Raw genomic sequence first — 72,089 nt, forward strand, 5'->3', positions numbered from 1 at the left:
AACATTGTCAATAAAGTTTAAGGTGGGTTTCTTCCTCCTCCTCCTCCTCCTCCCCTGCCCCTCTTCTCTTTCTTCAGCTGGTTTGAGAGTCACTATAAATACAGTAAGGCTAATAGACCTTTGCCAAGAGAACACGCTGATCATAGCAAACACTCTTTTCCAACAGCACAAGAGGCGACTCTACACATGGACATCACCAGATGGTCAATATCGAAATCAGATTGATTATGTCCTTTGCAGCCAAAGATGGAGAAGCTCTATACAGTCAGTGAAAACAAGACCTGGAGCTAGGGATGGCGGAGAATTTCTCCCCGAATCTTCGGGGGGCCGAGCGCCAATGCATTCGGCCCCCCGAAATCGGCGGTGAAATTCTCCGCCACCCCCCGGGACGGGACTTACCTTTGGCGAATGTCCCTCCCGGCAGCGGGTCCCGGTGGCGGGTCGGCGGCGGTTTGTCACGGGCGGGGGCGGCGGTCGGTCTCCCGACCGGCTGCCGCCGCCGCCATTGCAAAAAAAAAAAACCTAAAGTAAAAAAAACCAAAAACACCCGTGCATAGGCTACGTAACGATTTACGTAGCCTATCACGGCTAGATTTCCAAAGTCAGCCGTGATAGGCTACGTAAATCGTCATGTAGCCTATCACGGGTGACTTTGGGAAAAAAAAAAGTGCGTACGCAAATGGCGGCTCCCATGGGATTTACGTAGATAAAAAGATTTACGTAGACTACGGCGAAAATAAGGGAACGCTATTTGCGTTCTCCTTATTTTTGCCGTAGTCTACGTAAATGTTTACGTAGACTAGACATGCCAAAATAAGGAACGCAAATGGCGGCGCCCATGGGCCGCCGCCATTTGTGTACGCACTTTTTTTTCCCCCAAAGTCACCCGTGATAGGCTACGTGACGATTTACGTAGCCTATCACGGCTGACTTTGGAAATCTAGCCGTGATAGGCTACGTAAATCGTTACGTAGCCTATCACGGGGTCTTTTTCTTTTTTTTACTTTTTGTTTCACGGCCTGAATTTCGTCCGGGCGAAGCGGGAAGCCTCCCCCCGCTCGCCTGAACTTCAGGGGGAGAAGCAAAGCGCCTCCCCCCCACCATGAAGCCAAGCTGCGAAAAGGTAAGTGACTTTCGTACATCCCTACCTGGAGCTGACTGTGGCTCAGATCATGAGCTGCTTCTTGCAAAATTTCGGCTGAAATTGAAGAACGTAGGGAAAACCACTAAACCATTCAGGTATGACCTCAATCATATCCCTTATATATGTATGAATATAAAGTGGAGGTGAGGAATAGATTTCAGGGATTAGACCTGATAGACAGAGTGCCTGAGGAACTATGGACGGAGGTCCGTAACGTTGTTCAGGAGGCAGCAACGAAGTCCATCCCAAAGAAAAAGAAATGCAAGAAAGCAAAGTGGCTGTCTGAGGAGGCTTTACAAGTAGCTGAGGAAAGAAGGGAAGCGAAAAGCAAGGGAGAAAGGGGAAGATATATCCAACTGAATGCAGAGTTCCAGAGAATAGCAAGGAGAGACAAGAAGGCCTTCTTAAATGAACAATGCAAAGAAATCGAAGAAAACAACAGAATGGGAAAGACTAGAGATCTCTTCAAGAAAATCGGAGATCTCAAGGGAACGTTTTATGCCAAGACGGGTATGATAAAGGACAAAGAAGGCAGGGACCTAACAGAAGCAGATGAGATTAAGAAGAGGTGGAAAGAATACACAGAAGAACTATACAGGAAAGATCTGAATGTCCCTGATAGCCATGATAGTGTGGTCACTGAACTTGAGCCGGACATCCTAGAGAGTGAAGTCCAGTGGGCCTTAGGAAGCATTACTAACAACAAAGCTAGCGGAGATGACAGTATTCCAGCTGAGCTATTTAAAATCCTAAAAGACGATGCTGTTAAAGTGCTGCACTCAATATGCCAACAAATTTGGAACACTCAACAGTGGCCACAAGACTGGAAAAGGTCAGTTTACATTCCAATTCTAAAGAAGGGCAATGCCAAAGAGTGTTCAAACTACTGTACAATTGCGCTCATTTCACATGCAAGCAAGGTGATGCTCAAAATCCGACAAGCTAGGCTTCAGCAGTATGTGAACCAAGAACTACTGGAAGTACAAGCTGGGTTTCGAAGAGGCAGAGGAAGCAGAGATCAAATCGCCAACATCCACTGGATCACGGAGAAAGCAAGAGAATTCCAGAAAAATGTCTATTTCTGCTTCATTGACTACGCTAAAGCCTTTGATTGTGTGGATCACAACAAACTGTGGCAAATTCTGAAAGAGACGGGGGTACCAGACCACCTTACCTGTCTCCTGAGAAACCTGTACGAGGGTCAAGAAGCAACAGTAAGAACCAGACATGGAACAACCGATTGGTTCAAAATTGGGAAAGGAGTACGACAAGGCTGCATATTGTCACCCTGCTTATTTAACTTATATGCAGAGTACATCATGAGAAACGCCGGGTTGGATGAATCACTGGTCGGAATTAAGATTGCCAGGAGAATTATCAACAACCTCCGATACGCAGATGATACCACCCTAATGGCAGAAAGCGAAGAGGATCTAAAGAGCCTCTTGTTGAGGGTGAAAGAGGAGAGTGCAAAAGCTGGTTTGAAACTCAACATTAAAAAAACTAAGATCATGGCATCTGGCCCCATCACTTCCTGGCATATGGAAGGGGAAGAAATGGAAGCGGTGACAGATTTTATTTTCTTGGGCTCCAAGATCACCACTGCAGCCATGAAATTAAAAGACACTTGCTCCTTGGGAGGAAAGCTATGGCAAACCTAGACAGCATAGTAAGAAGCAGAGACATCACCTTGCTGACAAAGGTCCGTCTAATCAAAGCTATGGTTTTCCCAGTAGCAACATATGGCTGTGAGAGCTGGACTATAAGAAAGGCTGAGCACCGAAGAATCAATGCTTTTGAACTGTGGTGCTGGAGAAGACTCTTACGAGTCCCCTGGACTGCAAGGAGGTCAAATCATTCCATCGTAAAGGAAATCAACCCTGAGTGCTCCTTGGAAGGACAGATACTCCAATATTTTGGCCACCTAATGCGAAGAGAAAACTGTCTGGAAAAGACCCTGATGCTGGGAAAGACTGAAGGCAAAAGGAGAAGGGGATGGCAGAGGATGAGATGGCTGGATAGCATCACCGATGCAATGAATATGGACTTGAGCACACTCCGGGAGAGAGCGGAGGAGAGGAAGGCCTGGCGTGCTATGGTCCATGGGGTCACGAAGAGTCGGACAACACTTAACGACTGAACAACAACAATAAATACAGATCCACATAGCTTCTTTCTATAGCTCTAATATCCATTTTGTTTTTGGGGACCACATCCACTGGCCTTTTGAGCAGCCAGTAGCTAGCTACTCTTTCTGTCAGTAAAATTGGCCCTGATCCAAAGAGGCTTACATGGGGAAGCAGGCTACACATGTGCTGGTTTTCATGGGTATGTCTCCTCTGTGGAACTGATGGTAAGTTCTCATACTACTTGTCACTTGTTGAAGGACAAGAGAAAAGAATGAGGGTGTCTGCAAGCAGTCTGCCTCCCCCAAACGAGTGGTTGGTGCTATCTGGTGCTTACTCTATGGAGATGAACTAAGAACTGGCTCACATATGCCAACAGAATGTGGTGGTAGAGTGGACTATATCACTTCAGCCAGTTTTAAATGTTCACATAAAAAATCTACATGCAAATAAAAACCTAGCAAGTCAGGGGAAAAGGTTTTAACCTAGCTCATTCCCTGTTACGCTAGTTTTCTACTTGCGGGGAATTTTTCCTATAGGAGAGCATTGAAAAATGTGTCCCCCTCAGTCATCTGCAGTCTGAAGTGGTACAGTCCATTCCACCATCTCATTCTACTACATGTGCAGCTGAGGCTGGTGCCAAATCAGCAAAAAAGGAACTAAGAATCTTGTGGCACATTAAAGACTAACAACTTCATTCTGGCATAAACTTTCATGGTCACTGTCCACTTCATCAGATGTATGAAGTGTTAACTTCAAGTTGGCACACGCTAGGGAGCTGGGGTGGGAGGAGTTATAAACTATGTTGTCAGAAGTATCTGAAATGCAAAAAAAGTACAGTCAGTAATGATTACCTTAATAGTTGCCATTTTGCCATTGTTGTTGAGTGGTAACACAGACATCATTGCAATGGTGAGCTGATTAACTTACATAGTGTGATGAGGAGAAAACAAACGAACACACAACCCCCCCGCCCCCGTGTCCTTGTTCACACCACAGAGCTGAAGCTCTTGATGAATTGTATTTCAGCACAGGGGCATTGTTAGGGTCTTAAAAGATCCGGGGCACTGGCCCATAACACAAATTTGCATACACACACACACAAATCTAAGTGCATGTCTAATTGTGTGTGTGTGGTGCATGCATGCATTGTGCTTGTGTGTGTATATAGATTACATACATACATAAGAAGTGTGCACTGACCCCCCACACCACTTCAACTCAGACCCCAATTCAGCATTTTGGAAAACATCCCACTTCTGCTCCGGCCAATTTGTAGTCAGACCACTTCAGCTCAGCACCAAACCTGAGTCAAGGTTTGGAAAAATGAGTCTTTATGCTTCCTGTTGACTACCATGGGAAATTAGAAAAAAAAAGACCTGTAACTTTTTTCTCTTGGTCAGAACTGGATAATTTCAGGCATAGTAGCCCCCTAGAAGGGGATTAAACCTGCCCAATGTCAGAAAAATAGGTGCAGGATTTATATTTTGATTTTCTTTTAAAGGGAGCTGCCAATAACATTTAAATTCCTTGGAAGAATTGGATAAAAATTTCAGGATACATTGCCCCATCAGAGGAAATTATGTCTGCCAAATTTCAGAATGATAGCCACAAGGGTTTTTGTGCAAGGGTGGACTTGCACCCTTGGAGACATTTTGAGGTCTCCAAAAGAGGACATACTTATCTCCCCATGTTCCTTCTGGACCATTGTTCTGAAACTTGACAGCCTAGAGTTGTCCATAAGTAAGAAACCAGCAACGTTTCAGAAGGATAGGTGCAGCAGTTCATGTGGAAGGGGAGTTCTCCAGTTTGGGGGAGGGAGTGATTTGCTTTCCCTTCCAGTCACCCCTTCCCCAATAGTTTTTGGGTAAATTTGTATGAAAATGCACAGGTCATTAGAGGTCTCTGCCAGGCAAGAAATCTGCAAAGTTTCTGAAGAATATACATGCATTCTAATTTAGAATTACTAGAATTTATTTACATTTCACCAATGTTAGCAGCAGGGGAAGATAGGTGGGAAGGTTCTATTGCACTCATGTCCTGCTTGTAGATTTCCAATGGGCATCTGGTTGGCCACTGTGTGAACAGAATGCTGGACTAGATGTAGCTTGGTCTGATGCAGCACGGCTCTTCTTATGTTCTTAAATAGGGATTGTCTCTGAGCATGTGCAGAATGTTCTTCTTTCACCCCTGAGCACTTACATTCTCCCCCTAACAATTCTATTCTCCTCCATGCAACCATTCCTCCTCATCCTACCATCCTCCAACAACTTTTCATAAAGACAGATGTCTTGTTTTGTGCAACTCCTTCTTATGCACAAACTCTCATTGTATCTTCCTCCCCATCACTTCATTTGTACCACGACTTCACCAGGATTCAGCCAATGAGTCTGTTTTCAAAACTAAAGCTCAGTTATGGAGAAACTTTGAGCATGTACTTAGTGCCTTTCCCTCACCACTGAAGCTAGAGTTAATGCAAAAACAACACCACCAAATCCACAAATGACAAAACATGCATAGGACTGAGCTGATAGGGTAGTCAATTCATTAGACAGAATTGGGTAGGCACTGTATTAAGCCTGCAGAACCATGCTCACAAGTCACAACTCAGAACTTATATATATGAAAGTCACCTTTTCGAAGGGTGACATTCGCGGTGGGGGGGAAGCGCTCCGTCCCTCCCCCCGAAATTCTGGCCGGGGGGGAGGCGCTCCATCCCTCCCCCCCCCCGAATCCTGGCCGGCCTGCTCCGCAAATGGCGGCGGCCTTAGCCTCCGCTGTTTGCGTCCTGCAGTCAGCCGTGATAGGCTACGTAAATGTTTACGTAGCCTATCACGGCTGATTTAAAAGAAAAAAAAACATGCAAGTACGCAAATGGCGGCACCCATGGGCGCTGCCATTTGCGTTCCTTATTTTGGCACATCTTAGTCTACGTAAACATTTACGTAGACTAAGACGGCGAAAATAAGGGGAACGCAAATAGCGTAGCGTCTACGCTATTTGTGTTCCCCTTATTTTCGCCATCTTAGTCTACGTAAATGTTTACGTAGACTAAGACGTGCCAAAATAAGGAATACAAATGGCGTCGCCCATGGGCGCTGCCATTTCCGTACGCACGGGTTTTTTTTCCTTTTAAATCAGCCGTGATAGGCTATGTAAACATTTACGTAGCCTATCACGGTGTTTTTTAAAAATCTAGCCGTGATAGGCTACGTAAATCTTTACGTAGCCTATCACGTTTGTTTGTTTGTTTTACTGGAAATGGTGGTGGCGGCAGCCGCCACCGCCAAACCGTCACTGAACCACTGCCAGAGCCGCTGCCAGGAAGATTTGCCGAAGGTAAGTCCCGTCCCGGGGGGGGCAGGGGGGCAGACCGTTCCGCCACCGATTTCGGGGGGCCGAATGCGCTGGCATTTGGCCTCCCCGAGATTCATGGCGAAATTCTCTGACATCCCTACTTATTTCTGAGTAAACATGCAGAGCATCTAGGTGCAAACCTCCCTGCAAAAGTAACTTGTGCTGGAATCCTATGCATACTTTCTGGAAGGTAAGCCTCATTAAACATAATGGGGCTTCTCAGTAGGCATACATAGGCTTGTATAAATGAGCAGCATTTATCTCCCCTCCACTTAAAAAACTAACCAAAAACTCATATTTTTTAATTAAAGCTTTCTGTTCATAGGAACATAGGAAGCTGCCTTGTACTGAGTCAGATCCTGGGTCCATCTAGCCCAGAACTGTTGACACTTACTGGCAGCAGTGGCTCTCCAGGGTTTCAGGCAGGATTCTTTCCTTGCCCTACCTGGAGATGCTGGGGATTGAACCTGGGACCTTCTGCATGCCAAGCATGTGCTCTACCACTGAGCTACAGCCCTTCCTATTGCTGGATGATGGCAACTGACAAACAAAACAGCCCCAGATTTGTTTCTCTGCAACCACGTGAACCCACTCTTCTCAAAGGCTTGAGTGAGAAGGAGAGAAACTAACCCTCTTGTCTGTTTGTATAAAGTCAAATACAGTTCAGAACTCTTGCCCACCGAAGAGAATTCTCTTTAAGAATCCCCAAGATATGCTCTGGGTGGAATAAAGAAGAGAAAGAAAGAACAGGATAGGGGAGGGGAGGGAAGGGGAGGGAAGAAGAAAAGAAGAATGGTGAATGGAAATGTGTGTGGGGCTCTGGGGTAGAGAGAATTCCCTAAGCCAAGTGGCTCCTTTCAGAGAGGTGGTACTTCAGAGGAATTTAGGAGGCTGTGCAGGGTTTGTAAGGATTGCACGTACTTCAATGAACTTTATGAGGTGAGGTGCTGAGGGCTTTTTCTAGCTTTTTTAAAACTGTAGAACCTATTTAAATGCCCCAGCTGTTTCACAATCATGATGCCACATAGTCCTAACACTCCCTTTGGGATTATTTGAGTCCTACAGCTACTTAGGAGAAATTAAAGTGGAGGGGGAGAAGAAAGTTTGTGGAGGCTGATTGGATCCTTTGCGGTACTGAAGCTACTAAACTTCTGCAGAATCCAAAGTTTCCAGTTCAGGGCAGTAAAATCTGATGCTATGTGAACCAGTATTTCACACGGAGCTCTTTCTTCCCTTCCTTCTCTCTCTCCAAAATTTCATTGCAAGCAAGCTCACAACAGTGGACATGTAAGAGCAGAAAAGAAAAGTAAGGGGGGAGAACTTTTTTGCACCTCAAAAAGACCCCACATCAGAGATTAGGGATAGTGACCTCTAATGGTCACCTTAAACACCTTCTGATTAGGATCTCTAATCCCCTGGGTGACTTGACAGTTTTTACTTTTTGTTTTAGACTTTGAGAAAAGGAAACTTTACACATGGCTAGTGCAAAAGCCACTGGACCTAACTGTCTGAAATTTGGTAGGTTCAGTTAGCTCCATAGGGCCTGCTAGGTCCCCAAATTCCATGCATTTATGTGAAAGTACAAAAAAAATTATAGCTCTTTACTTTGACAGATTTTCTTGGAAAAAACAAATTTTACCTGTGGTAAGCACAAAAGCCACTAGACCTAACTGTCTGAACTTTGGCAGGCTCAGTCATCTCTATAGGGGCTTCCAGGTCCCTAAATTCCATGCATATATGTGGAAGCACACAAAAATATAGCTCTTTGCTTTGACACATTTCCTTGAAAATAGCAAACTTTACCTGTGACTAAAACAAAGGTCACTGGACATAACTGCCTGAAATTTGGCAGGTTCCATCAGCTCCACAGGGGCTGTCAACTTTCCAAATTCCATACACTTATGTGGAAGAACAAAGAAATTATAGGTCTTTGCTTTGAGACATTTTCTTGGAAACAGCAAATTTTATCTGTGGCTAGCACAAAAGCCACTAGGCCTAACTGTCTGAAATTGGGCAGGCTCAGCCATCTCTATGGGGGCTAGCAGGTTCCAAAATTTCATGCATGTATGTGGAGGCACAAAAAAAAATATAGCTCTTTGCTTTGACAGATTTTCTTGAAAATAGCAAATTTTACCTGTGACTAGCACAAAAACCACTGGACCTAACTGCCTGCAATTTGTCAGATTCAAAAAGCTCCATGGGGGCTACCAAGCCTCCACATTTCATGAATTTATCATACAAACTAAAAAAAGATATGGCTGTTTTTGTTTTCCAATGCAAGTCAATGGGAAAATGTAAAATAACGGCAATTGGAACAGCTCAAAAGATTCGGGGGACAGCTCAAAAAATCTGGAGCCCGTGCCCAGGTGTGCCCTGTACTAATGACACCCCTGCTTCAGCAATTTCAAGTTGTCATCTGACTTTGAAATTCCTTTGTTCAAGAATCGCCACCTTAAGGCCATTCACACAATATCCTGAAAGGTTAGCCCTGTGAAGATTGGATATGGAGTTTTTTCATTGCCATGCAGTGGTACCATGATTTTCCACTGCACGGTATTGCATCCCGATGGGCAGATTAAAAAAAAAAAAATAGTGTGCTACCCATAGTCTTTGTCTTATCCTAGTCATCTGCCTTAACATCCCACATCAGACAAATAAAGACAAAGTAACATTGAATAACTGCTTCGTTAAAAAGAACCTGAGTGTCTCACAACTTGTGTGGCTCATGGAACTCCTTATCTTTTTCATCACTGTATTGTGCTCTGGTGGACTTCCTGCTTCTAATTGCAACTAACAGTTTCTGGATCCAACCCAATGAAGCTCGTTGCATGTCTGAAACTATCCAGAATAAAAAGCTCTGCTAATTGTATGATACTACATGGCTCTGGATCGTATCAATATTGATCACATCAGTATTGCAGTATTTATAGTTGCTACTTAGCAGGCCACAAGCCTACCTATTTTTAATAGCACATGGAACACCTGAGGCAATAAATCCAAAAAGGGAGCTCAGGTAGAAGAGTGAAATTGCTTTTAAAATTGTAATTGGCACACCGGAAGACTAAACACATACACATATTGTATGTTTATTGCTTTTTAGCCAACCAGGCCATTCGCATGGAGAAACAGGCACAATTTTCCATACCATCCAGAGGAAAAACCAGGATGCCAATTGTTAATAAATAGCTAATAAAAACAAATTAAAAACAATTTTTGAACTCCTGAAACTATATTTGCCGGCTTGTTGTGACCATATTTACAGATTTTGTTCTTTTATAACAGTTAGTATCTTTCACCTCTCTTAGGAAGACTAAACATGCAAAACAATACAATAGGAAATGTGAAGAGAGAGTTCTTTCTTTGGCACTCTTCATTTCCCGGGGCATTTGTGCAATATATCCACAGTACTATTTCTGAAGAAATTTGTGGGAAGTCTTGCAAGTAGAAGAAAATGCCAGACACAGAAGGCCAAGAAAGACATGAGTCTTGCATACCGTTCTCACAAGACCAACATAGGAGGATTCGTGAAGGGAATTCTTATTTGCTACGCATAAGTAACCTGTACATTCATGACTTGTAGCCATTTTAAAAGAGAAAATTTAGTGCACCATGTTTAGACAGAAAAAAGTCCTATTACAGCATGGCTGGCTGGGGATTGCTTGGAGTTGTAGGATTCCCCCCCCCCCCTTATTTGCTAAAACTTGTTTGTTCATTTCTGTGTTATTTGTCATATGTCTGTTTTTCTTTCTTTCTGTATTATGGTGGCCAACCACCAAAGTCTTCAGTATATGCAAAACTGTAGACAATTTATCATGATGTCTTTTTATCCCCAAATGCCTTCATCAGGCAATACATTAAAACAATGCAAATAGGTCTATAGGTTATGGATAATCAATACACCCAAATTTGACACTGTCATTTGCATGTAAATTGGCACGACCCCCTCTCTAGAAGACTAGTGCTTAGAATACCGCTGCTTTAATGGTACTGTAATTCTCTATTGGCAATTACTCTAAGGCATGAAACTGAGGTAAAATCCTTGAGCTGCAACTAAATAATCACCCTAATCCTATGATTGGTTATGGGTGCAACAGCTGAAACTCACAAAAAGGAAACTCAGTCACTTCAATGGAAGAAAAGAGCCAAGACATAAAGAGGGATGAATGCATGAGTTTCCTCCTCTACAGAAGTGAATTGTGAGATTCACAGAAGGGAAGCTCACTAGAGCAGGAGCTTGGTATGCCTGTCACTTCAGGAGTAATACTGTTTTTAGGCTGCATTTATTTATAGTGGAGAGATTCCAGATTGTAACGTGCCAGCAGTTTTTGCCATTTAAAAAAAAAGTCATAATGTGGCAGATTTCCTATCTCAATTGTGGTGGGGATGTCGTAAAATGGAACGTTCAAGACTACATCAGAAATAACAGGGCAATAAGTAAATAAAAACACCTGAATTGGCAATCTTGGGAATTTACACAGAGGAACATAAAGTATTATTGCAGAAATATCTAATGACACATATCTTATAGTTGTGTGAGTTGTAATAACAACACATTGGAAAGGTCCAGTGAAACCACCAAATATTGCTTGGCACAATAAAATTTGGAAGCAACTTATAATAGATAAATTAACTAATCTGTTCAGATGTGCTCAGGGACAAGAACAATTTGAATTTAAAAGTGATTGGGAGTTGTTTTGGAGATGTGCTCATCAAAAAAGGACGCATTGGGTTGGATCCAGACTTAATCATACTTAAGAGTAGACCTGTTGAAATCACTGAGATTTGCCCCATTAATTTCCATGGGTCTGCTCTACATATGACTATGCCTGGATCCAGGCGATTAAAATATTAATGGACCATTAATATACAATATTATAAGTGATTATATTTGTTGGGATATCTATTGATTGGATCCTTTTTTGTTTTTCTTTTCTTCTCTTGTCTTTTACTTGTTAATGTTTGTTAAATGTCTTGAGATGCTAAAAGCCTCTGCCTGAAAAATAAACTAATAACATTTAAGTTTTAAAAAGGGAAAAGCTGTCACTTGTACGTATCCCTCAAGAGTGATGCACATGTGTGTAGGCAGGCCTGTGTGCACAGGCCTAAATGGATGTTAGCTTTGAGAGTACTGATTGCTAGGTTGAGGATATGGGGCTTGCATCCACCCTACATCTCAAAATGGGAGATCTGCACTGTCCGTGTGAGCAAGAATTGGTGGCCATGCATGAGTAATGTGTGTGTGCAGCTGTGCAAGGACAGCTTCCTGCTATAGATGTCTGGACTGGGATTGGTGGATTTTGTTAGAAGATATTATTATTAGTGTTATTCTTGGCGTTGAAATAAAGCCCAACAGATTTTCCATTTGATTTTGATTTAATGGAAACCCTTTGTAGAAGGCTTCAGGTTAGACTGGCTCAACTATTTGTCTTTATATTGGGTAGTTTATATATTTTAAGAAGATGACAAATGGTTGCTTTGAAAAATCTCATTATGGTAACTGATTATTATAGGAAAACCCTGGAAACTCTGTGAAGGAGAGCAGTATTCATAGACCAGTCTTAGCTTTAAACTAGCCCTGTAATTAGAAGAGTCTATAAACATTTATCATATTAAGCAAGGCTTGTTTAGTAAGTTTAAACAAAAACTGCAAAGTCACTTAAATGTCCTTTGTTGAGATGGCCTTAGTAACTGTGACTTACTAGAGGGAGTGATTAATTAATTTACTTGACTGAGTGAAGAACACCCAGATAGTTATAGGCCGTTTGACATGGTGCTAAAACAATGCCCATCCCCCTTTCCAAAACACAGACACCCCCTTTTAAACAAACGGTGCATTTTAGTCTTTAGAGTCAGAAAGTTAAAGTCAGTCTGCTTTTGAAAATCAGACTGCAGCTTGAACAGACTCATGTTCCTTAATATTTTAACTATCGCAAAAGTGAGGAACTAAGCGACTAATTATATATGTATGTATTTATTAAATATTACATTTTTATCCCATCTTTTTTCCTCTTGCAGGGAAGCCAAGCTGGCTTACATGGTCCTCCTCTCCATTTTATCATCACAACAACTGTGTGAGGTAGGTTAGGCTGAGAGAGTCTGTGACTGGGCCAAAGTTACCCAGTGAGTCTCATTGCAGAACGAGGACTTAGAACCTGGATCTACCAAGTCCCAGTGTAACGCTCTAACCCAGGGATCCCCAGTGCAGCACCTGCAGGCACCTCCAAGAGTGCCCACAGTGCTCTCCACTTCCTGCCCCTTCAAAAACATTTTTTAAAAATAAAAACCTTGGAAAATGTTAGGGCAGTCTCCCTTTCTAGCCTCACTATTTCTCTCCCCCCAAACTCTTTCTCTCACTGTTTTCCCCTCCCCTTAGCCCCTAGCCTTGCTCTTTCTGTCCCCTCTTCCCCTTTGCCTTGATGTTCCCCTCTCCCTCCAGCCTCTAGCTTTGCTATTTCTTTCCCACCTCTTTACCTTGCTGTTTCGTTCCCCTCCCAACCTCTAGCCTTGCTCTTTCTCTCCCCTCTATCCCTTTGCCTTGCTATTTTCTCCTTCCTCACAGCTTCAAGCCTCACTATTTCCTCCCCCCACTACTTTAGCTTGCTTTTGACTAGCCAGGCCTCCATGGCAGTCATTATGTGACTAGACATGTCCTCCATGGGAGCTATTTTGTGGTGGTGCCCACAGCAGTTTCTCAAATTCCCAAATATGCCCATGGGTCCAAAAAGGTTGGGGATCTCTGTAAACGCTATATCACATTGGCATTTTATGACCTTGTCTCCTGGGCATGACCAGCCAGACCAGCAATAGATATGGCACAGGTACTTAAGGGCAGCAACCTTAGAACCTTCTTTCAACTCTGAATAAACAAGGGAGGTGGAGGACTGGATAGAGCGCCAACTTAGTGATTGAAGCCAAGACTGGCTAGTACAAGCAAACAAGTCTCAGCCATGACAAACAACACTCCCTCCCCACAAAGATTTGGGGTTGCATCTCTTTATAGGGACTGCAGTGTATGGGGCAATTTCTACACCACCGCCACCCCACCACACACACCTCACTTGCCTGGACATGGAAGATGAGCTGCATAACACAGTTATCCTTCCATTTATACCAGTTTTATGATGCAGTTCTTAGCTCAAAATAGCATACCAAAATGTGTATATTAGTGGAAATGTGTACAAAAACATGCATTTTAAGAGAAATTGCATAAAATGTAAATACACATTTGAGGATATATATTTTTTAAATCTGCAGAAAAATGGGATGGAATGGATTTATGCTTGAATGCATGCAGAATTAATACAGACCAGGAATAGACTGATCCATCCATTCCTAGTTCTACACAGCTGGGTGACTTCCACATAGTACTGTTTTCTGTAGATATTTGTGCCAGTGATGAGGAAATGACTAGTATCTGACTGGTGTGTCTGGATATCTTGGGCTTTCAAGCCTGAGCAGGGCAGTGACTTTGGAGAAAAAACCCTTGGTTTTGAAACTCAAAGTAATTTTTCACATCACTACTGTGATGGGATATCTGATGAATTTCTTCTGCAGATCTCTTCAAGGGGTTGAAGTCATGTCCCTTTTGAAATCTGGCTACTCACTCCAGTTTTTCTTTACCATTGGGTACAGAGCCATCAACTAGTGAGTTTGGGCTATCCTATTTTTCAAAAGATGCAGTGGGTGCCAGGAGTTGGAGTGGGTGCCAGGAGAGCAGCATAAAATGTTTGGGAATGCATATAACATATTGGGGAAAGCTAAAGGGATCACTGCCTTGTTGTGGCGAAGGGGCTTGCGTAACTCAGTGAAGTCATAAGCTATGCCATGCAGGGCCACCCAAGACGGACAGGTCATGGCAGAGAGTTCTGACAAAATGTGGTCCACTGGAGAAGGAAATGGCAACCCACTCCAGTATTCTTGCCAAGAAAACCCCATGGAACGTATCACAAGGCTAAAAGAGATGACACCGGAAGATGAGCCCCTCAAGTTGGAAGGTGTCCAATATACTACTGGGGAAGAGCAGAGGCAATTTCCAAGTACTGCCAGAAACAGTGAAGCAGCTGGGCCAAAGCCGAAAGGACACTCAGCTGTGGATGTGTCTGGTGGTGAAAAGAAAATCCGATGCTGTAAAGAACAACATTGTTTAGGAACCTGGAATGTCAGATCAATGAATCAAGGTAAGCTGGAGGTGGTCAAACATGAGATGGCAAGATTGAACATTGACATCTTGGGAATCAGCGAACTAAAATGGACAAGCATGGGCGAATTTAATTCAGGTGACCATTACATCTACTACTGTGGGCAAGAATCCCTTAGAAGAAATGAAGTAGCACTCATAGTCAATAAAAGGGTGGGGAAAGCAGTACTGGGGTACAATCTCAAAAACTACAGAATGATCTCAGTACGAATCCAAGGCAAACCATTCAACACCACAGTAATTCAGGTCTATGCCCCAACCACTGAGGCCAAAGAAGCTGAGGTTGATCGGTTCTATGAAGACCTACAACACCTTCTAGATCTAACACCAAAAAAAGATGTCCTCTTCATCAGAGGGGATTGGAATGCTAAAGTAGGCAGTCAAGAAATCACCGGGATAACAGGCAAGCATGGCCTTGGTGTACAAAATGAAGCAAGACAAAGGCTAATAGAGTTTTGTCAAGAGAACACGCTGATCATAGCAAACACTCTTTTCCAACAGCACAAGAGGCGACTCTACACATGGACATCACCAGATGGTCAATATCGAAATCAGATTATGTCCTTTGCAGCCAAAGATGAAGAAACTCTATACAATCAGTAAAAACAAGACCTGGAGCTGACTGTGGCTCAGATCATGAGCTTCTTGTTGCAAAATTTCAGCTTAAATTGAAGAACGTAGGGAAAACCACTAAACCATTCAGGTATGACCTCAATCATATCCCTTATGAATATACAGTGGAGGTGAGGAATAGATTTCAGGGATTAGACCTGATAGACAGAGTGCCTGAGGAACTATGGACGGAGGTCCGTAACATTGTTCAGGAGGCAGCCAGCAACTTAATCCATCCCAAAGAAAAAGAAATGTAAGAAAGCAAAGTGGCTGTCTGATGAGGCTTTACAAGTAGCTGAGGAAAGAAGGGAAGCAAAAAGCAAGGGAGAAAGGGGAAGATATATCCAACTGAATGCAGAGTTCCAGAGAATAGCAAGGAGAGACAAGAAGGCCTTCTTAAATGAACAATGCCAAGAAATCGAGGAAAACAACAGAATGGGAAAGACTAGAGATCTCTTCAAGAAAATCGGAGATATCAAGGGAACATTTTGTGTAGGGATGTATGAAAGTGACTTACCTTTCCGCGGATTATGTTGATGGTGGGGGGGAGGTGTTCCGTCCCTCCCCCCAGAATCCTGGCCGGGGGGGGAGGTGCTCCGTTCCTCCCCCCGGAATCCTCGAATGGCCGGCTGTGCTCCGCGGCAACACTGCGGAGCAGCCGGCCAGGCCCAGCCCGGCCAGGCCAGAGCCGTCCGCAGCTGGATTTCTAGCCATGGAGTGCTCTGGGTAAAACAAACAAACACTGCGTAAGCAAATGGAGGCAGCTACAGCCGTCGCCATTTGCATTCCTTCTTTTTGGCCTTCGTAATCTACGTAAATATTCATGTAGACTATGTCGGCGAAAATAAAGGGAAACGCAAATAGCGTAGCAGGTGCTATTTGCGTCCCTTTTTCGTTCACCGTTTTAGCCTACGTAAATCTTTACGTAGGCTAAAACGGCGAATCAAAAATGGGATGCAAATAGCGCCTGCTATGCTATTTGTGTTCCCCTTTATTTTTGCCATCATAGTCTATGTAAATATTTACGTAGATTAAGACGGTAAAAAGAAGGAACGCAAATGGCGGCGGCCATAGCCGCCGCCATTTGCGTACGCGGTTTTTTTTTAAACCCACCCCCAATCATGATAGGCTACGTAAAGATTTACGTAGCCTATCACGTCTTTTTTTCCCCTTTTTTTTTAAACCTAGCCATGATAGGCTACGTAAATCTTTATGTAGCCTATCATGTCTTTTTTCTTTTTCTTTTCACAAGCCTGGAAATGGCGGCAGCGGCAGCCGGTCAGAAGACCAGCCGCCGCTGCCGCCGAAGCCGCCACGGGAAGCCGCCACAGGAACCGCCGCCACCTGGAAGATCCGCCCCAGCTAAGTCTCGTCCCAGGGGGGATCCGCAGGGGGGCAGGGGGGCGGCAGGCCGTTCCGCCACAGATTTCGGGGGGCCGAATGCACTAGCATTCGGCCTCACCGAGATCCGTAGCAGAATTCCCTGACATCCCTAATTTTGTGCAAAGACGGGCATGATAAAGGACAAAGAAGGCAGGGACCTAAGAGAAGCAGATGAGATTAAGAAGAGGTGGAAAGAATACACAGAAGAACTATACAGGAAAGATCTTAATGTCCCTGATAGCCATGATAGTGCGGTCACTGAACTTGAGCCGGACATCCTAGAGAGTGAAGTCAAGTGGGCGTTGGGAAGCATTACTAACAACAAAGCTAGTGGAGATGACAGTATTCCAGCTGAGCTATTTAAAATCCTAAAAGATGATGCTGTTAAAGTGCTGCACTCAATATGCCAACACATTTGGAACACTCAACAGTGGCCACAAGATTGGAAAAGGTCAGTTTACATTCTAGTTCCAAAGAAGGGCAATGCCAAAGAGTGTTCAAACTACTGTATAATTGTGCTCATTCATTTCAAATGCCAGCAAGGTTATGCTCAAAATTTGACAAGCTAGGCTTCAGCAGTATGTGAACCGAGAACTACCGGAAGTACAAGCTGGGTTCCGAAGAGGCAGAGGAACTAGAGATCAAATCGCCAACATTCACTGGATCATGGAGAAAGTGAGACAATTCCAGAAAAATGCCAATTTCTGCTTCATTGACTACACTAAAGCCTTTGATTGTGTGGATCACAACAAACTCTGGCAAAGTCTTAAACAGGTGGGAGTACCAGACCACCTTACCTGTCGGATGAATCACAGGTTGGAATTAAGATTGCTGGGAGAATTATCAACAACCTCTGATACGCAGACAATACCACCCTAATGGCAGAAAGTGAAGAGGATCTAAAGAGCCTCTTGTTGAGTGTGAAAGTGGAGAGTGCAAAAGCTGGTTTGAAATTCAACATTAAAAACCGAAGATCATGGCATCTGGCCCCATCACTTCCTGGCATATAGAAGGGGAAGAAATGGAAGCAGTGACAGATTTTATTTTCTTGGGCTCCAAGATCACCGCAGATGGTGACTGTAGCCATGAAATTAAAAGACGCTTGCTCCTTGGGAGGAAAGCTATGGCAAACCTAGACAGCATAGGGATTTCGGAGAATTTCTCCACGAATCTCCGGGAGGCCGAATGCCAACGCATTCGGCCCCCTGAAATTGGTGGGGAAATTCTCTGCCCCCTGCCACCCCCAGGATGGGACTTACCTCGTGCGAATATCTGTCTCGGTGGCGGGTCCCAGCAGCGGTGTGGTGGCGGTGCAGCAGCGGGGCGGCGGTGGCGGCGGCCAGTCTTCCGATTGGCTGCCGCCGCCGCCATTACAAACTAAAAAAAAAAAAAGTGAAAAAAGAAACGCCGTAGTCTACATAAATCTTTACGTAGACTACCGGGACCAAATAAGGAACGCAAATGGCGGCGCCCATAGGCCGCCGCCATTTGCGTACGTGCTTTTTTTTTTTTTCAAATTCAGCCATGATAGGCTACATAATAATTTACGTAGCCTATCACGGCTGACTTTGGAAATCTAGCCGTGATAGGCTACGTAAATCGTTACGTAGCCTATCACAGGGTTTTTTGGGGTTTTTTTTACACTTTGTAATGGCGGCGGCAGCAGCCGGTCGGAAGACCAGCTGCTGCCCCCGCCCCCGACGAAAGGCCGACGAACCACTGCTGGGACCCGCCGCTGGGAGGGACATTCACCAAAGGTAAGTCCCAACCCGGGGGGGGGGCGGAGAATTTCACCATCCATTTCGGGGGGCCAAATGCATTGGTGCTCAGCCCCCCGAAGATTCGGGGAGAAATTCTCCGCCATCCCTAGTAGCCTATCACAGCTGACTTTGGGGGGGGGGGAAAGCGCTTACGCAAATGGTGGCACCCATGGGCACTGCCATTTGCGTTCCTTATTTGGGCACGGGTAGCCTACGTAAAGATTTACGTAGACTACTGCGAAAATAAGGGCAACGCTATTTGCGTTGCCTTATTTTTGCCGTAGTCTACATAAATCTTTACGTAGACTACCCATGCTCAAATAAGGAACGCAAATGGCGGCGCCCATGGGTGCCACCATTTGCGTACGTGCTTTTTTTTTTTCAAAGTCAGCTGTGATAGGCTATGTCAAGATTTATGTAGCCTATCATGGCTGACTTTGAAAATCCGTGATAGGCTATGTAAATCTTTACGTAGCCTATCACGTTGTTTTTTTTTTTACTTTACTTTTTTCTTTCGCGGCCAGAGATGCGGGGCGCTCCCCTCCAGCCAGAATTTTGGCAGGGAGGGATGGGGCGCCTCCCCCCTAGCCAGAATTTCACCGGGGAGGGACGGGGTGCCTCCCCACCTGTCAAGAATTTCGGAGGGAGAAATGGAGCGCCCCCCCCCCACTGAAAAAAGCTGCGGGACCAGGTAAGGGACTTTCATCCATCCCTAAAATGAGAAGCAGAGACATCACCTTGCCAACAAAGGTCCACATAATCAAAGCTATATTTTTCCCAGTAGTAACGTATGGCTGTGAGAGCTGGACTATAAGGAAGGCTGAGCACCGAAGAATTGCTGCTTTCTAACTGTGGTGCTGGAGAAGACTCTTACAAGTCCCCTGGACTGCAAGGAGGTCAGATCAGTAAATCCTAAAGGGAATCAACCCTGACTGCTCATTGGAAGGACTAGGGATGTCAGACAATTCCGCCACGGATCTCGGTGAGGCCGAATGCCAGTGCATTCGGCCCCCCGAACTCCGTGGCAGAACGGCCTGCCCCCCCGCCCCCCCACAGATCTCCCCTGGGACGAGACGTACCTGGGACGGATGTTCTGGCGGCGGCAGCTCCGGCGGCGGCAGCGGCAACGGCGGCGGCTGGTCTTCCAACTGGCTGCCACCACCACCATTTGCAGTCTTGTCTTTTTTTTTTTTTTTTACACAGATGTGATAGGCTACATAAGTTTTTTCATAGCCTATCACGTCTCTGTAAAATAAAACAAAAGACGAAGAAAAATAAGGAACACAAATGGTGGCGGCCATAGCCGCCGCCATTTGCGTACGCGTTTTTCCCCCCCTTCCCCCGAGCCCTCCGTGGCTGGAAATCCAGCTGCGGATGGCCCTGGCCTGGGCCTGGCCGGCTGCTCCACGGAGCCGCCGCAGAGCACAGCCAGCTTTCGAGGATTCTGGGGGGGAGGACCGGATCGCCTCCCCCCCCAGCAAGGATTCTGGGGGGAGGGACGGAGCGCCTCCCCCCCCCAGTGGAACCTGGCGGAGCCAGGTAAGCAGGGTTTCGTACACCCCTAGGAAGGACAGATACTGAAGCTGAAGCTCAAATATTTTGACCACCAAATGCGAAAAGAAAAGTCACTGGAAAAGACCCTGATGCTGGGAAGGATTGAAGGCAAAAGGAGAAGGGGACGGCAGAGGATGAGATGGCTAGATAGCATCACTGATGCAATGAATATGAACTTGAGCACGCTCAGGGACAGAGCGGAGGACAGGAAGGCGTGGCGTGCTATGGTCCATGGGGTCACGAAGAGGGACATGACTTAACAACTGAACAACAAAAGGGATTGGGCATGCTTAGCCCAGAGAATTATTAGTTTTCCATACACAATGATATACTTTCAGAGTTAATTACTTTTATTATTGATCCCGTGAAAACATGAACAAAAAATGAAAAATCGCCACGAGTTTTATGTCTACTTCGAGCAAGTTACATTTTAAAGGAAACTTGATGGATTATAGATATGTAGACTAGCAACTACTTGTTTCTATTATAAATATTCTCTTTCATGCCTTCTCTCAAAGTTTGAATCAGACTGTAAACCTCCACTTTATAAATAAAATAAAAACCATTGTTCGCCTTAGCAATTATATTGTTTCTTTGTGCTAAAGCATCTTGATTCAGCTTCTCTTCTCAAAAAACAGTTTGGTATTCAGCTCCTTGGTGTAGGCAGTAAAAATGAATGATATCTGTTAATAGCAGGGGAGATAGACTATGCTTTTAGTGCTTTTCCCATAGCCAGTGTTTCAGATTTATAAACTAGGTAAACAGTGTAATATAAAGCAGGCTATTCTCCGAAGCCAACTGTTCATCATACCGTCAAAGGGAGAATTAAAGCCACTCATCGCTTTCCACAATTGAGATTTAAAAGTATAGAACAAATGTAAAACTGTGTTGGAGCAGAACCAACCAGTTGATCTCTTACATTGTTTTGTGAATTCTGTGGTGAGTTACTTGTAAAAGTATCTGACCTCGATTTTGTATCCATTTTAGGTTATCTGAGCCTTTCAGAGGATTGGATTCCAGCGGGTGTCATCATGGTACACTGGTGGTTGGAAGCAGTCAGATGTCTCCATCCAATGGTGAGCTAACACTTGTATACCATGAGTGAAAAGCTGACATCTGTAGTGCTGAAACCTGAGCCTTCCATATTGTCCAGTTTTTTCTGATGAGCTCTGGTTGACTTTCAGCATAGCATACTAATTAGATGAAAGTCATTCCCTCTACTAGAAGATATGATGGCCCTGGGACCACAGAAATGGAGGAAAAATAGGACCACAGAAAAAAGAGGGAGGTATCTTTACGTAAATCTTTACGTAGACTAAGACGTGCCAAACTAAGGAACACAAATGGCGGCGCCCATGGGCGCCGCCATTTGCATACATGCTTTTTTTTTTTTTACTCAGTTGTGATAGGCTACGTAAACATTTATGTAGCCTATCACGGTGTTTTTTAAAATTTAGCCATGATAGGCTACGTAAATCTTTACGCACACTATTACATTTTAATTTTTTTTTTAAACTTGGAAATGGCGGCGGTGGCAGCCCGTTGGAAGACCGGCCACCGCTGCCAAACCGCCACCGAGCCGCCGCCAGAGCCGCCGCCGCCAGGAGGATTCGCCCAAGGTAAGTCCTGTCCCGGGGAGGCGGGGGGGGGGCAGACCGTTTTGCCACCGATTTCGGGGGGCTGAATGCGCTGACATTCGGCTTCCCTGAGATTCGTGGCAAAATTCTCTGACATCCCTAAGAAAAACTGAAACTGAAGGGGGAACGAGAAGAGTAAATTGGCCTTCTTGCACCCCTTACAACTGATAGCATCCTAGATAGGGATGGGGGAGACTTTCTCCCCGAAACGTCAGGGGGCTGAGTGCCAACACATTCAGTCCTCTGAAGGTAGTTCGGGGAGCAATTCTCTGCCCCCCCGCCCCCCCGGGATGGGACTTACCTTTCACGAATGTCCCTCCCGGCGGCGGGTCCCGGCGGCGGTTCGGCAGGTCTTCGTCAGGGGCTGTGGCGGCAGCCGGTCTTTCGAAAAGGTAAAAAAAAAAGTAAAAAAAAAAAAGTAAAAAAAAAAAAGTAAAAAAAAAAAAACGCCCCTGTGATAGGCTATGTAACGATTAACGTAGCCCATCACGGCTAGATTTGCAAAGTCAGCCGTGATAGGCTACATTAATCGTCACGTAGCCTATCACGGGTGACTTTATAACAAAAACAAAAAACCGCTTACGGCTAATGGCGGCCCCCATAGGGATCCGCCATTCGCGTTCCTTGTTTGGTCCCTGTAGTCTACGTAAAGATTTACGCAAATAGCGTTGCCCTTATTTTTGCCATAGTCTACGTAAATCTTTATGTAGACTACAGGGACCAAATAAGGAACGCGAATGCCGGCTCCCTATGGGGGCCGCCATTTGTGTACGCACTTTTTTTTTTCAAAGTCACCCATGATAGGCTATGTGACGATTAACGTAGCCTATCACGGCTGACTTTGCAGATCTAGCCGTGATAGGCTACGTTAATCGATACGTAGCCTATCACAGGGGCGTTTTTTTTTTCCTTTTGAAGTTTCCGGCCGGGGAGACGGGGCGCTTCTCACCGGCCTGAATTTCGGCCGGGCGAGGCGGGAAGCCTCCCCCCCCTAGCCTGAACTTCGGGGGGAGCAGCGAAGCGCCTCCCCCCCACCGCGAAGCAAGCTGCAAGACCAGGTAAGTGACTTTCGTACATCCCTACATAAATGTTTACGTAGACTACACGTGCCAAAATAAGGAACACAAATGGCGGCGTACACGCTTTTTTTTTTTTTTTTCAAAGTGTTGTAAATCATCATGGATTCTTGGAATATACAGTAGGGCTGTGCATGGACCCCCCAATCCACCTTGGAAGTTGCTTCGGTGCTTCTGAGGAGGGCCCAATTTTCTTCTATCTGATTTGGCCCCCCCCCCGACCTGCTTTGGCCTCTGAAGCTGAAGCACCAAAGTGCTTTGGAGTGACCTGACCCACTTTGAGCCCCTCTCCACCTCAATTGAGAGGTGGCCTGAAGCAGCCCAAAGCAGCCCACTTCGACTTGGAGCTCAGGCTTTGGGCTGCGCTGGTGCCTGGTGCACATGCCTAATATACAGAACTACAAGTGAAAAGAAAAAACTCTTCCCTCCTCATTCCTTTTTTTGTGTGTGTCATGTCTTTTCAAGGTGCAAGCCTACGGGCAAGGACTTGTATTCAGTGGAGGCTGGTGGGTCCAATTTTGGTGGGGCTTGGGCTCCACTCTGGGTTTCACTCAGAACCAGCCAGAACTCTAAAACAGCTACCCAAGATGATGTACCTATTTTGGGGGATAGAGTTTAGTACCTTGGATAGCGCCTTTAGAGTGCTGGCTGGTTCTGACGGGATTCACAGCCACACTGTAATCAGAGCCACCAGTCTCCACTGCTTGTATTACTGATTACATGTAAGCCACTCCTGGATACTTTTTGGCCAAGTAGCAGGATAAAAATACTTCAAATACATAAATACATAAATAAACAACATAAATAATTTGGATGGCAGCGACTCCTCAGGTAGTATCCTATTATGCCAATACGCTCACGAGACTGTTGGATCCACAGTTGGCTACAGAATCGGACTCAAAGAGTGCTTATCAATGGGACCTTCTCAAACTGGGGAGAGGTAACGAGTGGGGTACCGCAGGGCTCAGTCCTGGGCCCACTGCTCTTCAACATTTTTATTAATGACTTGGAGGAGGAGGAGGTGCAGGGAATGCTGATCAAATTTGCAGATGACACAAAATTGGTCAGGATTAGCTAATACTTTGGAAGACAGAAACAAAATTCAGTCCAGTTCTGGGCACCACACTTGAAGAAGGATGCAGACAAACTGGAGAGGGTTCAGAGGAGGGCAACAAAGATGATCAGAGGACTGGAAACAAAGCCTGATGAGGAGAGACTGAAAGAACTGGGCATGTTTAGCCTAGAGAAGAGAAGATTGAGGGGAGATATGATAGCGCTCTTCAAGTACTTGAAAGGTTGTCACGGAGAGGAAAGCCAGGATCTCTTCTTGATCATCCCAGAGTGCAGGACACAGAATCATGGGCTCAAGTTACAGGAAGCCAGATTCCGGCTGAACATCAGGAAAAACATCCTGACTGTTAGAGCAATACGACAATGGAACCAATTACCTAGGGAGGTGGTGGGCTCTCCCACACTGGAGGCGTTCAAGATGAGGCTGGACAGCCATCTGTTAGGGATTCTCTGACTTGGATCCTGCATTGAGCAGGGGGTTGGACTCAATGGCCTTGTAGGCCCCTTCCAACCCTACTATTCTATGATTCTATGAGACCCACCACTTGCTCAACAGGGCATCGGCCGCTCTAAGAATAAACCAAAATTAGCAGAAAAGCTTGTTTCTGGAATGGGGCAGGTCAGTAGGGCTCGTAGAAGGGTGCTCCACTTATCTGTCCTCATCTGGAAGTAAGCATTTCCACTTGTTTCTGGGGTTATTTTTAGAAGCGCAAAACCCCTGTTGCCCAAGCAGGGAGTCCTGCGAACACTGACAGTGGATCCTGCAAACCATGGAACAGTCCCGTTGATTACTGCCCCATATTTATTACTTCTGTTTATTAAAGTTGAATGTATCTATTTGTGCTATAATATTCCTCTTCCTGTTGAAGATTTTTCTATCATTTTCTAAAACAGTAGATCACTTAGGGAAAAGCTGCACATTATGATAACCACAGTTGTTGTTGTTGTTCAGTCGTTCAGTCGTGTCCGACTCTTCGTGACCCCATGGACCACAGCACGCCAGGCCTTCCTGTCCTGCGCTCTCTCCCGGAGCGTGCATATTCATATATTCATATTCATTGCATCCGTGATGCTATCTAGCCATCTCATCCTCTGCCGTCCCCTTCTCCTTTTGCCTTCAGTCTTTCCCAGCATCAGGGTCTTTTCCAGGGAGTTTTCTCTTCGCATTAGGTGGCCAAAATATTGGAGCTTCAGCTTCATTATCTGTCCTTCCAATGAGCACTCAGGGTTGATTTCCTTTAGGATGGACTGATTTGACCTCCTTGCAGTCCAGGGGACTCGTAAGAGTCTTCTCCAGCACCACAGTTCGAAAGCATCAATTCTTCGGCGCTCAGCCTTCCTTATAGTCCAGCTCTCACAGCCATACATTACTACTGGGAAAACCATAGCTTTGATTAGACGGACCTTTGTCGGCAAGGTGATGTCTCTGCTTCTTACTATGCTGTCTAGGTTGGCCATAGCTTTCCTCCCAAGGAGCAAGCGTCTTTTAATTTCAGGGCTACAGTCACCGTCTGCGGTGATCTTGGAGCCCAAGAAAGTAAAATCTGTCACTGCTTCCATTTCTTCCCCTTCCATATGCCAGGAAGTGATGGGGCCAGATACCATGATCTTCATTTTTTTAATGTTGAGTTTCAAACCAGCTTTTGCACTCTCCTCTTTCACCCTCAACAAGAGGCTCTTTAGATCCTCTTCGCTTTCTGCCATTAGGGTGGTATCATCTGCGTATCGGAGGTTGTTGATAATTCTCCTGGCAATCTTAATTCCGACCAGTGATTCATCCAACCCGGCGTTTCTCATGATGTACTCTGCATATAAGTTAAATAAGCAGGGTGACAATATGCAGCCTTGTTGTACTCCTTTCCCAATTTTGAACCAATCGGTTGTTCCATGTCTGGTTCTTACTGTTGCTTCTTGACCCTCGTACAGGTTTCTCAGGAGACAGGTAAGGTGGTCTGGTACTCCCATCACTTTAAGAATTTGCCACAGTTTGTTGTGATCCACACAATCAAAGGCTTTAGCGTAGTCAATGAAGCAGAAATAGACGTTTTTCTGGAATTCTCTTGCTTTCTCCATGATGCAGCGAATGTTGGCGATTTGATCTCTAGTTCCTCTGCCTCTTTGAAACCCAGCTTGTACTTCCGGTAGTTCTCGGTTCGCATACTGCTGAAGCCTAGCTTGTAGGATTTTGAGCATCACCTTGTTGGCATGTGAAATGAGCGCAATTGTGCGGTAGTTTGAACACTCTTTGGCGTTGTCCTTCTTTGGAATTGGAATGTAAACTGACCTTTTCCAGTCTTGTGGCCACTGTTGAGTGTTCCAGATTTGTTGGCATATTGAATGCAGCACTTTAACAGCATCATCTTTGAGGATTTTAAATAGCTCGGCTGGAATACTGTCATCTCCGCTAGCTTTGTTGTTACTAATGCTTCCTAAGGCCCACTTGACTTCACTCTCTAGGATGTCTGGCTCAAGTTCAGTGACCGCACTATCATGGCTATCAGGGACATTCAGATCTTTCCTGTATAGTTCTTCTGTGTATTCTTGCCACCTCTTCTTAATCTCATCTGCTTCTGTTAGGTCCCTGCCTTCTTTGTCCTTTATCATGCCTGTCTTTGCACAAAACGTTCCCTTGAGATCTCCGATTTTCTTGAAAAGATCTCTAGTCTTTCCCATTCTGTTGTTTTCCTCGATTTCTTTGCATTGTTCATTTAAGAAGGCCTTCTTGTCTCTCCTTGCTATTCTCTGGAACTCTGCATTCAGTTGGATATATCTTCCCCTATCTCCCTTGCTTTTCGCTTCCCTTCTTTCCTCAGCTACTTGTAAAGCCTCATCAGACAGCCACTTGGCTTTCTTGCATTTCTTTTTCTTTGGGATGGATTGAGTTGCTGCCTCCTGAACAATGTTACGGACCTCCGTCCATAGTTCCTCAGGCACTCTGTCTATCAGGTCTAATCCCTGAAATCTATTCCTCACCTCCACTGTATATTCATCAGGGATATGATTTAGGTCATACCTGAACGGTTTAGTGGTTTTCCCGACGTTCTTCAATTTAAGCCGAAATTTTGCAAGAAGCAGCTCATGATCTGAGCCACAGTCAGCTCCAGGTCTTGTTTTTACTGACTGTATGGAGCTTCTCCATCTTTGGCTGCAAAGGACATAATCAATCTGATTTCGATATTGACCATCTGGTGACGTCCATGTGTAGAGTCGCCTCTTGTGCTGTTGGAAAAGAGTGTTTGCTATGATCAGCATGTTCTCTTGGCAAAACTCTATTAACTTTTGTCCTGCTTCATTTTGTACACCAAGGCCATGCCTGCCTGTTATCCCGGTGATTTCTTGACTTCCTACTTTAGCATTCCAATCCCCTATGATGAAGAGGACATCTTTTTTTGGTGTTAGTTCTAGAAGGTGTTGTAGGTCTTCATAGAACCGATCAACCTCAGCTTCTTCGGCATCAGTGGTTGGGGCATAGACTTGAATTACTGTGATGTTGAATGGTTTGCCTTGGATTCGTACTGAGATCATTCTATCATTTTTAAGATTGTACCCCAGTACTGCTTTTCCCACCCTTTTGTTGACTATGAGTGCTACTCCATTTCTTCTAAGGGATTCTTGCCCACAATAGTAGATATGATGGTCACCTGAATTAAATTCGCCCATGCCTGTCCATTTTAGTTCGCTGATTCCCAAGATGTCGATGTTCAATCTTGCCATCTCATGTTTGACCACCTCCAGCTTACCTTGAGTCATTGATCTGACATTCCAGGTTCCTAAACAATATTGTTCTTTACAGCATCGGATTTTCTTTTCACCACCAGACACATCCACAGCTGAGTGTCCTTTCGGCTTTGGCCCAGCCACTTCACTCTTTCTGGCGCTACTTGGAAATACCCTCTGCTCTTCCCCAGTAGCATATTGGACACCTTCCGACCTGAGGGGCTCATCTTCCGGCGTCATATCTTTTAGCCTTGTGATACGTTCCATGGGGTTTTCCTGGCAAGAATACTGGAGTGGGTTGCCATTTCCGTCTCCAGTGGACCACATTTTGTCAGAACTCTCTGCCATGACCTGTCCGTCTTGGGTGGCCCTGCACGGCATAGCTTATGGCTTCACTGAGTTACGCAAGCCCCTTCGCCACAACAAGGCAGTGATCCATGAAGGGGGATAACCACAGAGTCACTGCCAAAAACTGCAGTCCCATGTCAAGTTCTCTCCATCCTGATCTGTAATGTGCAGTTAGATTTACCTGTGTACTGATACCACAGTGCTACACATTTCTTTGCCCCACTCTCCATTACTGGCTGCTGTTGGCAGAGGCGTGGGAATGCAGAGCCTCATAATGGCGCTAAGAGCCTAGGGCTTACTGTAATGTGTAGATCTGTTCATGATGAAATGTGTTCTAGTTGGCAATGAAGATATTTCCTGTTCTCAAAATTCCACTTGCTTTCCAAAATGTTGGGGCTCTTACCAATCGTCAATAAATGTCCCACTGCAAAAAACCGCTGTGTAGGAAGCACATTTTAAAGCTAGAATGTACTAAATATTGTACCATTGCATTATAATCAAAGTTGACAAGACGCTGGTGCTATAGGTAGATATACAAGTGCAACTGATTAAAACAGGATGTTATTATTTGTATTGACACATCCTATCTCCTGAAAAGTGTTGTTCAACAAGGCAGGTGCAGGGGGCTATTGGATCAAGTTAATCAGATTATGTTGCTTTACACTATGTGACATGTCCTGGGGCAATGTCATCTTGTGTTACTCTGGTAAAGGGATACTCCTCTTTTATCAAGCAATTAGGTTGGAGTTTTTATGCCACCTTCGAGTAGAAATAGTGGGCAATAAACACGGCCTGCAGTTGATTGCTGCTGCCTGAAGAATCTTTTTTAAAAAAAAACAAGAAAAAAGGAAATATGTGTACTGTACATAAGTATTATGGCAACATCTTTCCATTTATTTGGAGGGGTGTGCGATATGTTTGGGGAAATAAAAAAGATCACTAAATGAGAAAGACCTGAGTTACAGAAGTTAGAATGTATTTACTCTCAGGTCCAACTGTGTGGTTTTCATGTCTATTTTATTGTGTTTCTTGGAACACACACACACAATTAGCATAAGGTGCAAAAATATTCTGGAAAGGTATAGTATATGGGGTGTGAAGAGACAATGGCACTCATTTGGTTTATGGAAATTAGAAATGTAGCAGAAGGGATCTTTAGTAATCTTCTTAGGTGGCAATGCTTAGTGGTAGAAGCCTAACTATTTATGCATTTTCAGGCATAGAATGGTCATTATCACTCCTGTATGGTTTTTCTAAGCTTCTTGCTTAAATAGTACATTATGAAAATGAGCTGCTACCACTGGAAGGTAGGATAAAATTATGCCTCTATTCTGACCCTTGGGCTGATTTTATCAGGACGGTGACACTTGATTCAAGAAACAGTCTTGTATTATTGCATTATGTGATATTATAAAAGGAACCCTTTGTATCAAGCCATTCTGTCTAATGATCTTTAATATTATTTCCTATTGATATGTTCACCATGGAAATTCATTTTTAAAAAATCTGCACAAAGGAAAAAAAAGTGAACATCATTGCATAGGCAGAGCTACCTGGTGATTTTAGAGTAAGATTACTGGTGCATGGTATAGAATGTAACCTTTTGGTTATATTCTGCAGTAAAAGGAATGGGTTAGAGAGGTTTTTATGTAAATTAGTAATGCTCTGTGTTGGAAGCCTAATTGTACTTTTTATTGTTAGACAAGTCAATACTGCTTTAATACACATTTTATAAGCTCCTTGCTAAAATTGTATATGAAAGGGATTAGTTCCCATAGATGAAAGGCATAATCTTAACAATGAGGCCACGTAAGCAGAATGGTTGAAGTACAGATAAAGGATTTGTTAGCTCCAACATAGAGTAAGTCTTATTAGTCTTATTAGTCACCACTATTTGACCCACTGCTGTTCATTGTATGAGCTACATATATACAGGCTGAGTGATGGAATGGGGAATAGCTAAATGCAATTCTTATTGTGCCATAGTTACAGTAAACAGATAGAAGTGTGCACAAAATGGATGAGAGGCAAATACTTATAAAAAGTCCTTTCTATAGTTTCCCAGATGGACAAAGAATGGTGTAAACTTTTATGAGGGTAGTGAAAGAAAGCATCATGGGGAAAACTGGAAGGAGGTCAGAGTTTGGGCAAGGCTTTCTGCCTTTCTCGATCGAAATCTTCCCACCTGCTCTGCAGTGCTCATTATCCCAAATGAGGAAATTCAGAGGGGGCTCTGATAATACAGATTACACAAAAAGAATTGCAAAAGATTTTTTTAAAATTACTCTTTTAATATAGTTATACATGCATTGCACGCACACTCACAGAGACCCATCCCATTTGTTTTGTTTTCCATTCTTTCCCCCGCCTTCTTTTAAAATTATGTTACAGATATAATTTATTTTCTCTTGAGGTGACAATGGAGAATAGGAGACTTAGCTTTTGACAGAAGAATTATAAGAGGAGGAAGGCTAATCCTATGAAGCAGGAAAATACAGTGGAATAGGAGAAAATTAACTCATAAGAATTCCTGGGTGTTTTTCTAACCTGAGAAGCTCCAACCAAGACAAAGGCTGGTTGAGTGGCAGTGGATGTAATCATGGCCTTGGTGCAATGATTCATTTCATTCAGTAAATGCAGCCCATCTACTGCTAAGGGTATATTCTAACCTTCGCAGAGTGATACAATCTTTATCATCTTCTTCATAGCCTACTGCTACAAACCATCTATAGCTAAAGGGCTAAGATGCTTAATTCAGTGTCCAAATATATGGGGGTTCATTACCATATCTTGCAAATGCTTCAGATCAGTATATCTACAAATGGCGCTAGCTGATTTACACTTGACAAAACAAGCACTTGCCATCCAACATCACTGTAAACCAGAAAAGTGGCTTCTTCTTTTTTCTTTTTTTTTTTAAATATTATTTTTAGGTCGGCAGTGTGCCACAAATCACAAAAAAGCTATTTATGAGCAGGAAGGCTAGTAGACAGTTTTTGTGAGCTAGTAACTTTTGAAGACTTATTTGCAAGGATGGTAAGCACATTTAAATAGGGATGGCAGAGAATTCCACCACGGATTCCAGTGAGATTTAGAATCCAGTGATTCTAAAGAATCTGGCCCCCCCGGAATCCCTGGTGGAACAGCCTCCTGCCCCCCGCCCCCCTGCGGAATCCCCCTGGATGGCACTTACCTGGGACAGATGCAGCGGAGGTGGCGGTGGTTCCGCCGCCGCCACCGGCAGCTCCGGTGGCGGTAGCGGCTGGTCTCCTGGCCGGCCGCAGCCAGGCTGCTGCAGCCGCCATTGGCGTCTTTGCAGCCATGATAGGCTACGTATGAATTTATGTAGCCTATCACAGCTAACCCCCCCCAAAAAAAAACAGCATACGCAAATGGCGGCAGCTACGGCGGCCGCCATTTGTGTTCCCTGTTTTTCGCAGTTCTAGCCTACATAAATATTTACATAGGCAATTACGGCGAAAAAAAAAGGCAACCATAAATAGCGTAGTGGGCGCTATTTACGTTCTTTTTCCCCCGCCGTTTTATCCTATGTAAATATTTACGTAGGCTTTTATGGTGAAAAAAAAGAAAGGCAAATAGCACCCACTATGCTATTTGCAGTTCCCTTTTTTTTGCCGTAATTCCCTGCGTAAATATTTACATAGGCTAGAATGGCGAAAAATAGGGAACGCAAATGGCAGCCACCGTAGCCGCCACCATTTGCGTACGCCGCTTTTTTTTTTGCCCAACCATGATAGGCTACGTAAAGACTTATGTAGCCTATCACGGCTGCCTGGCTGGATGCAAATGGCGGCCGCTATGGCAGCTGCCATTTACATCCACACCAGCCAGTCCACGGCTAGAAATCCGGCTGCGGACGGCCCTGGCTGGTCGGCTGCTCCACGGAGCTGCCGCAGAAAACAGCCAGCTGGGCAGGATTCCAGGGGGGAGGACCAGATTGCCTCCCCCCCCGTCGAGGATTCCAGGGGAAGGGACGGAGCGCCTCACCCCCCCACGAACACAATCCATGAAAAGGTAAGTTACTTTTGTACATCCCTACATTTAAACAAAACTAATTTATAGAGATGTTTCATGTTTCCCTTTCAAAAACAAATTCTTAGCTGGTTGGAAAAAAACAAAGCTTTATCAAGACAAACCCCCCCCCCCCGCACCCCGCACCCCCCCCGGGACGGGACTTACCTTTCCCGAATGTCCCTCCCGGCGGCGGGTCCCAGCGGCGGTTCATCGGGTCTTCGTCGGGGCGTGGGCGGCAGCCGATCTTTCGACCGGCTGCCGCTGCCGCCATTCCAATAAAACTAAAAAAAAAAAAACGCCCCCGTGATAGGCTACGTGACGATTAACGTAGCCTATCACGGCTAGATTTGCAAAGTCAGCCGTGATAGGCTACGTAAATCGTCACGTAGCCTATCATGGGTGACTTTAAAAAAAAAAAAGCGCGTACGGCTAATGGCGGCCCCCATAGGGAGCCGCCATTCACGTTCCTTATTTGGTCGCTGTAGTCTACATAAAGATTATGTAGACTACGGCGAAAATAAGGGCAACGCTATTTGCGTTGCCCTGATTTTCGCCGTAGTCTACGTAAAGATTTACGTAGACTACAGCGACCAAATAAGGAACGCGAATGGCGGCTCCCTATGGGGGCCGCCATTTGCGTACACGCTTTTTTTTTTTTAAATCACCCGTGATAGGCTACGTGACGATTTACGTAGCCTATCACGGCTGACTTTGCAGATCTAGCCGTGATAGGCTACGTTAATCGTCACGTAGCCTATCACGGGGGCGTTTTTTTTTTAACTTTTTATTTCGCGGCCGGGTGAGGCGAGGCGCCTCCTCCCCGGCCTGAATTTCGGCCGGGCGAGGCGGGAAGTCTCCACCCCGGCCTGAACTTCACGGGGAGAGCAGCGAAGTGCCTCCCCCCCACCGCGAAAAGCTGCGAGACCAGGTAAGTGACTTTCGTGCACCCTTAATGGTTTGTTGTAGGGATGGAAGAGAATTCCGCCACGGATCTCGGTGAGGCTGAATGCCAGTGCATTCGGCCCCCCCAAATCTGTGGCAGAATGGCTTGCCCCCCCTCCGCCCCCCCGTGGCTCCCCCCCGGGACGAGACTTCCCAGGGGCGGATGTTCCGGGCGGCGGCTCCGGCGGCAGCGGTGGCAGCGGCGGCTGGTCTTCCGACCAACCATTTCCACTCTTGGTAAAAAAAAGAAAGAAAAAGACATGATAGGCTACGTAAATCTTTACGTAGCCTATCATGGCTGGCTGGGTTTTTTTTTTTAAAAAAGACATGATAGCCTACGTAAATCTTTATGTAGCCTATCATGGCTGGGTGGGTTTAAAAAAAAACACCCGCGTACGCAAATGGTGGCGGCTACGGCCGCCAACATTTGCGTTCCTTATTTTTGGCCGTCATGGTCTACGTAAATATTTACGTAGACTATGACGGCGAAAATAAAGAGGAACGCAAATAGCGTAGCGGGCGCTATTTGCGTTCCCTTTTGATTCGCCATTTTAGCCTACGTAAAGATTTACGTAGGCTAAAACGGTGAATCAAAAAGGGACGCAAATAGTGCCCGGTACGCTATTTGCGTTCCCCTTTATTTTTGCTGTCATAGTCTACGTAAATATTTACGTAGATTAAGATGGCTAAAAAGAAGGAACGCAAATGGTGGCGGCCATAGCCGCCGCCATTTGCGTACGTGGTTTTGTTTGTTCGTTTGTTTTTATCCAGAGCCCTCTGCGGCCGGAAATCCAGCTGCGGATGGCTCTGGCCTGGCTGGGCCTGGCTGGCTGCTCCGCGGAGCTGCCGCAGAGCACAGCCAGCCGTTCGAGGATTCTGGGGGGGAGGCATGGAGTGCCTCCCCCCCCGTCAAGGATTCCAGGGGAAGGGACGGAATGCCTCCCCCCACCATAAACATAATCCGCGAACAGGTAAGTCACTTTCGTACATCCCTAGTTTGTTGCCCTATCCAGGGTTTGTCTAGCAGATGATAGAATATACCATGTTTTTTCTCATTCCCTTGAGTTGTTTATTTTCCTTCTCCTTCACCTGCTCCCTTCCTGTATCCCAAATGGTTTTGTGGCACTGCAGTACTGGCATTTGAAGAGGCTGAGTTTTGGGGTTGTTCTTTTTACCGCTCTTGCCTGTTACCTCTTTAGCATGGCGAAACAACTGATGTACAACCCACAGTTGTGGGTTCACACTTAATGACAACCCATGATTTGAACAACCCACAGTTTACAAACCACCAACAAACCATGAGTTGTCTTTGTGGGTTGTTTGGGATTAACAACCGATAGTTAACCCATAGACTTCATTCGCATGTAACAGCAGCAAATCGTGGATTAATTAACTCATCGTTTGCGACAGCGCGTGCTGGGTGTGTTCCACAGCCATTTTGAATATTCAACCCCCAATCGGGTTGATCGGGGGTTGCTACATGATGTCCGAATCCTGACACTGTTCACATGTAATGACAACCCAGTGTATGGTTTAACCATGAACAACCCAAGAAGAGAACCCATGGTTTTGAATTCTGGGTTGCACATGGTTAACAACCCAGAGATAAACCATAGTGCTGGGTTCGCATGTAATGACAACCCATGATTCAGCGACAACCCATGATTCAACAACAACCCACAATTCAACAACATACTCAACCTGTACTCTGGGTTGTTGTTATGTGTAAACCAGGTCACTGAGTCTTGATATATTTCATATGGATGTTAGAGGATTCCGCCACGGATCCCGGGGGGGAGCGAATTCCAATGAATCGGTGGCAGAACAGAGCCCTCTGCCCCACCACCCCATGAAAGCCCCACGAAACGGACCTGGCTGCAGCTCTGGCTCTGGCTCTGGCGGTGGCTCCAGCCACTGCTGGACTGCTGCGGCCGCAAATGGTGGCCATCATAGCAGCCACCATTTGTGTCCCTATGCCAGCCCATGATAGCCTACGTATATATTTACGTAGCCTATCACAGCTAAAGCAGGGACGCAAATGGTGTAGGGGATGCCATTTGCATCCCTGCTTTAGCTGTGATAGGTTATGTAAATATATACATGGCCTATCACAGGCTTGCATAGGGACACAAATGGAAGAAGATTCCAGGGGGAGGAATGGATCACCTCCCCCCCATCGAGGATTCCGGGGGGAGGAACGGATCGCCTCCCCCCACCTGTGGAACCCGGCAGAGCCAGGTAAGTGGGGTTTCGTACACCCCTAATTTCAGTTCAATCAATATTAAAATTATTTGTATTATTATTCTTAGGTTATACTTTTGAGAATTACTGTAATTTTACTTAAAATTAATTTTTGAAAGTACACATGCTTTTAGTTTCATTTTGCACCCATTTATGTCTAAAGATATGATATCCTGTTTCCTAGGGATGAAAAAACACACACAGTTCTTAAGTTCCATGAAGTGCAGATTCCAGGAAGGAACTAAATAACAATTTAGTTTTCATTTTCTTGTTCCTGCACCAGCCCTGCAGCTCAGCTCATTCACTAGTGGAGTGCCAGTGTTACCTGCAGTCCTGCCAGCATTACCCTGCAGTCACAGAGAGACACATTTCTAAAGGCAAGTGATGTGGTGTGAGGAACTGGGTATTTCAGAAGATAATCAGTGATGTTGTAAACAGCTTGTCCATAGTGAGAGAAATTTGAGACCTTCAGGGGAGGCTCTCCTCTCAGTCCTGCCACCATCGGAGGCATGCTTGGTAGGGTACGAGAGAGGCCTTCTCAGGGGCCATTCCCAGATTCTGGAGCTCCATGTTGAGGGAGACAAGGTTGGATCACTCTTTGTTTTCCTTCCATCAGCAGGCAAAGGTGTTCTAATCCAGGCAGGTTTTAACATGTAAGCTGGTCTGTTGCTGAAGGGGGTTCTATTGGGTTGAGTCAGTGCTGTTTATTTTGTTAATTGTTGTGTTTTTAATTTCTTTGTTTTTAGGTTACGTTTTAATCAAGGTTTGGTTTTAATCTTAATTTTATTATTGTTAGCTGCCTTGAGAGCTATTTTTGGTGGAAAGGTGGGATATAATTTTTTTTAAAAGTATTATAAGTCTATTGTTTAAGCCAGAAACAATTTAATTAAATACATTTGTTTACCATCTACATTTTAAAATATCCAACTCTTTAAAGCCCCGGTTTATAAATTCACTTACTTCTTCAACCTCTTCTTGAAGTATTTGAGGTTCGTTATTTATCACCTTTCTTTTACTGTAGGCTTGACTGTAGGCCTCTTTTTGGAAAATCGTTCATCATGTGTTTCATGACATGAACCATTCAACTGGGTTTCTGTTTGCATTATAATTTATTTTACACTGATTTTTAGAATATGCTTATACAAAAGCTTAATGAATATAAAGATATGCTTAAAATTCTTATTAATTTGATCAGCAGTATTGAAGTATTTGCTAGTTAAAAATATAAACATGAGCCTAATATTAATGATAGTGCGAAGTTGAAATAAAAACCTGTTACCTTCTTACATTGCAAAACCTTGGATAGCACATTCAGTGAATAGTTGACTTCAGCACTACTCTAATATGTGGTGGATGTACGAAAGTCACTTACCTGTTCATGGATTATGTTGATGGTGGGGGGGAGGCATTCCGTCCCTCCCCCTGGAATCCTCGCGGGGGGGGAGGCGCTCCGTTCCTCCCCCCCGGAATCCTCCATGGCCGGCTGTGCTCCGCGGCAGCTCCACAGAGCAGCCGGCCAGACCCAGCCAGCCAGAGCTGTCCGCAGCCGGATTTCCGGCCACAGAGGGCTTTGGGTAAAAACAAAAAACAAAAAAACGCATACGCAAATGGCGGAGGCTACGGCCACCGCCATTTGCGTTCCTTATTTTTGCCCTCTTAATCTACGTAAATATTTATGGAGACTATGACGGCGAAAATAAAGGGGAATGCAAATACCATAGCAGGCGCTATTTGCGTCCCTTTTTGATTCCCCATTTTAGCCTACATAAATGTTTACGTAGGCTAAAACGGCGAATCAAAAAGGGACGCAAATAGCGCCCACTACACTATTTGCGTTCCCCTTTATTTTCGCCGTCATAGTCTACGTAAATATTTACGTAGATTAAGAGGGCAAAAATAAGGAACGTAGCCGCAAAAATGGCCGTAGCCGCCATTTGCATACGCGGTTGTTGTTGTTTTTTAACCCACCCAGCCATGATAGGCTATGTAAAGATTTACGTAGCCTGCCTAGCACGTTGTGTGTGTTTTTTAAAGCCTAGTCATGATAGGCTACGTAAATCTTTACATAGCCTATCATGTCTTTCTTTTTCTTTCTTTCTTTCTTTTTTTTTTACAAGAGTGGAAATGGCGGCTGCAGCAGCTGGTCAGAAGACCAGCCGCCGCCGCTGCCGGAGCCGCCGCCGCCCGGAAGATCTGCCCCAGGTGAGTCTCGTCCCGGGGGGGGATCCGCGGGGGGGCGGGGGGGCAGGCTGTTCCCCCATGGAGTTCAGGGGGCCGAATGCACTGGCATTCGGCCTCACCGTGATCCGTGGCAGAATTCTCTGCCATCCCTAGTGGTCATTAAACAGACTCCAGATTGTGAATTCAGTTTAAGTATGATTTTTTCTCTGAAGGAGCAACCATAAAACTATGTATTTAACTTCACCAGTGATCCATGGACCACAGTTTGAGAAATTGAGCTCCTACATCTGTGAATCAGGCGTGTGGAAATGAGACCCAGTGTATAATCCTGAGTGCCTGGGGGCAAGTACAGAGATATTTAGATCTTGGTCATTACTTATTAGAAATACTTCATGGTCCGAAGGCATGTAAGGATGGTGTGAGCACTCGATTCCATCCGGAATCCGGTAAAACTGCTCCTACCTGCACCCCTGAGACCTGCTCACTGAGCCCCCGCCCCTACTCACCCCCTGCATGCGTTAGGTGAATGGGCTGCGCTCACCCTGGTGGCCTCATTGAGCTTTGCAGTCGCCATTTTTTGAGAAATAAAATGGCGATCGCAAAAATGCAGATATTTGCATCTGCACAGATTCGTGTATGTACAAAAATGTTCATTTTTGTGCATACACAAATATGCACACTTTGCAATCGCTATTTTATTTTTCAAAAAATGGTGACCACAGAGCTCAATGAGGCCACCACGGTGAGTGTGGGCTGTTCACCGAGTGCGGGACAGGCTCGAGCATGGTCTGGGGACCAGCAAGTGGGGGCAGGGGCTGGGCGGGCACCTGGAGAACCCAGATGGGGGTGGGTTCTAAGGGCATGTAATGCAGCCATCTTCCTGAAGCTAAGTGAGTCTGGTTCTGCATCTGATCAGTGTGTGGAAGGGAGACCAAATGGGAACCCTGTTTATGCCCCTTTGAGTTCCATGATGGAAGAAAGATGGGCTATAAATGTATTCAATAAATGTAAGATTAAAAATAACTAAAGCTTTTGGTCTCATGAATGAGGGCTCTTCTTATGTTCTATACTGAAGATTTGCTGGAAACCCTGCTATGCCAATGGATCATATCTGCCATGGCAGATATGGTGGCAGAACATCTGAAGCAGGGCAGAGTCATGGGCAAAACGTCATCATCACATTTATATACTGCCTTATTTGCTAAAAAGCCATCAAGGTAGGGAACAACAATTTAAAACAATAAAACCTTAGCACCATAAAAAGAACATTAAAAACTGTAAAGCATTGAAAAAGTCATAACATAAAAGGTCTTCACACCCTTTCTAAAAGCTAAGAGAGTTGGGGGCCAATCAAAGTTTCTGAAGGGCTCATTTCACAGTTTGAGAGCAATGCAGGAGAAAGCCCTTTCACACGTCCCGACAAACAGGCCTCTGCCCTCAAGAGGACCTTTTCTGCAGATCTTAGTAACCAGGCAGGTTCATAATGAGACAGATGATCCCTCAGGACGCATGGATTATGCAGGCAAAGAACACACTTATGCTGTATTCTGTTCCTATACCTCTTCATTCCACAGCCACCCCCCACTGATGGCACCAATTTACACAGCCCTAGTCTTGGCACACCCAAATATCCTTCCCGTTGACTTCAGTGGGAGAGAGAAAAATTCAAAAATAGCCATCCCAACATTGATGACTTCCCTACCAACGTTGCCATGACAGAGCATAAGGTATGCTCAGCATCCCATCGCAGCACGTCACCACCAGTATATAAACTGCACTCAGGGAGACCATGGCGTTCTTCACACGGAGCTTTTATCCTGTGATTGAGATTGCTCCCTCACAGAAGTCTGCGGGCTCTTTACATGATGCTGTGACCCTGCCGTGACCCTCCTGCACTAAATGCCCTTTGTTCTGTTTTTATAAATTGCAGATAATGAGCTATCAAATTACCCCATTGTGTTCCGCTTCAGTTTCCGCCGTGAAAAGGGTTAAAGTGGCAAGAAGAGGAGTGAGATCAATGAAAGATAATGGAAGACTCAGATATGGAGAAGAGGAGGGGGAAAGGGGAGGGGGGAAGGAAGCGGGTAAAAAAGGAAGTCATTGTGATTCTGCATTTAAAACGGAAGCAGAAACCCCAGGTGCCATGGGGCTATAACTTGCTTGCCCCATGTCGTGCATGTTTATAGCTTACAAGGAAGGAAAAAAGGAATGATGGGAAACAGGGAGAAAGGGCTCTTCCACCATAAAGGAAGCACTTTGCACAAAACAGCCTAGCCTCAGAACACACATGGGAACTTGAGCACATTGCTAACACTTCATTGGCTCAAACCCTAACAGGCACCTCGACTTTGGACATAAACACCCAACATCAAACTCCAGTCCAACATCTAGAGGTGCCAGGACACAGATAAGGGCCCCTTTACACCTCTAATGTTGTGGAGATGGCCCTGTACGGCTGCCATGGTGCACAACATTAAATAGGTGGAAATTACGGAGCCCCCATCTTGCATAAAAATGGCAGCTCGCAGTGAGGAGCGGGCAGATGCAGGGTGTTCCTGGACCACGGGGCGCTCTGTGAATACGTCCACGAGCACCCTGTGGCTTGGCAAGCAGCGTCTGGAGGGGCAAGTAGGGGGGAGTCTGTCAGACTCCACTCCATTGTCGGGTGCTCATGACATCCCTACTTCCTTTGGATAGTTTGCAAAAAAAGGGTCTTTCCTCCATGGTTCAGTCATGAACCCTGGTCCCAGGAGGGCAGTGAATGCTCTTTGCAGGTGTCCTACCAAGGGAACTATGTGGTGCTGCTGTGTTATGTGTCTTGTCCTTCCTCTCTTTGGTGTGTTCTGATAATAAAACAATGGTTGTGCGTAGCATAAGGGGACTGAAATTCCTTCTTGAAAGAACGACTGGGGAATGGCTGTAGCAGGGTCATTGCTAGTGGAGGGATGATGGAGTAGGGAGCTGTGCACTGAGTACTCTGGCCATTACACCAGTGTAGCAGTGGCATATCTTCCATCCTGCAGTAAAATGTAGTATAGGATTGTTCTGACTGTAAATAAATAATGCTCCGGTACTTGGTGCTCAGCTGGTGATTGCCTGATGGTGGCCATCAGCCTGAGATCCTAGCATTCGAACAGTATAGTGCCCTGGCAGCTGAAAATTGAATAAGTTCAAGGCATTAAGCAGCTAAAAAAAAATAAAATCACAGACCCACACTGCTCTTCCAGTTCATTGAAAACACATTGCTCTCTGTGTGCAACATCATCTCATTTTTTGTTTGTTCCCTGCATCTCTAAAAGCTAAATAGAAGTATTATAATTGTTTTAAATGTCTTTAAGAGAAAATAAAAATGTCTAAGGTGTTGCATAAAGGGGAAAAAATCATCTTTTTTCCCCAGGACATCATACTTTTAAAAAACATGCTTGTTAAGGCTGTATTTTGCAGTTAAGTATAACTATGTGATTATGTACTAAGGATGGTGTGTCATCTTAATTTTAATACTGTGTTAAAAATGTTCAGTATTCATAAAAATTGTTTTCATGTGCTTTGCTAGCATGCTTTAATGGACTTTTTAAATTTTCTCCTTTCCTGCCTGCCTTTTCCTCCATCTTTCGTTTTTATTGTACAAGAACCTGCTGTCAACTCTATTGACTTTTCCCCCTTTAAATTGGATACTCACAGAATAATGGACAATGTTTCTTCAGCTGACGACATATGTTGATCTGAAAGACTAGGGCAGGCAGTGTGACAATGAAGGTGTTTTAAAAAAGAACCTCTTTTCCCCAGTTAGAAAAAAAATGGGGCATAGAGCTGAACAACCCATAAATGTGGAAGTCTTTATATGATGTTGTTCACCAGAGACTTGTCAATAGACTGAGCCATATTGGTTCTGGCAGTCTTTCTATTGGGACAATATTTGCCTTGAAGTACTATCTTTTCTCTTTTTTCAATGTCAGCCTGAAGGCTCTTAGACAACATATGTTCATTTCATGTCATAGAGATATTGCTTCTGGTATTGCAAATGCATTACCACATTGAGCTTTTTTGTAAAACAGATGGTACATATTAAGGTCTTGGTTTCTCAGACGATTTCTGCAACAATTGCACTGCATTCTTCACATTGACAAAAACATCATCAGCACCACACAGTGCAGCACTAGATTATGTCAGAATGGTAAATGAAGGCCCACAGGAGAAAGATCTATGGAGGGGAATGAGCCTCTTTAGAAAACCAAAAGACAGTGTTAATCAGTTATAGTAAATGCTTTCTTGCTCGTTAAGGCAATAGCCCTGAGAAGTGATCTGTTTAGCTAGAACATGGCAAACAGTGAAGTTATCTTGATGTGGTAGGATGGGAAAGGAGTTTAAGGTCATCTAGACCAGTCACTGAAGACCACACTCAAACGCTATCAGATTAACATACGCAGTGTGCGGCCTGTGATCCGTGCATATAATCTGGGCTGAAGACACAACCAGACTGCTGTAGGCAAAAGAGGAATGTTGTCGCAATTGCATATAGACCACTCAATAAATTCAGTAGCAGCACTAGAGGGCACAACTCGCAGGAAAAACTGAGTGTAGTGTCGGGTTCTGGAACGTTTCTTACACCAGCATGACTGCCTGTCAGAGGAGGGAAATACAGCCAGTTTGAGCAGAGGCACCACCACCATAATCCAGAATCCTCTTGGAATGAAGAATCAAGTTATCCCTGAGAGAGCCAATCCTGTACCCACAGAGCCCAGCTGGAAAGCTCCTAGCTCTGTTATGTTCCCACAGTCTGATAACTTGTTGATGAGGGATGCCACCAGGCAAAATGCACTGGTTAGTCTGATCTGGATAGTGGTTTGTGGGCTAACATTGTACTAGAAGATGGCCTCTGCATGGGTAACAAAAGTCCAGTGACAGCTGTGGGACCATATGGGGCTGCCATATGGGACTGCTCCCACTGCATCCACCATACTGGAATTAAATATGGTGGATTCAGTGGGACATCCTGCTAGTAAGAGATAGTTGCTCTGATGCTTTGGCTTGGCCATTCAAAAGGGGCTATGGCCAGGCTAAAAGGGCAGTTGGGGAAACACAAGCGGGGAGAGGAGAAAACTGCCCCAGGTGGAACCACTCCTACCACTACCTACAGAAGACAATGCGAAAACACTGTAGTAGCACAACAGCATGATTCTCAAATGGATGTCATGGCCCTGGGGTGAGACTCCTCATATTGAGTGATCATGCAGAGGCTTTTAAGTGCATTCAGCTGAAATCCTCTGAAAGGTCTCTGATGAACGTGCAAAGGTCAGGAGAAGAGCCCATAAGTGAACGACTGAACAGGGATATAGTTCAACACACTTTCTGAATTTGATTTAGCATGTGGTGAAACACTAATTTAGACATATGACAGAATTGGTAAAAAAAAAAAGATAGGAAAAAAAGTCAGTTCATATTGATTCAGCATGTAAAAAAATGGTTGTGTGAAGTAGCTACGAGGCATGGGTGCCTGTGTACCCATGTGATCCGCATGAGCCAGGGCTTAACTTACTGCTGTCTCTGTCTGTCTTCATTGCTGTTTTTGCTACAGCTATGAGAATGGGTACAGATAGATATTAATGAAGCTGTTTCTTGACCTATCTTTGAAGGTGAGCCTTCCAGTGTAACAACAAGGAATGGACTGTAAGACACAGTGGGAAGGGCAAAACCTGCCTCAGAAGTGTGCCTCATGAACCATCACATCTGTACAGTAGTGGTCTTTGTTTGGAAAATCCCACAACATTTTTGCAGTATTAGAGCATTAGTGCAATGTTCTGGGAGATTTGGAATTGAATGACACTGGAGCTATGAGCTTAACAAGCCAAAATAGTTTTAATTGTACAGTTGACAGTAAAAACAAAACTCAACTAATGGCATAAACATGGAATTTAAACTGCACAATGGTTCCATTTTTGCAGTCCTTAACCATCATTAGGCTAAGTCATTGCCTTAGCCTGTCCAGAATGTTGTGTCAAAAAGACAGGTTGCTTACTTGTAACTGTAGTTCTACGAGTGGTCATCTGTGCATTCACACATATGGGCTCTGAGCCTGCGTGGATCCCATTTCAGGAAACTTCTATAGTTGAGCAACTTTTTGGCGGGAACCTTCCACCGCTGCCCCAGTGGTCATGTCTGTAACGGGTTCCTGCCTGTCCCCTTAGTTCCCTGGAGAATGCCTATGTGGTCTCGGAACTAAGGAAAGCACCTTGAATTGACATTGATGCTGGAGCGGGGATGGTGGGTGGGTTGTGTGAATGCACAAATGACCACCCGAAGAACTACAGTTACAGGTAAGAAACCTGTCTTTCTACTTCGTGATCTCTGTGCATCACACATATGGGCAATTAGCAAGCTGACTTACCAGAGGCAGGTTAGTATCCTACTGCAGAACAGAAGATAAAAGTGCACAACCGGAGGAGCAATCAGCTTGAGGCCAAACATCCAATTGATAGTGCTGAATGAACGTGGATGGTCTTGACCATGTCGCAGCAGAACATGGATGGTCTCGACCATGTCTCAGATCAACACCCCATCTGAATGCTACTGAAGTAGCCATTGGCCTAGTCGAATCTGCCCTCACTGGGCCTGACAGTTTGAGTCTGAACAGCTTGTACGCCAATGCAATGGTCTGCACCACCCAGGAAGCAAGCCACTGCGAAGAAACTTGAAGACCTTTCTGGCTGCTCCTGTAACACACAAAGATTTGAGGCAATTGGCAAAAAGACTCCATCCAGGACTTATAAAATGCTAAGGCATGACACATATCAAGGCTATCCAATGAGACTACTTCAATGGCAGTCGAAGAAGAACAGAGGGAATAGCAGGAACCCATTAGGGACATGCACATTGGGATGGTGGGGGAAGGGTTCCTGCCAAAAAGTTCCTCAGCTATAGATGTTTCCCAAAAGTAGGGATGTTAGAGAATTCTGCCACAGATTCCAGGGGGGGGCGAATTCCAGTGAATTTGGCCCCCCGGAATCCATGGCGGAACGGAGCAACCCGCCCCACCACCCCACGAAAGCCCTGCGAAACGGAGCCTACCTGGCTGCGGCGACGGCTGCGGCGATGGCTCCGGCTGCTGCCGGGCTGCTGCAGATGCAAATGGCGTCCTGAGTAGGGACGCAAATGGCATCACCTACACCATTTGCATTCCTGTTTTCTCCATCATAGGCTACGTAAATATTTATGTAGCCTATCGTTATGTAAATTTGCCATTTGCGTTCCAGCTTTAGCTGTCATAGGCTACGTATGTCAGGGTGGAAACTGAGCCGATAGAACCCCAGAGCAGTTCTGATTCTGAGGAGGAACAGCAATCCGTGGGAGAGGAGCGCGCTCATCTCTCACAGGCACAGCAGCTGGCAGAGTTTCCTCCTGCCAGCATTCCTGAGATAGATAGTGAGCCTGTCAGTGAAGCGCTGGAGGGGGGCTTGCTGGATGCTCAATGCTGACACCGGGAGCAACGACAGCTGGAGGGCATGGAAAGGAGGCGTAGCGCTTGTTTGGTGCGTAAGCAACGGTCACATCCCGAGGACCCAAGGGAAAGAGGGAGGAACTCTCCCTAGCCCATAAATTCAGGGTCTTCCCGTAATTCTCCTTCAAACGGGGACCAACAACTGCCTAACATGGAGCATAGGCTACTCTGCTGTTCCTTGCTTGGTTGCTGGTGATTAGCATCTGAAAGAGTCATTAAGTTGTAAAAGGATTAAAGCCTTGAAAAGAATCCTTTTGTCTGTGTCTTGAGTTAGCTATTGGAGTAGACTGAAAGAGGCCGCCAGTGCGCTCCTGACAATGTAAATATTTACGTAGCCTATCACGGGCTACCATAGGGATGCAAATGGCGTCCCCTACTCAGGAGGCTATTTGCGTCCGCAGCAGCCTGGCAGCAGCTGGAGGCCCCTCTGCGGGTCTGCCCGGCCGGCGGCTCCGCGGCCTGGCTGTGGAGCAGAGCTGGCCAGGCAGGACTCCGGGGTGGGAGGAACAGATCGCCTTCCCCCCGCCAAGGATTTCAGGGGGAGGGACGGAGCGCCTCCCCCCTACCGCAGATGTCTCTGGACGAAACCAGGTAAGTGTTTCGTACATCCCTACCCAAAAGTTACCCACAGAGCCCATATATGTATGTGATGCACAAAGACCATGAAGAAGAACATGCTTATTTTTAGCACATACCCTGGCCAGTCCATACAATGTTGTTGAAAAGCCATGTGTAAATCCAATAGAAATATTTCTGTCATCAGTTCTGTTTTCTTAGCATTGGCAATGGATCCAAGTTCACTGGGATCTATGTGTACTCCCACAGTGCACTGCTTTTCACCTCTTCAATATAATCTAGGTCCCAGATATTTTACATACATGTTATTGCTTGTTGTTGTACTGCAGCATTGAGATTTTGGTGAGAAAGTCACCTAAGCTCTTAATTTTTCTTGTTTAAGTTCACACTGCAACATGGAATTCTGGTAGCCTTAAAGCCAAGCAACTACTGAGGCATTCTCACACACATGCTTTTGGTCTTGACATGAAAAGTAATATCACATGATTTACTGAGACTTGTTGAAATGGTGTGATGCAAATATCACCATCATCATCTATTACTATTATTGATATTATGAGGAATCGTATATCTTGAAGAGATAGGCTTGGGTCCAGGCTTAGTCATGCTTAGAGTACACCCATTCTGGATCCAACCCATAAAATTATCATTTATATAAATGTACTGTGATGATAACACTGAAAATGTCCCAATTAAGTTCTTATTATTTTAATATCAGGATTAATATTTAATATCAGGATTTAATGCAACTGCAATATTCAACACAATTTCATACCTACACAGTCATGATGGAAAGGGCATGATGGAATACGGTATGGTTGGGGAAAAGGTGTCTTCTTCAGAATGTTTAATGGTTCTAAAGTAGAGATTGGATAGAATTAGAGTGTGCGATATGAAGGCATGTGGGTGAAGGAGAGGCTCTGAAGGTTAGGTATTCTTCTCATACTAAAGTTGAGCTAATGTAGTGGTCTTGTGTAGACAAGGCAGGCCACAGTCTATTTCCCATCAACTGAGAGCCAGCATGGTGTAGTGGTTAAAATGTTGGACTGAGACTTGGGAGAACTGGGTTCTAGTCCCCACTTGGCCATAAAGCTCACTGGGTGACTTTGGGCCAGGCTGTAACTCTCAGCCTAACCCACTTCACAGGGTTGTTGTGAGGATAAAATGGAGAGGAGGCGGATCGTGTATGCCACCTAGGGCTCCTTGGGGAAAAGGTATGAAATAAATAAATAAGGAGTAAAAAAATGTCAGCATAATACTGCATTTAACTTGTTTGTACCCCACTTCCCATCTCATCACCTCTCACCTTCCATTCGTCTAGAATGCAGGCTTCTTGTGTACTTCCAGGGTGGCCATGTGTCCTATTTTACAGAGGACAGTCCTCTATTTGAAGTAGGAATGTGTGAACTCACCCCCATTTGGGTTCTCTGGATGCCTGCCCAGCCCCTGCTCCCGCTTGCCGGTCCCCAGACTGCACTCAATCCCCTCCCACACTTGGCGAGCAGCCCACACTCACCCCAGCGGCCTCACCGAGCTCCACGGTCACCACTTTTTAAAAAAGCAAAATGACAATCACAAAAGCGTGCATGTTTTTGTATGTGCAAAAATGCACATTTTGTGAAGGCACACATTAGTGTGTGTGCAAAAATGTGCATTTTTTTGGAAAATGCGCATTTCCATGCATATGCGAATAAGCACATTTGCAAAAATGCCCATTTTTGCATGTGAGCAAATATGCGCATTTTTGTGATCGCATTTTACTTCTCAAATAACAGCAACCGCGAAGCTTGATGAGGCCGCCAGGGTGAGTGGGCCATTCGCCGAGCGTAGGCGGGGGGGGGAACAGGGGCAGGGGCTCGGCGAACCAAGCAAGAGCGGGTCCACCGGATTCCTGGACTGAATCGGGCTCCTGCACCATCCCTAGTTTGAAGGACTGTGCAGTCCAACATTGGTTTAAAGGTAAAGAACCATAAGAAGGAAGAGGAGGAACCCTGAAGTTGCCCGTCAGCAGACCGCACCAAGCACGCAAGTCACCTGGTCATAGTCTTCTCCTCTACAGTGAGACGTATTGTATTTCTATTTAAATTATAGTGACTATTTCTACATTTGAATCTGCACATACACATTTATTTATTTATTTATTTTTATTTAATAGATTTATATACCGTTTACCATATCTAAAACTATAAATATTCCAAAGCGGCTTACAAAATCGGACATTAAAATACATCGTAATAAATATAAATACTTCTCAGTTAAAATAAAGACCCAAACCTCAAAATGCAACAGTTAACAAACAAATTAGCACCTGCAAATTTTATGCAAATCTACATTCTATTTCTTTTTTTGAGTGGGGGTTGATGGGTAATTGGCCACCCTAGTAGCTTGATGTCTACTTTGTTCAGACTTGGAGGAATGGATGCAGATGAATTCCATTTTCATGCAGCCTATTTAGAATGCCTCCTCAGCAAACTACCAAAAATCCTCATGTAAACATTGTGTAAGTTATTTATTAATGTCTCCCTCTGGCCTGTGCCATCTCTCCTGTACGCATGTATGAAAAAGGGTGTGTGTGTGTGAGGGAGAGATGTGAAAGGGGCTTACCTCAAGAGATTCACAGCCTTTGGGCTGTTGCATATCACATGAACTCCTTAGATGGCAAGGACAGTGATGCACTGGCACAGATAGCTAGGGAATGAGACCAGCAACGCTCAGGAATGGAGGAGAGTGCCCAGATGTTGCATTTCCGTTAAGTGCTCTTTTTCTCCAGATGAAAAGGAAGCAATCATTTTGAGCCTTTTTTGCAGGCTGCATTGCGGTATAAGAGTAAAAGAAGATGTTGAGCACTTACCTGTATGAGCACTTATCTGTGGCATCTTCAAATGTAGTATTGATAATTTAACCTCCCCCCCACCCCCCACCCCGATGGTTCTCAAATTGTGAACCTAGTTCTGCGGGAGCCAGTTGTTAAGGGAGGTGATTCCTTTTATGCTAGGGATTTAGTATGCCATGTTTAGGCTAGTCAGGCAGAGTGCTGGCACTTGCCCTAGTCAGTTGGATGTGTGGACATCCAAGTGGTCATTTGTCAAAACAGACTGTATGCTTTGGCTCCATGGCTTTCAAATTTTGTTCTGGGGAACCCTCAGGTTCTTTCAAACTTATCAGGAGTCCCCCAGTGAGAAATAATGATAGACAGCTATCCATGAAAGCGATCTTTCCACCATTTTTCTCTACAAAGAAGTGCTGGGTGTTTTCTAGGCAACCCTCTCAGTTCACACAGGACAACAGCGAGACCCATATCTTATTGGCCTCATTTGTACCCCTTATGACCTTGAATGTGTACTCAAGAACAGGGCACAGAATCCTTGGCAATGCATTGGGCTGCACTGCATTCCTGAGTGAGAAGTTGAGAACCGTTTAGCATGCTTCAAGAATCCCCGAGGAAGCTGAGAGTCTATGACTTTCAAGCACTTCTGATTGAATTCAGTGGGACTTGCATCTGAGCATGCATGCATAGGATTGCACTGCTTCTGTGAAAGATATTCAGGGTTCCTTAGTGCAGGGTTTGTTTGTTTTTTCATGAAACCTATATGAAATCTGTATTATTTAGAAAACGTGAGCTTGGAGGAAAATCCCCCTTTCTTCACAGAGAGACATAAATTGTGTTTATAGCAAGATTTAGGGCCATTTCACATGTTAGGCAGCAAAAAATGCCTGTGTGCCACCATGTGTGCACATAGCTATGGTCAATCCTGGCTTTCTGGAGCATATGATGTGACACACATGGTCAGAAATGCATGCTTGCTCCACGTGCACATTACAGTTGTACTGATACATGCTACCCACATTATGATAGATTGACAACCTTTGATATTTCAAACATGACAAAACGGTGCCAGGAAATGGTTTCATCTCTTGTGTTGTGCTACCTTTGAATTGACATTTCCTTATTTATGCCCAAGTTAAGTCCCATTGATTTCAATGAATCGAGTCTTTGTGGCAAGACCTGGGGCTACTCGACATGTTATGCAGTGACCAATGAGATTTAAGCATGACATTCTCTGGACTGGGGCCATTATCTGTTTGTCTTTTTAAAAGATAGTTCAGAGGATGTAGGAATGAACATATGGGGCAATATTAATTTGTCTTCTTCCCTTTCATATTTCAAAACCAAACGGTTTCAGTTTGGAATCAGTTCAGTTATGTTACCTGAATTTAGCAGGACATAACTTTCTTAGTAATATCACTACACTTTCTTTTTAGCTAGGAAAAATGCTTTCTCAAATATAATAACTTTTTCTGCTTGCAGGCAAAATAAGACTAGGGATATACCATAATTAGAATTTAACAACTGATTTAAACTTTCCTGTATTTTAATATGCATTTTTAGGTTGAACTATATTTTTTTAGTCTTTATTAATCCAGAATTCTTTCCTGTTACCATTTTATAGCACATACATTGAGTATTGACTAGAGGCTGGTAGCAGTAAATGCAACCCTTACGAAAAGGACTTTCATAGGTGAAGGTTAAGATCCTATATTCAGCAGTGTGGGCCAAATTGATATTAGTTTAATAACCTGTAAACTGTGGAAGGAAATGTAATTGTCCTACATTACAAGGGTACTCCTTCAACTGCACAGTTTATTCATATGTATAATCTAAATAATTGAGTACCTATGCATACAATAGAACATTTCCTCATATGCAAACACCATTTAATAGACGGTTATATCCAAACAGATGGATAAAAAAGATGCCTGAATATAATTGGTTTGCTTTTGATTATACTACAGATACAAATTTACTTAAACAATAAATCTGGACAAGGTAGGATTTATTGTTACATAACGTTCAGATTAGAAGAGTAAAACCAAGGGCTTATGAGAATTTAGTATATTTTTCCCCATAATCTTTTGCTCACTCTGATGTCGGTAGCACTATAATAGGATCAGACATACATCCTTTGATTTGAATGATGTTTTATTTGGGTACGGAGTACAATAACAGTCTATGCAAATGTAATGAGACATTATCCCTCAACCATGATTAAGGAACTGGAATTGGGCTGCACATACTATCCTCTCAACTTCTCCCCTCTTGCATGTAAATTTCTCCCGCCTGCTTAAACATGGTTAAAGCTTGTTTCAACATGAACCTTAACCATGGTTAAAGCTACCCACCATCACCAACCAGGATTTTGAAGCCAAGGTTTTAAGCTGGTTTGAAAACTCTGGTTAATTCTAACTTTGGCTTACAATTTTTTAAGGTCTAATTCAAGATTTCTATTTTCAGCAGAGCTGTTAGTAACAATTACATCCATATAGTCACAGCTGAGCAGGAAGGTTTTTTTTAATGCTCTGTCCATGCAAGTTCACCAGATGATGTAATGTCCTCACCAGCACTGCACTTTTTCAGGCCCCAGCAGTACTGCTGTGGTTACTTCCCATGAAATCCAGTAGCTGTCGATAGGATGAGAAGAACATTCAAAAGTGTTTGCAGTTATGCTGTTGTGATATCTTGTGCTTCCACCCATTGCCACCTACTTGATTTCTGATGGCAGTGGTGGCCCTCAGAGGACCTGCAAGGTGGATCTCAAAGATTGGGCAAGTTGTTATGGGGGAAGGAGGTCTTTCAGTACCCTTTTGCCAAGCTGTTTCAAGCTGCTATATTCTGAACCAGCTGAAGCTTTCCAGTAGTTTCCAATGGCAACCCATTGCAGTAATCTAACCTGGATGGTAAGAGAGCATGGATAACTGTAGTAAGGTTACCTCTGTCCAGGAGGAAACCTCAGCTCATGACCCGGCCTACTCTGGTAAAAGCCACACAGACAGATGCTTCTTGAGCATCCAATGTAGAGGCTGGATCTCAGAACAACACCAAACTGTGGACTTGTTCTTTGAGGAGGAGTCCAACTCCATCCAGGATAGGCTAAATATACCACCTCCTAAACAGTGCTGACATCTTGTTTGGATTGAGTTTGTTTGTTAGCACATAATTGTCTGGTTACCAATTCCATGCACCTCTTCAATACTTCGTTGTCCCTCCCAGCTCAGATGTAAAAAACAAGTAGAGCTGGTGTTGCAGTTACGAGGGAGTAAGCCCCACTGAACTTACTTCCTACTAAACATACATAGAATTGTGCTGTAAGGTTATTTGTTCTGTGAATGGATATCTCAATTCACTCAACAGCCCATTCTTTTATATAGTAATGCATTTAATAAACGCAAGATAATTAGATTTCAAATACACAAATGCCCATGTGTGGATTTTATATATATTTCACACATACACACAGTAGGAAAGTATGGACCACTATTCAAGCCTCATTCTGAAAATGCCAAGCTTTCTCATTTCTAACTGGTATAAGGAGAAATGAGATTGATAATTGATTCTGCCATTTGCAATCTACTTCATGATTCTTACTAGAATCATGCTCATAACGTTCCCTGATCGTTGACCCTCTTAACAGTAGGATGGGCTGCATGAAAAGGGGCTCCTGTACCTTTCATATGGAAAGAAGAGGGAATTTTGGCAGGTACTACTAGACTCTTTGAAACAACTGTGAAAGTTGAAGGATCCCTGTCCTTTTTTCACATGGTTACCCTATTTCATTGTTGAGAAACCAATGCTAAACAATAGACTCAGGAACATTCAGTCAATGGGCTTCGAGACCTGCTCCCCCAAGTCCAAACTCAATTCAGTGTATCATATTGGCTCTCAAAATACTACTAGACAATAGTCATAATCATTTTGAAAGTATTGCTTTGGTTTCTGTTCTGGTCATGTTGGTTATCTTATTACCTCTATTATTACAATAACAAAAATGAAACCAACACATTTTGGAAAATCTATTTGAAGTCTTTTTTTTGGTGGGGGGAGCAGTTTACGTAGTTACTGTAAGGTGCTTGAAATGAGCTTTCTGTACAGTGAAATTACCAAATTACCAAATTTACCAAATTACCAAATTTAATGGTATTTAGTGAAACAATGGCATATGTTTTGTTTTTTCCTGATTAGGCATACTGCATTAAGAACACAGCTACTTTGTTGCTGAAGTTACCGTATGTACAGGTGGACATATTTTTCTGAAGCTATTTCAGGGATTTTATTACCATTAATCTTTTCTGAGGGTGTATATAATTTATCTCACCAGCCATCAGAATTCCCAGAGGGTAAATTACTCTAGAGTCTTGGTGCCCTCATACTGTATCAAATTGACCTGCTTCTTGTTTGCCATTTTTGTGTACTACATTGCTTATTTAACAAGAAACAGAATGATTGTGATTCTGAGAAGGTCCTTTGATAGTAGTTTTGACACTCTGCCTGAATAATGACCCTCATTATGGAGCCCATGACAGGCTCTGAAAGTCCTGATTTATGAATACATCACAGAATCTGCATTAGGGCTCCCCCTACTCACTTCCTCTTGATATTGGATTAGATGGAGCCAAAGCCCTTTGAAATACAGTGGAAATGAGATAATTGCATGATTATGACAATTCAAATAACCTCTCTTTTTGGATTTAACAAAGCGCTGCCATTTAATTTTTATTATTTCCCAGGTTATTAGGGATATTTGACAAACTCTTTGTTAGGAAAATCTGTTTCACATAGGGTAAGCAAGCTAATCGTACCGGACATGAAGGCAGAAGTTAAGGATACTTTTAGTTGTTAGACTTGTTTTTTCTTTAGCAATGTTCATTAACAGTTGATCCTACTAGGAGACTTGGAATCTAGTTTAGCTAAGAGTTCAAGTGTCTTGTGTTGTCACTGAAGCCAGTTAGAAGGCATCTTGCAAGCACATTTTGGTGAAGGTTTTTGTTGTTGATGGATGTATTGTTTCCTCTGCCATCATTACTGAAATAAATTTAGTGAAATTAACAGTCAATCCTATGCGTGTTTAGACAGAAAAAAGTCCTATAACTCCCAGCATGTAGAATGCTGGAAGCTGTGAGACTTTTTTCCATCTTAACATGCATAGGATTGTGCCCTTAGTGTGTTTGTTGCACTGTGCAATTTTGGTATTTGTGTGTATGGATTGGATTATAAATAGGAACTAAAGAAAATACTTCCCCATTAGTCATGACTAGGGATGTCAGAGAATTTCTCCATGAATCTCGGGGAGGCCGAATGCCAGCGCATTTGGCCCCCCGAAATTGGTGGAGAAACGGTCTGCCCCCCCGCCCCCCCCGAGACGGGACTTACCTTGGTTGAATGTCCCTGGTGGCGGCGGTGGCTCCGGCGGCGGTGTGGCGGCGGTGGCCAGTCTTCTGACCGGCTGCCACCACCGCCATTTCCAAGGAAAACAAAAACAAAAACAAGCAAATGTGATAGGTTACGTAAAGATTTACGTAGCCTATCAAGGCTAGATTTTTAAAAAACACCATGATAGGCTACGTAAATGTTTATGTAGCTTATCACGGCTGATTTGAAAAAAAAAAAAGTGCGTACGCAAATGGCGGCGCCCATGGGTGCCGCCATTTGCGTTCCTTATTTTGGCACGCGTAGTCTACGTAAACATTTACGTAGACTATGGCGAAAATAAGGGCAACGCAAATAGCATTGCCCTTATTTTCACCATAGTCTACGTAAATGTTTACGTAGACTACACGTGCCAAAATAAGGAACGCAAATGGCAGCGCCCATGGGCGCCGCCATTTGCGTACGCACTTTTTTTTTTTAAAGTCAGCCGTGATAGGCTATGTAAATATTTATGTAGCCTATCACGGCTGACTGCAGGGACGCAAACGGTGGCGGCTACGGCCGCCGCCATTTGCATCCCAGCAGGAGACGACGTTTTGCGGCTGGAGGGATGGGGCGCCTCTCCCCCAGCCAGAATTTCGGCGGGGAGGGATGGGGCGCCTCTCCCCCAGCCAGAATTTCGGCGGGGAGGGACGGTGCGCCTCCTCCCCCGGCCAGAATTTCACCGCGAAGCAAGCTTCGGGATCAGGTAAGTGACTTTCATCCATCCCTAGTCATGACACAGAGAGAGAGAGAGAGAGGAAGGAAGGAAGGAAGGAAGGAAGGAAGGAAGGAAGGAAGGGTTTAATTTTGCTAACTAAGAGCGCAATCCTATGCATGTTTAGACAGAAAACAGTCCTACAGCTCCCACGCATTCCCCAGCTACCCATGCTGGCTGGAGAATGCTGGGAGTGGTAGGACTTTTTTCTCTGTAAACATGCATAGGCTTATACCCTAAGAGATTTACAGTGCAATCCTATGCATGTTTACTCAGGAGTAAGTTTCACTCTGTTCAGTAGGGGTTGTTTTCATATAACTCTGCATGGGATTGTAGCCTTAAGAAGGTATAAGAAGCAGATTCATGTTTTCTAGAGGTTTAAGGGTAGGAAGCAGAAGAAATTAGTGCTCAAAATTAGTACTGCTCAAAACCCTAACAGTTTATAATAATTGGGTTCCTTGCAAGAGGAAAAAAGGCAGGGTATAAATGGAATAGATAGATAGATAGATGATAGATAGATAGATAGATAGATAGATAGATAGATAGATAGATAGAAGATAGATAGATAGATAGATAGATAGATAGATAGATAGAATAATTGTGAGATTACAATAGCCCTCTGGAGAACTACATCACCCAGACCCCCTGGGGCTTTTTATGTATGTATGTATGTATGTTTCATTTCTATACTGCCCAATAGCTGAAGCTCTCTGGACGGTTCACAGAAATTAAAACCACAAAGCTCAGAATAAAACAATATAAAATATGAAAGCTTAGAATCACAATATAACAGTAAATCCGGAATAAAACCTAGCAGCAATGCAGAGATTTAAAATACCAAAGCTAAAAGAGTAGGAAGCTAAAATGCTAAAACACTGGGAGAACAAACAGGTCTTCAGCTGGTGCTAGAAAGAGTACAATGTAGGTGCCAGGTGATCCTCTCTAGGTGTTGTGCCCGGTATTCTGCTAAACAGACCATGAGAGCAACAGAGAAGGAAGAAAAAAAGGGGGAAGCATTCTCTCTTCTCTTCTCCTTGCATGTCAGAAGCTGCCACTCCTGTCACTACTTGCCAGGTAAGCGAAGAGTGGAGGGTGTTTTGGGGAGGGGCAGCGAAGGCGGGCTGGCATCAGGAAGCACATCGACTTGGAAAGAAAGAGTACTATTCCCAAATTAATCTGAGGTAAAAGTAGGAGAGTTCGCCCATCTCTCCTGGGGAAACACTGCAAAGCTTTGTTGCAGGCCCCACTTGCCTTATATGATTTATTCACAAAACTCAGAATCCCAACACGTTTGAGGTCAAACCTCTTCATTAGGGCAACTATAAAATATAAAGTTAATATAACAATATTGTGAATGCATAAGAATGTTTGTCGAATTATATAAAACCTGCACAACTATAGCCCACCAAACTGAACGCAGCACACCAGCCATATATTACAAGCTGCCAGGAGTTCCATAACCTTTTTGTGTTCGCTGCCTCCTGGCTGCAGTGCAGCAGGTACCTGGTAGGCCGTAGTACATAGCTGGTGGGTTGTCGTCAGCTTAATGGGCTTAAGTTGTGAGTTAAGTTGTCAGCAAAGCAGCTGCATTACACCCCAATGGTACATGTAACTGTCTTACGTATGAAATGCTTAGAAAAGTATTGCAATCAAAAGAATGTTTTATAAACTCATATATGACTAACTCTAATATGTAACAAAAATCCAATATGGGGTTGGGTCCAGTGTCATGCAAGCATTAGCCTGTTCTCACAATGTGACTTCCTCCCACTGCAGTCCCCGCAGCATCCTCAAATCTACTCGTGCCCAGATCAGCAGCACACTGGATCCAGGGAGCCAGGGATCATCCCTGAGACAGGCCCACAGAATCACTGGAAGAGCCCTTCCCACAAGAGGGCTGACTGTAGCAAAAATGGGAGCCCTACTGTTCAGCGGGGCTCAGCATATCTTAGGAACATCCCTAAGAAGGCAGTGGCCACCACAACCTCCTTGGTGACCTGAGGGCAGATCGCACGAGCCATTGGGGGCATGTTCTGATTATATCATCGTCCCAGACAACCTCGGAATGTGTCTGGTGGTGATGAGATGAGGAGGCCATCACCTGCCATGGGGTTGAGGCCATAGGAGTTCTCATATGGGCTGTGGGCAGCAGCCTGTAATTGTCAACTCCAATGGGAAGCTCCACACAACCCAATTCTGAGGCCTGGGAGGGTTTCTAGGCTGGGATTTTCCAGGAGAAGCACATACAAGTGAAGGCTAGGGCTTGGCATGGTAGGAGTGGCCAAGTGGGGTGGGCCCTAACTCAGCTGTGCCATAGCTGAGCATTCATGAATGGCATTTGTCATTCTTCTCCCCACAGCTCCCATGACTTCTATAGTTCACCATGCTATTGTCACTGTATCCTATCCAGAGCATATGGGGTAACTGTCCTCCTCTCCTGGGCCACACACATCCCACCCAAAATTCCACTGTGTTTCAGCCATTCCCATGATGTATCTTTGCTGGGAAATAGTTCTGCCATTGGCAAGTCCCACCATCGTTATGTGAGATGTTCCACCACTGTATTTTTCATGAAGATGCCATATAAGACTGGCATTCTGCCAGCACAGTAGGGCATCTGACAAATCCTCTAGCCTTTCAGCTGATGGATCTTCAGTATAAGACTGCACCCTAATATCTCACATCCAACCTGCAGTATATTCTAATAGAAGAGGAATTTTACAAATTGACAGTATATTACTCACAAAGTAAGGGGGATTTTAGTCCCCAAAGTTGAGCCTAGACTGAAGACCTATAGTGCTGGCATTCTATTGGATAGCTATTTAACACAGAAAAAATACAAGTGTGAATGCATGCATGTCACTTGAGAAATGCCCCCTTTGCTCCACAATGTAAAGTAAGGAGTGCCACCTACTGAATTTCCTACCACCACTTCCTCTAGTAAAATCTCTTCTCTTTTAGCCAAGTGCTCACATAGCTCAGCCCTGCTTAGATGGGGCTCACTGGACCACAGTATACAGCTGTTTGGAAATACACTGATATAGCACTGAAATGCGGCTGTTAATTTTCAGGGCCATTTCCAAAACCATCCCTAAAATGGAGTTCAGCCAGGAGGTCCATGGTAAAACTCCCACTCTGTTTCATTCTTCCTTATCAGGATTGTCCTCCCCTTTCTGTAAGTGACTCTGTGGATTTAAATTGCTTTCAAGATACCTTCTTGAGTTAATTGTAAATTATGTCTAGGAATGATAAGGGTCATCCATGTCACAGGCAGCTCAGGCAATTATAGTGTATTAAGATGGTTTTGAAATTTATAATCAAAGTGATTCCATCTCATTCATGTTTGGGCTCTATATAGTTAGCTGATCAAAAACATGACCTTTAAAAAATACTCTTCATATAGTTAGGTTAGAGACTTTTGTATTCCTAATTCATTGATGGACTTTAGGGTAGGGATGGATGAACGTGTTTGGGTTTTTTCCCCCTATAATGTCCAGCACAACTTCATTTCGTCCTCTTTCCTCATCAGTTTGTTGACTTTTGAAAAAAGTCTAGTTGAAAATTGATACGCATATTTGTATACAGTTGCCCCAAATAAATGCCTTTTCACAAGCATTTTCCTCTAATTTATGCTTTTTTGTATTCTGTTTTACCTAAGGTATGCATTTTTGTATGCAGTTTTCCCTAATGTACACATTTTTGTATGCATTTTTTGATCAGAGAACTGTATTGCAAAATTCAGAGAATGGTAGAAACTGAAGGATAATTGTGTTCTGGTTCATGTATTAGTTCAGGAAATGCAAATTAGGTTGGTTTGTATTAAAATGTGAACCAAACACAATTTTGCCCCACCCCTACTTTAGGGAAACTAATTTGGATTTTTAAAAGATGATGGCAGGTTTTGTAGTGTAGACATGTTGAGGGACATCTATCCGTGAAACACTGAAATGGGGCGGGAGGGGAGACACTAACTATCCATTTCATAAAGGTCCTCAAAGATGATTGTTTGCTTTGTTGCTTTCATGCTTGGTAAAGCCAGCACCAGAAGAATACTGCAGTTCTATAAAAAGTATTGGAAAGCATAACAAAACCTTCTCGACTTTAATAACTATACATGACAGATCTGTCCTCTCTGGCAAGGTTAACTGTTTCTCCCAAGGAGTTAAGTGGCATATAAACTATTGTTCACACCATTTGTGCTAACAGCCTAGCATGACCTCAAATACTGTAGTGGTCATAGAAGGTATCCAGTACAATACATTTATCAACAAAGGAAAAAAGGACCACAGGGGCAGAGCTGACTTTAAGTGTATTAGGGATCTATAAGGATAAATGCCTGGGCTCTCTCCACAGCAAAAAGTAATTACCGAACCATTGTTTCTATAGTGTTAATATTTTTTCATGGTTCTTTAGAAATATAAGCTATTTAGTTCCTGGGCTGACATTTGTACTGTATTATATTTCATACAATACATCTATACTAAAGTGTAGAGCAGTCTAATAGCTGTGAGATCATTTGGCTTTTATAGGAAATCATCAATAGAAATAAAATAGCAGGGGGGGATAACTTAAGATCAGTACTTATTATTAATATAGCTAAATGATCTAATTAACAATAGCCGGAACAGCCAGATTTTTAGGGATTTAATGTTTTAAAACTGCACGCTTCAATGTTCATAATCGTACATACATATGCACACATACCATCCCATATCTCTAACTCTATCAATTCATTCTAATTCTTTCTTACATATAGCAGCACTCAGATCTCCCATCCAAGCAAATTGTTGATTTGTTGTTGTTTTAAATCTACCCTTCCTTTCTGCCAACCATAACATTCAAGGTAGCTTATAAACATCCATAAAACAATCACTGTAAAAACATATTGCTGCCAATGCAAAAAGTATATTAAACAGCAAAATTATTGGGAGATTTGGGAAACAAAATTGTGAATTTGGATGTACTCATTGATAATACTGATTACAGCAGAGCTGGTCAGCTTACTGAGTGTCAAGAGCCATGTTGAAAATATTCTATTTTATTTGTGTTCTTATCTTGTTGCTTCAATAAAATAGATAGGTGGAAGATACTTCTCTGTATTTTTACATGACACACATGAAGTCCAGCTCCTGAAGGGGACTTAGGCAACATCCTGCTTCTCCATGCTGATGTCTCCAGGTAGGAAAGACAGGAGCATTAAGGAGATGGCTTCACTCCCTCTGTTAGCAAACTCAGGTGGTTTGGCAGAAAATCAGTTTGGAAGTAAAACAAGACCACACACACACACACAAAAAAAAGCAATAGTTTCTGCATACTTGCAAGACTCATGCGGTCTGCAGTATAGAACTTTGTAAATTAAAAGAAAAATAATGTTTAAAAAACTAAAAAAATATGTCACATAAGAACGTACAAACTTACAGAAGGGTGATGAACCCAGACAGAGACTCACACAAGCCCTGTTCAGGTGTTCCTGGAAGGGTGTTGTTTAAACACCCAAGGAGGGTGAGTACTCCAGCCCCACCCCTTCTGTCATCGCTCTTGTCACCCTGTACATATGGAGGGCGACTGTCTGCATTCCAGACTGTGTGGAGAGCCCCCATGGATAGAGGAGGCTGTCCTCTTCAGACAGATGCCCCTCCACGTCTACAGGGCTATGAGAGTGACAACGGAGACGGGTGGGGTTGGAGCGCTCCCCCTCCTTGTAGTTAAACAACTCACTTCCAGGAGTGGCTGAATAGGGCTTCTCTCTGCCTGACTTTTGGTTTATCAAGTCAGTCTATTGTTGAGAGCAGTTAAAAGAATGTTACAGTTTCAGTTGAAAACAGCCCCACCCCCAAAGGAAAATGGATGGCAATGACCTGCTCAAGCTTTGACAATTTATAGTAAGCATCCAGGAATGGGTGGGATTATCAGGGTTTCCAAATGCATGGAGCCCCGTAACCACGTTCAGCCGAATGCGGTTATAATAGTTTTGCAGACCTTCTCCATGAACACAAAGAGTTTGTGAGTGGATGGACTGGGGATGGAGTGCGTGTCCCTGTCACTGTCTGTGTTAACAAAGATTAAATGCCTGAAGAGGGCTAGATGTTTGTGATGCTAGCAATGTGTGTGACAACAGTAGGCTTTTCTTTGCCTACTGTGCATGATGGAATCTCACTTTATGGTTAATGCTCATGATTTCCATCCACATTCATAATGGTTTCACGCTTATCTTTCTGATGAATAAAAATAAATCCAAGTATGGAGACCATCTTCCAATACAAATCAAATGAAAAAGAGATTATGAATAACCGAAGCCAACACACCATTGTTATGGGTAAGTTACAGTGATCCTCCAGTCTACATGAGGGTGACAAGCATGAGTTTCTTCATAGGGGGGCTATGGCTTCAATAAATATTTCTGATTTGTCAACACTCAGAAAGTTATTTTCAAACCATGGCTGATATACGTACTTTATAGGATCAGAGTGTTTTGTCCATCTTGCAGTTGTATCAAAGGTTCAATACAACTTGCTTCCACAACAATCGTTGTTATTTTTGAATTACTACTCACCAGAAAAATGTATTGAGTTCCATTGATTAACTAAGCCCTATTGTTATTTCAATTTATTCTATTTGGACATAGTACCTATAATCTTTCAGGGAGTTTTATATTCAAATCCTATGAAGATATACATTTCATATTACTGTCATGCTACCTGTTACTTAATATACAGCCTTCCTTTGCCACCTTGTTAATATTCTAGCTCAATTACACATCTTCTTAATGTCTGTTCACGCCGAAATATTACTTTGCCTCCGCTTTTGCATCATGTTTCTCCATCTGTCCCCTCCTGGGTATGGAATGTGCTGGAGACTATTTGTTCTAAAAAGAAAAGGAGATATCATAATCATCATCATTATCTACACAGTGTTTATGCATAAAATCATTTTTATCAAACATTTTCTAGCAAAACATAGCATTGACATCTGCCCTAAAAGGAGTACACTTATGAATATTTTAAAGCACCCAAATTGTTAGCATTTGATCACAACTAACCAGTAAGCCTCTTTCTTTCTTTCTTTCTGAATTTTGTATACAGCAGACAAGGAAATAATGCAAAGGTCTTGGGGCCAAATTTTCTTTCAGTTTCTCAAACCCCCATTGCCCACTATTTGCAATTGCAGCACATTTTACTTGATTTCAAAAGAACAGGAGCACATCATTAACTCTCCTTTAGACACAAAGAACTCAAGAAATCTAAAGATGTCATAACATCTTTTTTGAGAAACATGTTTTTGAGAAGTGCTCATTGCATTTGAAAGATGTGGATTCCTCTCCATAAATCCATGTAAATAAATGTACCACGTTGGCACTGTAATACATATTTTATTTGTGTAAACATTCACAGCCTTTCCCAGCAAGGAAGACTTCCATACAGGTAACTGATGCAAATCTTTGGGCATTTCTACACCAACATAAAATCCTGCTTTTAAAACGGGTTTTCCTGCTTCCTGCGGGATCACCACTGACTCCCTTTACATGCGCTTCCTCCCCTGCCCTTCTCCCTGTATCTGAATCTTCCATTATCTTTCAGTGATCTTGCTATTCTTCTTCCCGCTTTAACTCTTTTGACAGAGGAAACTGAAGCGGAACACAACGGGGTAGTTTGATAGCTCATTATCTGCGATCTATTTAAAAATGGAACAAAGGGCATTTAGCGCAGGAGGGTCATGGCAGGGTCACAGCATCATGTAAAGAGCCCGCAAACGTCTGTGAAGGAGCAATCTCAATCGCAGGATAAAAGCTCCGTATGATGAAGCGCATTATCTGCATACCCATTCACATCATGCTCTGATCTGAATCTCAATGAACTGGATGGATGATCCTGTGGATGCAGGCAGAGCTGTTACATATAGCTAGTTGCCCATGACCTGATTCCAGATTGAAATCGTACACCACAATCCTATTCTTGTTTACTCAGATGTAAATCCCACTGATTTCAATGGCACTGCTTTACACTGGACTCATTGATACCCAGATCCAGCTGATCTGGATTAGAACGCAAGATACATCGCTTTGTCTGATCAAAACATAAGGTGGGTTAGCTAGAGCACATTCAAATGAATGACGGGGCGCGGAGGCTGATCAGAGGCACCATATTTATACACATCAGTACTTGCATGGTCATCTCCTGGTAATTTATTTAGGCTGCCTCCAACCTCAGATGTAACCGCCTATCCAAACCAAGGCAGGAGAGGCACGGGGGGATTGTTCCCTCGCATAGGATGTATTGTACGCGCAGCTCTGCTCTCCCTGCCCTGGAACACCCCCCAGCCCCACCCCTTTCCAGTCGTTCCGTGCTCAACTTCAGAGTGCAGAGGACGGGGCTTCTCCACGCTACCTCCAAGGCAGCATGGACAAGGGGGGGAGGTCAGATTTCCGGGAACCGACCTCGGAGAGCAGGCTCTGAGGTCGGTTCCTGGAATGGAGCATATCCTATGGCCCGCTAGACAGTGTCTAGCGGGCCATAGCTCTCTTAACAGATTTTCAGATACTGCTGTTATCCTGAGTAAAAGTAGCAATAAAAAGCAGTCCCAAACAATAATAATGTATACATCTTTGGAAAATGTAGTAAGTTGAAATACTCCAACTTAGAACATTGTATATTTTAATTGTCAGAAGCTAATGTTTTCTGCTTCTACTTTATTTCTTAAAATTGCTCTGACTGAACTTTTGTAATATCTTCTGATTGGGTTCATAAGAAAGAACATTGTTGTACCTCTTAACTTCTTTCTTTTTGTTACAGGTTAGAATCTTGGCTCAAATGGGAATCCTCTCAGTGGGTCCTTATGTATGACTTCTAGTAGGTCAAGTGTTTATAATCATATTATATGAACCCAGCAATAGAAACACAGTATAGCTATAAAAGCTTATGGGGGGGACAAAAATGCCCCCCCCCCTTCACAGGGACATTTGTCTCCCATGGAAGTGTGTGTGTGTGTGTGTATGTGTGTGTGTATGGGGGCATTTGGGGAGATTTATGGAGGGTAAGAGGAACGTTCATATGAGTGGGGGTGGCTTATTATTTTAGGCAAGGTGGCAGAGGGTTTAACTAAAAAACAACTTTCATGCAAGTGGTGGTAGAGTTGCAATAAGCAGGAGCTGAGTGACATTCCTCATTGGTAACTGAATGGCCCACTGGAAATGATGCTATGTCATGATGCAGCATTGTTCCCAGGGGTATTGTTAGTAAAAGAGGAAAAAGGGGGGTAGCCATCTTTTTAAATGGACAATGCCCCTGGGAACCACACTACTTCATGACGTAGGCCCAGTTTGTAAGTAATGAGAATCCACCATGGGTGGATTTCCCCATGTGGTTTCTTGTTTTGATGGTGGCCGCCATTTTAAATATTCACAGTGCAGTGGGTAGTGGTGGTCCCGTAGCTTCTTGTTACATGCAGACCCAGCAAGGATGGGTTGGAACCCTAACACAGCCCACCGGTTCTGGGTGGCTTGTCAACCACCCCAACAATCCACTCTCACCGGGTTTGCACATAATGAGCAGCCACAGCATCAAGGGGCTTGGATCACCAACCGGGCACCCACAGATGCTGAAACTGTAAAGTTACAATGGGCTGCCTGATTGTGTGAACCAGGACGCTGTATTGTTCCCAACGGCCCATTCTGCTGCTTTCTGCAATGAGTAATACTGCTGTATTGCTGCTAACTGCAGGTTCACTACCATTTGTGGTAAAGCTATTGTGTGTGTGTTTTTTTTTAATAAAGAAAGACTATGAAGCTTCCTGCTGCCTCATCTAACCCCCTGCCCTGGAAAAATGCTAGAATTTCTCCCAGCCCCCAAATATAGCAAAAAATCTTTGGGGGCTCTTTTCACACTCCCTCCCCCCACCCAGCCAAACACTTTGACCCAGCACTACTGAAAACTATTTGAAATATACATTTTGTCTACCATGTTTGCCAGATCAAGCTTACGGAGATGCACCTATTTTGATTGTAATGGCTATTTTTTTAGAAATGAAACCTACTGTTTATAGAAGAAAAAATCTTCCTTTTCAATGTTCCAAATACAGCCAAGGCCTCTCCCGATTCTTCTGCTAACGCAAGGGAATTGAAACCAGGCCATAATCTCCACTGCTCTGTGCAATTGTATCCTGTCAGCCCCCACTGTTCAATATTCTTAGAGGTCCTCTTGACACCTTTTTCTTTTATTATTATCTGCTTATCACATTGGAAGGAACTAACTCTGGTTGCCAAGCAAAAGGTTTGTTTGGCAGGTGAAAGACCCATATGCTAAATTCTGGAATACATTTCCTAAAGGTAGTAGTTAGTCCTTGCTGTTTTTCTTATCTGGCCCTTTGCATGGCCTTTTTGGTTGCATTTAGTTTTAACTTTGCTGGTGGCTATGGAACTGCCCCTAGGGCTGCTGTAGGGGTCAGACTGCTGATGGTCTGCCTTTTCTTCCTACCTGTCATTGATGGAGAATGTAATTCTTTCCTCAAAAAGGTGCCATTAAAAACCAAAGGCTCAACTTTCTGAATTTTCCCATTATGCCTCTGGAAGTGTTGTATGCATGTGGTAGTATATGTCCCACAGCATTCACTGAATGTGCAGGTGGAGTCTTTTACGAATAATTTGACTTTCTTGTGCCACAGAATAGAAATGCCTTCAAAAGTTGCACCACAAGCAGCCTACCTAATGCAATTTTTTTCCTGCTCCATCCTTCAGCATTTTCTTATGTAGACGTTATTTTTATTGACAGAATCTCTACCGCATTTTTTTTAAAGAAAGAAATTAAATAGTGATTCAACAAAGATTAGCTATTTACTGTAGGTTATTACTTTATCGTTTCCCATAATTACAAGAATGGTTGCTGATGGAAATTCTAGTTTATGTGAATAATTTTATACTTGTTATTTATTATCCTTACCCTTCGGTTCACAAGATGTATCTTCTCAGTGAATTTTAATTTCAATGTCTGGCTATTATATTGTACATAATCCTATCAAAGACTGTCCTTCATGCAACATTTTCAGTGATATATTATCACAGAGCCCATTAATGAATGAGCTCCATATCTTACTAATACTGTTTTAGATACTATTTTTTATTAATTTTTCTAAGCTGTGATTCTTCACAAGGTACCTGTGTCAGCTCTCTGTAAAAATTGTGGCTTGGTTTTAATATGAGAAGAAGAAGGCATTGGTTTTCTATGTTAAACATACTTTTGTTGCTGGACATTAAATAATGTATTTAAAAAACAGTCCTTTTACATTTGTTGAGCAATGCAATATTTTACAACTTACCCTTGTATTACTTTCCCAGAAGAACATAATAAACATATGAGTCCCCTTCATGCATTACTTGTGTGAAGGGCTAAAGCCGGGAGCAATATGACGCCTCACCCTGAGAAAGGGAGAGGGCTAACACTGGAATTACTAGCCTGCTGTCACCACTGGAGGTACTTCTCTTCCATTACCCTGTACCTTCAAGAAGACTGGGCAGCTATGTTCCTGCTGTATGAACTGTCAACTCCCGTTTATGTGGTTACTGACCTCCACTAAACCACACTGGATAAATAACAAAGTTTTCATTTTCTTATAATGGTAAAAGTTCATATTATTCCAAAGCCAAGTGAAAAAATAAAAACGAGCACAGACCAAGATTAGGGATGGCCGTTGCGGGGAAATATGGCCCTTTTGGGGTTTGCTGGATTTCCCCAGAGCCCCTGGCTCAGCTTGCATCTGCGAACCGAGCCATGGGCTTTCCCCTGAAATCTGGGAACTTTCTCAGTCCCCCACCCCTGAAATCACCATTTATGCAAATTGCAGCTGCAATCTGGGTAATCTGTGCATATTTCGGCCTTAATGTGCTCCAATTTCAGCCATGATATGCTTAATTTTCTGCAAATTGCACCTGCAATTTGCACAAATTAAGTATATTAGAACTGCAGTTTGTACAAATTATGTATATTAGAACTGTAATTTGCGCAAATAAAGTACATTAGAACTGCAAATTAAGCAAATTATGACTGAAATTTGTGTAAATTATGCAAATCGTGCTTGCAATTTGTGTACATGACAATTTTAGAAAAATCGACAACTTGAAAATCCTTGAGCTGGCCTGTAAGCGAGCCAGAGTCTGTGGGGCTGAACTGCTGAAAGCTCAGTGAACTTCACCCCCAGATGGATTCCCCCAGCATCCCTAAACAAGATGCTCAACTCTCTTTTTCCCTCAGCTTTAGGGATGTTTGAAACACTTACCTGGCTCCATGCTGGGCAATCCACGGTGGGGGGGAGGCCCTCCGTCCCTCCCCCCGGAATCCTCCCCGGCCAGCTCCACTCCGCAGCAGCTCCACTGGAGCCGCCGGCCAGGCCCAGCTGCAGCCGGAGTTCTGGCCACGGCTGGGCTGCTGCGGCCGCAAATAGTGGCCATCGTAGCGGCTGCCATTTGCATCCTTGCAGTCAGCCGTGATAGGCTATGTAAATATTTACGTAGCCTATCACGGCAAAGAGCAGGAATGAAAATGGTGGTCGCTACGCCATTTGAGCCCCCACTCTCTGCTGTGATAGGCTACGCAAGTATTTACATAGCCTATCACAGTAAAGGCAGCCACGCAAATGGCGTAGCGGCTGCCATTTGCGTGGCTGCCTTTACCGTGATAGGCTATGTAAATACTTACGTAGCCTATCACGGCTGACTGCAAGGACGCAAATGGCGTCCGCTATGATGGCCGCCATTTGCGGCCGTAGCAGACCGGCAGCTGCCAGCCAGGAGACCAGCCGGAGCCGCCGCCGCTGCCGCTGGAGCCGCCGCTGGAGCCACCGCCAGAGCCGCCGCCAGGTAAACTCTGTCCCGGGGGGATTCTGCGTGGTGGCAGGGGGGAGGCCGTTCCACCATGGATTCTGGGGGAGTCCGTGGCAGAATTCTCTGACATCCCTACTCAGCTTCCAGCACAACACCCCACTTCAACTTCCAACTGTCATAACTGTCTCTCTCTCACCTTTAATTGTCAAAACCCTCTCCGAACCCACAGACCAATCCCAGTCCAGGAATGAAGTTCAATTACCAGTACAGCTAACCCCAGCAGTAAATATCATCTGAACTTTAATAAAAACAACAGTTCCTCATTTTGCCATATGCAGAACTTCAGGCCCGGGGCCATATCTGCCCCTCTGGGGTTCTCCAGAGGACCATTCCCCTTTCCCCAGTCACCAATACTTACTGGCAGCAACATCTTTAAGCTAAAATATGCTGGGATTTTTGGTGATCTTAGCCCTTCTTTTTGCCTTTGGCCCTGCCCACCACTGGAATGCAGCCCCCAAGAGCTTCTTTGAAATAGGTTTGAGCCCTCAAGCTGAGAGAGGTTTAACATCCTGGGATAAAGTGTGTAAAAAGAGGCTGCAGGGCTGCACTTGTACCCCATCTCAATGACATGTGGCTCCTCCTAGCCCTGCCACCATTGTCCATGCATTTGCATGGATGTCTGAGGCTGGGAAGTGTTGACACATAGACCACTATGAACAGAGGCTTCCCCAGGTTCTGGAAACCTGCACAGTTCAGATTCCAGACCCCTGGGAAACCTCCATGTGAATGCTTCCCAGCCTCAGATGTCCAGATGAATGAATGGACAGTGAGGGCACGGCCAGGAGAACATGCAAAAGAACATAAGAATAACTTATGTGCTTGCTGGATCAGACCAAGGGTCCATCTAGGCCAGCATTCTGTTCTCACAGTGGCCAACCAGCTGTCCATGGGAAACACCCTCCCACTTGTAAGTATTTACGTAGCCTATCACGGCTGACTGCAAGGATGCAAATGGCGGCCACTACGACGGCCACCATTTACGGCCGCAGCAGCCCGGCAGCAGCCGGGAGACCAGCCGGAGCCGCCGCCGCATCCGCCACCAGAGCCGCCGCCAGAGCCGGAGGATCTGCCGCCAGGTACGTTCCGTCCTGGGGGGAATCCGTGGGGTGGCGGGGTGGGGGAGGCCATTCCGCCACGGATTCCGGGGGACTCCTCATTGGAGTCCGTGGTGGAATTCTCTTCCATCCCTACTAGTTGCACAGCGCTATGTTGCCTATAGGTCTATGTTTTTTTTAAAAACATGGTGATCGGGATAATGATGAACAGGCCTGGGTAAGTTGCGGGCTGCTCACTGAGCACAGAGTGGGGGCTCAACTGTAGCCTGGAGAGCCAGCGAGCAGGAGGAGAGGTCGGAGGGCACCTGGAGAACCTGAGCTGGGATGTGTTCTTACATCCCTAATCAGGAGTAGTAGCCACTGATAGCCTTCTCCTCCATGAATTTGTCTAACCCTTTTTGAAGCCATCCAAATCGGTGGCCATCACTACATCTTGTGGTAGTGAATTCCACAGTTTAACTATGTGCTGTGTGAAGAAGTACTTCCTTTTATCTGTCCTGAATCTCCCACCAGTTGGCTTTTGGGGATGAGAGAGGGAGATAAATATCTCCCTTTCCACTTCCTTCACACCATACATAGTTCTGTTTACTTCTATCACGTCTCTCCTTCCTCACCATTTTTCTAAGTTAAACAGTCCCAGACATTGTAACCTTACTTCATAGGGGTGTTGCTCCAGCCTATTGATAATTTTAGTTGCCCTTTTCTGCACTTTTTCCAACTCTGCAGTATCCTTTTTTAGGCACAGTGACTAGAACTGAACACAGTATTCCAAGTGTGGTTGCACCATAGGTTTGTAAAAGAGCGATATGATTTTCTCAGATTTATTTTTGATTCCTTTCCTAATTAGGACTAACATGGGTTTGCCTTTTTCATAGCAACCACACACAGATATCTTTCCTGGTCAGTCACCACTAGCTCAGACCCCATCAATTTACATTTGAAGCTGGGATTTTTTGCCTCTGTGTGCATCTCTTTACATTTGCTTACATTGAACCATATTTACTGTTTTCATGTCTGTTCATGTTTTAAGAGATCATTTGTGAGCTCTTTGCAATCCCTTTTTGTTTTATCCGCCCTAAATGATTTGGCGTCATCTGCAAACTTGGCCACCTCACTGCTCGCTCCTAATTCCAGATCACTGGCACATGCCATTGCTGGTCTGGCTACTTTCCTGCTCATGCATGAATGGGACTATGACAGCACCTTAAACAGAGTCAGACCATTAGTCCAGCTGCACTGTTTAGAACAGCCTTCCCCAACCTGGTGCCTGCCAGATATGTTGGGCTACAAGTCCCAGCACTCCCCCAGCTAGCATTAGGGATGTATAAATGGTTTTAGTTTGTTTCTGAGCAGAATTTTCGCACTTTGCACCTGCCAGGCCTGAACATGTTCATGGCTCCAAACACAACCTGTAGTTGAAGTCTGTACATTTCCACTGTGTTTCGTAGAGCCCCCCAAATATGTTTGACAACTGTCATATGTTTCAAATATGTGCATGAGAATGCGTACGTTTTACAAATGCACACAAGCTCACTTTAATCAATGGGAAAATTGTGTACATTTCAGAACTGCACAATTGAACATCAGTGGCATTAGTATAATGCAGGATGTTAGCTCTCGAGCAGTGCATAATGCGCTTTTCCCATCAGTGTCTGATGACATTTTTTTTGCATGATGAACATCTCATCAGAGTGTATCTTTCATTTTCGGAGCTGGTATTTACCAGAACAAGCAGCTTCATTCATAATCACGTGAGTACAGTTCATATACACCATAACCCCTCCCAAAGGAATGGAAGAAGTTCTTTCCAGCTCCAAGTGACTGCCATGTCAAAAAGTAGGGATGTACGAAAGTCACCTTTTCGCAGCTTCGATTCGTGGTGGGGGGGAGGCACTCCGTCCCTCCCCCCGGAATTCTCCCTGGGCCGGCTCTGCTCTGTGGCAGCTCCATGGAGCCGCCTGCCAGGGCCATCCGCAGCCAGAGTTCTGGCCACGGCTGGCTACTGCGGCTGCCGTGATAGGCTACGTAAGTATTTATGTAGCCTATCAGGGCAAAGAGAAGGGGCGCAAACGGCGTCCACTACGCCGTTTGTGCCGCTGCTCTTTCCGTGATAGGCTACGTAAGTATTTACGTAGCCTATCATGGTAAAGGCAGCTATGCAAATTGCGTAGTGGCTGCCATTTGTGTGGCTGCCTTTGCCATGATAGGCTACGTAAATACTTATGTAGCCTGTCATGGCAGCCTGGCAGGACGCAAATGGCGGCCGCTACAGCGGCCGACAGACCAGCTGCTGCTGCCGCCGCCGCCAGAACATCCGCCCCAGGTAAGCTTCGTCCCGGGGGGGATTCCGCGGGGTGGCGGGGGGTGGGAGGCCGTTCCGCCACTGGTTTCAGGGGGCTGAATGCTAGTGCATTCAGCCCCACTGAAATCCGTGGCGGAATTCTCCGCCATCCCTATCAAAAAGTAAGATGTGGAAAACATGTTTCTGTTGCCCCAGTTTAAGAGCTTCCTACACAAAATTCACAACTGGGCTATTCAAAAGATGAAGGCAACTCTCTACAAAGAACTTTCCCTGAACTTAAGTTAAGCCAAATAATTTTGCTAGAGACTTCTTTTAAAAAGCATTTTAATAGTAATATTTTTTTACAGCTAAATGCCAGATTAGTTTTAAAAGGATTACTAGTCCAAGGAGGAAAACACAGTCCATCTTGGTATACACCTCTTTAAACCCTGAGGGCTTGCAAGAAACTTCACTAGAACATATGCCATGACATATGCTATGTCTAATAGCCAGCACATTTTCTGTTTTTATCTATGATGCAATGAGTGCTTATTGCTGTAGATTTTTGAATAGCCTAGTTTTATACCCTTCATTAGAGGCAGAACGCTGCTATTGACATGCAGAACATAGATTTGACTAATCTCGGGCAGTTGCATAATCTTTGTGGTTATATTAAAGCATACTGACAGTATAGAATTAGAGGCCAATATTAAAATGTCCTTAAACTGCAATATCTATAGAAAATGTAAATAAGTCTTATATTTTTTTCGGAGAAATATTAAATATACATGCAGCACTCTGTAGCTAGATTAATAGGTTAGGGATGATGCATTGTTATGGAAACATAAACCCTATGATATATTTCAAGTATATAGTCATGGCATCCTACATAAACAAAACATACCCCCTTGACTAGTTTGTACAAATATGCCTCATTAATTTTTATATTGAATCCATTTAAGTTTTCTTGTGTAGATTTTAAAGGAAATAAATTATTTATAATCCAATGAGAAATGGATGCTCAGTTCAAAAGTTACATGTACCCCAACAGTCTAGTATAATCTATTCATATTCATTTGTATAATGGTGCCTAAATACAGAGGATCTGCCTCAATTAAGTCTCTTAAAATTGATCACCTATTGACTGACTTTGTGTTGGTTTTAGAAAGATGGTGAGCAAATATTTACACGCACATAAGTCATCGCTCTTCCCCAGCTGGGGCCATGTGCATGCAGAAGCCAATTTCCAGGCAAGTATCCTTAGCTCAGGGGTGCAGAACCTCAGGCCTGGGGGTCAAATCCACCCCCCCATGGGTCCCAATCTGGCCGTTTGGGGCTCCCCAGATGGTCACACACCCCTTTCCTCCAACCACTGATCATTTGGTGGTTTCCTGGCTTTCGTGCAGTTTTTCCCCCCCCATTCTGAAAAGTTGGAATGCCTCTCCCAAGGCTGACTTACTGGCAGGAAGAGCT

Source organism: Heloderma suspectum, chromosome 7 (genome assembly GCF_057233095.1).
Source record: "Heloderma suspectum isolate Gila_16-S chromosome 7, 16-S_ref, whole genome shotgun sequence".
Lineage (NCBI taxonomy): Eukaryota > Metazoa > Chordata > Lepidosauria > Squamata > Helodermatidae > Heloderma > Heloderma suspectum.